Source organism: Quercus lobata, chromosome 3 (genome assembly GCF_001633185.2).
Source record: "Quercus lobata isolate SW786 chromosome 3, ValleyOak3.0 Primary Assembly, whole genome shotgun sequence".
NCBI lineage: Eukaryota > Viridiplantae > Streptophyta > Magnoliopsida > Fagales > Fagaceae > Quercus > Quercus lobata.
The window spans coordinates 36004517-36076605 of record NC_044906.1 but is presented as its reverse complement, the minus strand read 5'-3'; the positions used below and the strand labels follow the sequence as shown (position 1 = coordinate 36076605).

At 35.2% G+C, this 72089-nt stretch overlaps 3 protein-coding genes across 4 annotated transcripts; 1 reads left to right on the top strand and 2 right to left on the bottom strand.

Moving 5' to 3' along the window:
• The first annotated feature begins 15064 nt into the window (after positions 1 to 15064).
• LOC115982457 (adagio protein 3) lies at positions 15065 to 18462 on the top strand. The gene is made up of 2 exons (XM_031105065.1): positions 15065 to 15443; positions 16568 to 18462. The coding sequence occupies exons 1-2, from the start codon at positions 15136 to 15138 to the stop codon at positions 18171 to 18173; spliced, it is 1914 nt and encodes a 637-aa protein (XP_030960925.1). The 5' UTR covers positions 15065 to 15135; the 3' UTR covers positions 18174 to 18462.
• Positions 18463 to 27399: 8937 nt separating this feature from the next.
• Positions 27400 to 46900, bottom strand: LOC115981599 (dynamin-related protein 1C). Its single transcript, XM_031103872.1, has 16 exons — positions 46440 to 46900; positions 46289 to 46352; positions 45601 to 45705; positions 42336 to 42437; positions 40884 to 40934; positions 40707 to 40768; positions 38655 to 38745; positions 38477 to 38541; positions 38060 to 38254; positions 37802 to 37921; positions 37510 to 37580; positions 36225 to 36450; positions 34745 to 34795; positions 29539 to 29770; positions 29112 to 29251; positions 27400 to 27783 (listed from the first exon to the last, which is right to left on the bottom strand). The coding sequence occupies exons 1-16, from the start codon at positions 46569 to 46571 to the stop codon at positions 27658 to 27660; spliced, it is 1833 nt and encodes a 610-aa protein (XP_030959732.1). The 5' UTR covers positions 46572 to 46900; the 3' UTR covers positions 27400 to 27657.
• A 1068-nt stretch (positions 46901 to 47968) lies between these two features.
• On the bottom strand, positions 47969 to 56401 carry LOC115981598 (microtubule-associated protein 70-1-like). Of its 2 annotated transcripts, XM_031103871.1 has the most exons (11): positions 55671 to 56397; positions 55475 to 55560; positions 53789 to 53854; positions 53531 to 53701; positions 53233 to 53403; positions 52957 to 53112; positions 52689 to 52835; positions 52486 to 52557; positions 51854 to 52396; positions 51584 to 51771; positions 47969 to 48495 (listed from the first exon to the last, which is right to left on the bottom strand). In XM_031103871.1, the coding sequence occupies exons 1-11, from the start codon at positions 55930 to 55932 to the stop codon at positions 48456 to 48458; spliced, it is 1902 nt and encodes a 633-aa protein (XP_030959731.1). In that variant the 5' UTR covers positions 55933 to 56397; the 3' UTR covers positions 47969 to 48455. The 2 variants fall into 2 exon arrangements, with proteins under 2 accessions (XP_030959731.1, XP_030959730.1); XM_031103870.1 differs by having other exon boundaries at positions 53531 to 53854; positions 55671 to 56401.
• Between the last annotated feature and the right edge of the window lie 15688 nt (positions 56402 to 72089).

Below are 72089 nucleotides of genomic sequence, written 5' to 3'. Positions count from 1 at the left end.
CAAAGAAACAAACTATTCTTATAAAACTATCTTCAAACGATGCAAATTAATAAAACTATCCTCAAATGAACCTTTTGTATATTTTCTTTCAAAAAATGGGTCCGTCCCTGAGTAGAAGGTAGAAAGTCTCAAAGTAGAAACCATAACTAAAGTAGAAAGAAAATATAAAATATACATATACTTCATTAATTATTGTCCTTATTTGCAATTTTCTTCCTAATAATAAAAAATGGGGTCAAAAAAAAAAAATTCCACGTTTGGGCCAATAGTAAATTAATAATATAAGATACTAAGAGCATTCAAATCGATCAGCTCATGCAAAAAATTTCGACTATTTTACATACTTTTCAATACACTCTGCATCATATTATCTATTTTACACTACATTATATTAAAATATCAATTTTTATTTTCTTTAATTATTTCTCTTTCTTCACACACAATAACTATCATCTATTCTCTTCCTTCATCCTCGAGATATACAAAGAAAGAATAAAAAAAATTATATGCAAAGTAAATAGTGTCAGTGTAAATTTACACAATTATTATAGTAATTTTGTAAATTTACACATTTTTTATTTTGACTTAGAGCAATTGCATCAATAGATACAAAATAGAAAAAGTGGCAAGTTTTACACAATTTTGTTAAAAAACTACCCACATCAGTCTTTGTATATCACTGTTCATATTCATTTTTGTTATAATGACGATGTATATTTACAGGGTTACTGTAGCTTTGTATTTCATGTTTTTAATATTTATCTCTCTTCACCTCTCTCATCAGATTCTCTCTCTTCATCTCTCCAAAACAATTCTCTCTCTTCCCTGACTCTATTCCTTTGTCAAACTCATCTTAAATCTAAAACTGAAACTCATCAAATTATCCATATACAAATCCATAAAGAATCATCAAAACTCATATTGCAAAAGGAGGAGAAGAAGAAGAAGGAGATGCAGAAGAAGAGTGATGAAGAAGAGAAGCAGCAAACCACCCAACCACCACCACCCAAAAACAAAACCCAATGAAAAATCCAAGGAAACCCATTCAGAAACAATGAAAAATTAATAACAATAAGAGAAATTTATGAAATATGAGAGAGAGAGAGAGATCTAATTTTTGAGTGCTTGTCCATGGAGGGTTGGGTGGAAAGATCTTATTTTTGAGCCATGGAGGTGGAGAGATTTGAGATTTTCAGATTTGAGGGAGAGCGCATGTTCAAAAATAAGAGAGAGATAGTGTGTTTTGACGTGTGTGGTGTGGGTAGAAAAATAATAAAAATTATTCTTTAAAGGGAATAGAGTGTATAATAGATAGTCTGGTATGGGTGTTTTTGCAAAATAACCATGTAAAATAGAAAAAGTAGGTTTTTATGCTAAAATAGAAGAAAAATGCTACACATAGTGTTGCTAATGCTCTTATGTTGGTGATTTTGGGGTTTATATGTGTAAATTTTTATTTTTATTTTTCTATTTTGCATGGATTGATGCAAATGCTCAAACTTTTCTTGCTTACCCGTGGCACTCAAAATATATAAATATATGTATAAAAAAACAATAAAAAAAAACTAACAAGACTATAATTTTAAAAATATTCAATTTGTTCCCTAAATATAAACAACACTTACACAATTTAAAATTTTATTCCAAATTTTTGTCTTAAATCCTAACTTTATAGGTCTCACAATGACCACATAATAGAAATTGAATGCGTGCACTAATTGGCCAATAATAGATAAATAGCAGTTAAAGATGAAAAAAGAAGCAAGAGACATAGGAGAATTTTTAAATGAAATTAAGTCACATTTGTACTTAACGAGCAAATATGATATTTTGAAAAAGTTTTGATATTATTGCTTGGCTTTGGCATAGTTACCAAAAACTTTGCTATGTTCTACATTATAATACCTTTTTTCTTATTTTATTTTATTTTATTTTGATATTTCTAGTGTAATAAAATACTATATAAGAGACAATCATTTTTATTTTTTTAAAATAATGATCAAAGGTTGGAGTTAACAAGGGACTAACTAACGAGGGATGTGATGTGGTCCCTCCTCGCCGTGTGATACCCTTGGGCATTGTTGTAGTTCTTTAGATTCTATTCCATTTTACAACCTCAAAACCTACTTTATCTAATTTATCAATTCATTTTATAACTCACCTAACATCTCAGTTTCTATTTTTATGTATAACTCATTAAAATAATATAAACTACATCATCAAATAATATAAAAAATTATGTTTCTATCTCTTCTCTTCCAAAACTCAGCCACCACCTGTTGTATATATAGGTATATACAAGGATAGATTGTAATAATGATGGTTGAGTTTGGAGAATATGGTTTCATAAAGTGAAAATTCAAGTTCTAGAATTTTCTGAAATTTTCTAGAATTTTGTGCAGAATATTCTAGTGACTATTTAGTTTCAATATTTGATAACCGTATTATAAAAAAATAATTAACTCTCCATACGTGCCTTTTCATGAAACAGGCTTATGTTCACTAAAATAAATAATTAACTCTCCATACATGCCTTTTCATGAAACATAACCCTATGGGTATAAATAGAGGCTTATGTTTTCTTGAAAAACTAACTTCACAAAATCAAAAGTTGGAGAGAAACACAAGAAATCCTGTGGTCATTCTCCAGAATTGCTATCTATGGAACCCAACAACTTAGTCGTATCCTGAAGACAAATTTGTAATAACCCTTTAGCAACAAAAGTGTGGGGGGCAAATATTGTCTAAGGAAAATGATATAATGCCTCCAAGTTATTTATATTCTTTTGTCTTTTCTGTTAATCTTGTTCTTCCATTATTACTTTGTGCAATATTTCCAACAATCTTAGACAATATTTCCTACGATGGAAGGAACAAGTAATGTTTCAGCATTAAAGATGTTGAATCATGAGTTAGTGAAATTGGATCGCTTTGATGGAACCAATATCTCTCGATGGAAAGACAAAATGAAATTCCTACTTACTGCACTAAAACTTTTCTATGTCTTGGACCCGAATTTGATGCCTTTTCCTCCTGCGAGTGATAAAGATACTGATGAGATTAAGGCACAAAAAAAGAAACCGGAGGAAGATGAATTGATATGCAGAGGGCACATTCTCAATACTCTTTTGAATCATCTCTATGATCTCTACACATTAATGAAATCACCGAAGGAGATTTGGAATGCTTTGGAGGCAAAGTACAAAACTGAGAAAATAGGTAAGAATAAGTTTATTATTCAAAAGTATTTTGATTATAAAATGCTTGATAATGCCTCAGTTTTAGATCAAGTGCATGACTTACAGATTTTGGTCAATAAACTCTGTGATTGGTTAATCAATATTCCTAAATCATTCTAAGTGGGTGCAATCATTACGAAACTACCACCAAGTTGGAATAATTTTAGGAAGAAGCTTCTACATATGTCAGAAGATCTCACTTTAGAAAAATTCGGACAGCATCTTTGAATTGAAGAGGAAAGTCGGGTTAGAGATGTGACTAACACCGATTCTAAAGTGAATGTGAACAATGTGAGCAATGTTTAAAGTGGGAGTTTGAGTAAGACCAATAAGCACTTGAAAGTGAACAAAAGTGGGAGTAGTTTCAAAAAGAACAACTCCAAGAATCCCAACAAGGACAAGAAGAATCGAGCATGTTTCCATTGTGGAAAGAAAGGCCATTATATTCACGAATTTAAACTCTTAAAGAACAAGAAAAAGGATGAAGAAGGCAATGCCATTGAAATGAATGTCATTGAGGACAGTGTTGCTATGGTAAGTGGCATACATATTGATATGATTACTGAAGTTCGTATGGCTGTGATTGCAAATCCTTTTGATTAGTGGTTCGATTCAGGTGCAACAGTGCATATGTGCAACAACAAGGAGCAATACAAGACTTATGATAAGTCTTCCATAGAACAACAAGTGCTAATGGGCAACCATAATAAAGCAAAGGTTCTTGGAAACGGCATCGTTGAAGTGAAGATGATTTCCGACAAGATGATGATCTTGACCAATGTTTTTCATGTACTCGATATCAAGAAGAATCTTTTGTCTGTCAATTTGTTATGTAAGAGTGGTGTAAAAGCTATACTTGAATTGGACAAGTTAATCTTGTCCAAGAATGGGATATTTGTAGGAAAAGGATATGCTACTAATGGCATGTACAAACTAAGTATTATTAATAAAGAAGTTTCTGGTTATGCTTATATTGTTAATTCTTCATATTTATGGCAAGCTAGATTAGGACATTTAAATTTCAAATACTTGAAGTTTATGTCAAAACATGGTATGATTTCATATAAGCACGATGATGAAAAGAAATGTGAGATTTGTATTCAAGCAAAGATGACAAAGAAACCTTTTTCTAAGTCAGATAGAAATTCTATTATGCTTGAACTTGTACATTTTGATGTATGTGAATTGAATAGTGTATTAACTAGAGGAGGTAAAAGATACTTCATTACATTCATTGATGATTTCTCTAGATTTACATGTGTATTTAATGAAAAATAAAGATGAATCATTTGACGTGTTCAAACGTTATAAAATTGAAGTAGAAAATCAAAAGGATAAGAAAATAAAGATCCTACGAAGCGATAGAGGTGGTGAATATTTTCCTAATGATTTTTCTATATTTGTTGAGGAACATGGTATAATACACCAAAGTTCAGCCCCTTATACACCCCAACAAAATGGTTTGGCTAAAAGGAAAAATAGGACTCTTGTAGACATGATAAATGCCATGATCTTAAGCGCAGAGCTCCCATTTAATTTATGGGAAGAGGCATTGTTTACAGCATGTCATGTGCACAATAGAGTACCTTCCAAGAAAATTAAAGTATCTCCATATGAGTTATGGAATGGAAGGAAACCAAACCTTGATTATATCAAAGTGTGGGGTGTTTAGCCTTTTATAGAGTGAATGATCCTAAAAAAACAAAATTAGGACTAAGAAATAGGAAAAGTGTGTTTGTAGGTTATGCTGAAAATTCAAAGGCATATAGATTATTAGACTTAAACTCTAATATAGTGGTGGAATCAAGAGATGTTGAGTTTATTGAGGATAAATTCAGTAAAGATTCCATGGATGCTTTGATACCTACTCAAACACATCAAGGTGACTTTAATCCTAATACCATTTTGAGCGGTACTAAAATGATTGAAAGTGGATCACCAAGTGAACAAAGAAAGAGTCAAAGAATAAAAAAAGTAAAGGACTTTGGTCCAGATTTCATTTCTTATCAAGCTCAATTGTACCTAATTGAAGGTGATAGACAAGTGGTCCTAAATAAAATACCCATAGTGTTTAACACAGAGGACAATCCTAAAACATTTGAAGAAGCTATGGCTTCTAGAGATTCAGCTTTCTGGAAAGAAGTTGTAAATGATGAGATTGACTCAATATTATCTAATAATACTTGGGTCCTAGTGGATCTACCTACTGGTTCTAAACCAATTGGTTGTAAATGAGTATTTAGAAGAAAATATAATACTAATGGATCAATTCAAACCTTTAAACCAAAGTTAGTGGCAAAAGGCTTTAAACAAAGGGAATGAGTAGACTATTTTATACCTATGCACAGGTAGCTAGGATCACGTCTATTCGTGTGTTGTTAGCACTTGCATCCATATATAAGTTGATTGTACATCAAATGGATGTTAAGACAGCTTTCCTAAATGGTGATCTTGATGAGGAAGTTTGTTTGTAACAACTTGAGGGTTTTGTACTTCCTAGAAATGAAAAGAAAGTTTGGAAGTTAGTCAAATCTTTGTGTGGCTTGAAACAAGCTCCAAAACAATGGCATGAGAAGTTTGACTCAATAATTTTGTCGGATGGCTTTGTGCATAATAGTTCTGACAAATGTATGTATTCCAAATTCACAAAGGAATATAGAGTCATTGTATCTCTTTATGTGGATGATATGCTCATATTTGGAATGAATATGAAAGGTATATGTGAAACCAAAAAGTATTTTTCTTCCATGTTTCAAATGAAAGATTTAAATGAAATAGATACTATTTTGAGAATCAAAATTAAAAGACATAGTCAGGGTTTTGCACTATGTCAATCTCATTATGTTGAGAAAGTGCTTCAAAGATTTGAACATCTTAATATAAAGGAACCAAATACACCTTTTGATCGGAGCATAAAGTTAGGTGAAAACATTGGAAGAGCAATAGCACAGCTTGAGTATGCTAGTGCTATTGGTAGCATGATGTTTATACAAGACCAGACATATCATTTTCAGTGGGCAAACTTTCTAGATTTACAAGTAATCCAAGTGTGGATCACTGGAAAGCAATTGGTAGAGTTCTTGGTTATTTAAAGAAAACCATAAGTTTGAGACTCTTTTATTCTGAATTTCTAGCTGTGTTGGAAGGTTATTTAGATGCTAGTTGGATTACTAGTGTGAATGATAACAAATCCACGTCTGGTTGGATATTCACTCTTGATGGGGGTGTCATCTCTTGGGCATCAAAGAAACAAACATGTATTTCTCACTTCACCATGGAATTAGAATTTATAGCCTTAGCGGCAGCAAGCAAGGAAGCGGAATGGCTAAAAATATGTTGTTAGACATAGAGTTGTGGCCACAACTAATACTAGCCATTTCGGTGTACTGCTATAGTGAAGCCACCTTGGGCAGAGCATACAGTAAAATGTATAATAGTAAGTCTAAACATATTGGTCTAAAACATGATTACATAAGACAATTAATAGAATCTGGTACCATTTCAATTGTCTATGTAAGGTCAAATAATAATTTGGCGGACCCTTTAACCAAAGCAGTGTCTCAAGATATGGTTGGGGTAACATTCATTGGAATGGGACTAAAACCCTTCTTTTAAGAGAATCACCAATAGTGGGAACCCAACCTCGAATTGATTTAATCTAAAAAGGTTTAAAGGTTAACAACAAGCTATTGATACGTGGTTAGTAAGAGCACTAATCTTGTGTCTCATTCAGGATGGATTAGTGCAGACTATTACGATGTAATTAAGGATGAGTTTTACACTCTTAATGAAGTTCATAAAGAATAAATGTATATGTAACAGAGATATAAGAAGGAACTTCACCTTTGTGAACATAGGAGTGGTGCCGCTTCTAGCAAGAGTAAAAGGGTTTTCTCTTGTACATGTTCACCAAAACCGGGAAGAGCACAAGGCCATAATAGTGCTAACAACAGTGGATTTCTAAATGTGTTCTGGATGTTCTCATGTGTGTGTTGTTTCCGATTTCAACACATAAGAGTTTTGGTTTAAGTACCAAGCCACCATTAACTCTATTGATTTCTTGAGCAATTACACTAAAGGGAGGATTAAGTTGAAAGACACCTTCCATTATGCATGATAGGATATCAATCAAGTGAGACATATATTATTACAACCTAGTGGGAGATTATTATATATATAGGTATATACAAGGATAGGTTGTAATAATGATGGTTGAGTTTGGAGAATATGGTTTCATAAAGTGAAAATTCAAGTTCTGGAATTTTCTAAGTGAAAATTTGAAATCTGAATTTTCTGGAATTTTCTAGAATTTTTTGCAAAATTTTCTAGTGACTATTTAGAAAGGCTGAAGAGGTTTCAATCTTTGATAACCCTATTATAAAACAATAACTAACTCTCCATAGATGCCTTTTCATGAAATAGGCTTATGTTTACTTAAATAAATAACTAACTCTCCATACGTGCCTTTTCATAAAACATAACCCTATAGGTATAAATAAAAGTTTATGTTCTCTTGAAAAACTAACTTCACAAAATCAAAAGTTGGAGAGAAACACAAGAAACACAAGAAATCCTGTGGTTATTCTCCAGAATTGCTATTTGTGGAACCCAACAACTTGGTTGTATCCTAGAGACAAATTTGCGATAACCCTTTAGCAACAAAAGTGTGGGGAGCAAATATTGTCTAAGGAAAACGATATAGTGCCTCCAAGTTATCTATATTATTTTGTCTTTTCTGTTAATCTTGTTCTTCCATTATTACTTTGTGTAATATTCCCAACACCACCAACCACCATCAAAACCTAGTCACAAACCCCATTTGTCACCACCAAAATTACCTCCAAAACAATTTTCACCACCAAAATTACCCAAAAATAATTGCCACCACCAACACTGAAAATCCAAACCACAACCATCAAAACTCAACCCACCACCACCGCTGCAACTCACCACCACAAAAAAGGACTCACCATCACCAACCACCACAACATCAACAACCACCAAAACCCATATTTTGCCAATCCCACATCAAAACCCACCACACCACCGTGAACAACCACTAAAACCCACATTTTGCCTAACCCACATCAAAACCCACCCCAACACCGTGGGGTTTGTGGAAGATCATGACTAAGCAAAACTTAGCACCAAAAAACAAAAAAACAAAAAAAAACCCACAGCATGCACCAGTCCCACGACAAGCAAAACCCAAACCCATGGCAAGCAAATCTCAGGCCCATGATAAGCACACCCATAGGTGGCAAACCCACAAAAGTCCACTGAAAAAAATGTCGAATCAATGTCACCATCATTCCTATTTCGTCCAAGCCTACAACAAAAGTCCATAAACCCACCACCCACCCACATCAACAAAAAAATCTCAACCACCCGCCACCACTCCCAAAAAACCCACCACCAAAACTCACAGTTTGTCGTTGATGAAAACCCACATCAAAACCCACCCATCACTGTGGGGTTTGTGGAAGATCAAGCATTGTTTGAGATGACAAGGCAAACATGAGGTTGAAAAAATTTATGGAGAGGAGATCTAGTGTGCCATGGAGAGGAAATCTGAATCTAGTGTGCCATGGAAAGGATTTCTGAAAATCGAAGCCCATAGGGAGGAAATCGGAGCCAGAGAGGAATGAGGGAAACTAGACATTGGACACAACCTCTTCCCAATTTGGATGAAGTTTTTTCCATTAGTTTATTTACTTACTTCGTAGATACCCTTTTCAAAATTTTATTCGTTAAACAACCAAATTTTTATCTTAAAATTCAGTTCCTTAGATTCCCCTTTTAAAATGCGGATACTTTTCACTGGACAGGTTGCGTCCAATGTCCAGTTTCTACTTCTTTTTTTTCCTTTTTTTTTCGGGCACTGTTGTCTTTTTCTTGTTGGGCCTATAACGAGACATGGATCCAATTCACATCCATAAATTGACAAATGACATGGGAATTGGTCAATTGGGAAACATGCAATGCAAATTGCAGAAAGATAAGAACCACGCATGCAATTATTTCATTTTAAAGTATTCAGTAGTAATTTACAAATCATCTTTCTTTTGACTATTACGCACCAATAGATGTGAACTATGTTAATCATGATGTCTTGTATCGTAACTTTCCACCACCCATTCGATAATTATTAAACAAGTTACAAATACCAATCAAAAATTAAGTAAGTTAAAAAAAAAAACATAAAAGAATAGAGTGGTATCTATTTCATCCCTCATTCCACAGAGTCATACAAATACATTTTGTACTAAAATCATGACTTAACATACACACATACTTTTCAAACTAAAACCGTGACTTCAACCACCATTTCAATTCAAAAAGTATATACCATAAAAATAAAAACCGGCTTAAATTTAGTGCTTTGTATAATATTGAATTTATTGAAATTTAGACATATGTCTCAAAAATGGTCCACTGACCCAGACTCCTGCCCCAAAAATATAAGTACAAAAACCATTTTTTTTTTAAAAATTTTTATTTGATAGGAACAAAAACTTTTTGGTTGATTGGAGCATTTGGAGATATTGATGAAGGTCAAGGGGAGTAGGGACCATAGTCATAGACATAGAAATAGAATCGTGCCACTAGGCATTAGACAACACTATGGGAAACCCGCCACGTCCCGACGAAGCAAAATATCTTCTTCTTCACAAATCTATGACGTGGCAGCTATGGGGTGGCAAGTTAGGCCAAGATATTTTCTCACAAAATATCATCAGTTGAAAAAACACAAAATATCATCAGTTGGATACGATTTGCGCACTTCACCTACGTGGACTTCCATTCCTAACTGTAGCCCTCCATTGTTTCTTAAACTCCTAAATTGCCATTCTTTGCTATTATATATTATTGCTGCTTTTAAATCCTTGCTTCACTCCATTTTTTGGTTGACCCAACAAAACCCCCCTCCCCCAAAAAAAAAAAAAATCAGTATTGTTTGAAAAATTTTTCAAACTATGAATCTAGTATCATTTAGCAATTTTATACTTAATTTGGATGGACATATCCTGTATCCAATTTCACTAAACACGTTAAGATAGAGACACATATTTAAAACTGGACAAATATTCGCATCTTAACATATCCAGTGAAACTGGACATTGGACTCCATTTAGATGAAGTTCTTTCTATTAGTTTATTTACTTACTTCATAGATACCCTTTTCAAAATTTTATTCGTTAAACAACCAAATTTTTACCTAATAGGTAACATATACCGTTTATTTTCTAAGCAAATGTAGAAGCAAGTTCCTCCAACTTATTGGATTGGTTATTTATGAAATACTATCAACATATATTTTTAGTCACATTACTTATTTGATATTCATACAATGTGTTTAAATGATTTAATGAATTTTGAAAAATAAATTATAAAAATTGTGTTACACATCATTAAATTTAATGAAAATAAGTTTAAATTTTTATAAATAAAAATTTAATGATTTTCAAAAAAAATATTTAATGAATTATGTGATTTAATACACATCAAGGATTTTATTAAATTGTTGCATACTAATCTAGAAGATAATTTTATTGATTAGTAAAATTTGCTAATGAAAATAAGTATACCCAAATGGACATTTAATATGGTACTTTGTCCACCAAAAATTACTCCTAGAATGTAATTTCTAGAATAATAAAATCTGTTTATGAGTTATTTATAAATCAACCTTCAATCAGATTGATTCATGGTTTGCAACTTATAGCTTACCACTTTTCTTTTCAGCAGATTTTTTTTTTTTTTTTTTCCATTGTTCAAAAAACTCAGATTCACCTGTAACGGTGTATTAAATAATTTAAATTGCGCATTGACTCTATCATAGTATCATGGTTTATGGATTGAATAAGAAAATGAGGTCAATAAGAAAGGTGTTTGAAAAGAATGAAATTGTTTGGACCAACAGAAGTCAGCCTAACTACTCTACCACCATACCTGAAAAGCTTTGACATTCAATTCGTTCATCAGGTAGGTAAATGTTATTTAGCTATCAACGTGTAAAATAGCCTACAAAATTAGGATCAATCAATAAGTCATAATATCAGTTTAGAAATAGGGATGGGCTGAAGGAGTTGCATGTGAGACCTATAAACAAAATTAAAGTTCGAGTAATTTGCAACTTTGAAGTAAAAAAAGAACTAAAAGTTAAAACAGAGTTTGAAGTAAAATAGTCAAAAGTACTTCATCTTCAAATTTTAATTTTGTTTAATTAAGTAGGATGTTGAAATTTAAACAAAAAATTATGGTAGATGAATGAAATTATTTTAAAAAATATACAAATTTAATTTATATTAAATTTAAGTTTTAATAACATTATTTTATACACATAATTTTAGATGATAATGATATCCACTTATCACAACCATAATTTTTAAAACCCAATTTTTATTAGAAATTACGTAATATGATGTTTTCAGCATATAAGAGGGTTTGATTTGATCACAGCATACTTTATAGTGTAGTAATACTTTTCCATTATTCTATAAATAAAAAAATTACATGCTTGGAGAGCTTCTATTACGTGTTAAGGGGAAAAAAAAAGTAAAATGATCTCTAAAACTTTTTTTTGTTGCTACCAGGGACAAAGTCAAGACTTAGAGTTAAGTGGGCGGCTTTGACCTCTAGCTGTGTTGCTTCTTAGCCACTGAGGGTTTTTTTTCTTTTTTTTCTTTTGAGTTTTTAATGCATGCGTCTGTTGCTAGATAAAGACAAAATTATTTTGTTTAAAACTTTTTAAAATGTTGATTGTTTGTTTTGAGTAAAATTGGTTAATTAGACTTAATTTTGTTTTAGCTTTGTTATTGGTGATTTTTGTTGTTGCACTAATTTTTTGGGGCTTGTATATGTTGTTTTAGATTTTAGATCTATAAATTTTTTAATGGCCTTTAAAATGAGGAAAATGCTAGAATTACAAACTTTTTTATAAATAGTTGATACAATAAGGCTGTGTTTGGTTCGCGTAAAACATTGGTAGGTAAAAAAATGATCTAATTGGTAGGCACAGATGCAAACCAGTAAGAATTTGTACCTCAACAGTTTGTAAAAATGTTATAGATAAATTTGTGGCTATAACATTACTCTAAAAAGAATTAATGATATTGTTAAGGGTGGCAAAATGTAATTTTATAGAACAAAATTGCTAAAATTAATATATATATATACACACACTAATATCTTTTTTTTAAATGTATGTCTCCGTCCCTAGTTGCTATATTTTAACTTTTACAAAACAATAATGTTATTTCATAATAAATTTCATAATTGTTGAAGTGGTTGACATAGATACATAGTCACTTTGATTTACCACTTTTTTCTACTACCAACATTTGACCATTTCAACAATTATGAAATTTGTTTTACCACTTTTTCTACTACCAACATTTGGCCATTTCAACCATTATGAAATTTATTGAGGAAAAAGTTGTGTATAGTATTGTATTGTTTACCAAATATCAAATATTTTTTCAGACTCATCTAATCCGTGGGTATGCAATTTCTATCTCACCTGGGCTAACTGTAAGTTCCCCCTTTTCTCCATTTTTTTAATGATCACTATTGTTAATTTGATATTACTATTTTTTTTCTTCTAATAATTTAATATTTTTTGCCTCATAGCAACCCATTGAGTAGTCATCTTCAAAAATTTATGAGATGGCTAGGAAAAGATCTAGTTGCTAGGTTCAGAACTTCAATGATATTCTTAGCTGCCCTAACGGCTAACTGCAACACCCCCCCCCCCCCTTTTTTTTGTTTTTTAATCCCTCAACTTTGTTATTAAGATTTTTTTTTTTTTTTTTTTATAAAGGCAAAAAACAAGCTTTTCAATGCAATTTGTCTAACTTCCGAGACATCTTAGAGCATTCTCATCAGCTCTCTCATAAAAAATATCATTTTAACACATCAAAAGCCTACTTTACTATTTTACCACATCATTTTACAATACACCATTTATCAGATGTTCTGTTTTTTCATTCTAAACATTAAAATAATATATACAACACATTAAAATAATATATTTACTCAAAACCCAACAATATACAAACACACAGTCCCGGCAGTCACCACTCACCACCAACCAAGAACCACCGCTACAACCATCGCCACAAACTACAACCACAATCACCGGTCCTCCAACAAATTCCAAATCTAAAAACCTCAACAAAAGAGAGAGAGAGAGAGAGAGAGAAACCCACCATACATAGCACAACCTACCACCACCATACCCAAGCATAGCCCGCCACCACCACCCACAAGTAAAACCCACAACCACCAACAGCCACCACTACCCAATACTACTTTTAAAAAAATTCCCAAAATCAACACAAAACTATCCCAAAAAAAAGAGCTTGAAAAAGAACCAACTCACCCATAATCAAAATCACATGGAATCCACAACTGAAGGAGAAAAAGAAAAAGAAAAAAAGAGGGAGATCAGAATCAAAGATCTCCATGGTGACGGCCTCATCGGCGAGGCTGAACTCCACAGCGAGGCCGAACTCCACAGTGACAGCCGATCATAATGGCAACGGCCTAGGCGGAGGAAAAAAAAAAAAAAAAAGATAGAGAAGGCACAGAGAAAGTGACAGAAAAGAAAAAGGGGGGGAAAAAAGCAAGAAAAAGGGAGAGGTGGAGGTTCTGGAGAAAGAAAGAAAGAAGAAGAAAAAAAAAAAAGGAAGAGAGGTGAACTGAGAAGATGAAGTGAGGCGGAGAAAAAAAGAAGAAAAAGGAAGAGAGAGAAGAAAGAGTCATAAATGAAGAGAGAGAAATGGAATAAAAAAATATTTTTTTTATAGCACATTTGTCAATACCGTTCCAAAGATGGAACGGTACTGTTCACGTGTGTCTTTATAGGATATAGAACACCTCATGAGAAAGGTTTTTGGTTATTTGGTGTGCCCAATGCCAAGTATTTGGCATTTGGCACACCTGATGAGAATGCTCTTAGTAACTAAACAAGTTAGCAATTTTAACTCTTTTCAATTGCTACAGTTGAAATTGACACATTGACATTTTTTTGTTGTTGCAATTTGCTAAATGATAATAATGAAAAACTCTTTTTTTCTTTCTTTCTTTCTTGTTTTGCTAAATTTAAAATGAAGAAAAATATTAAGGCTATTATTAAAAAAATATTTTTAAAAAAAATATCCGTTGAGTTTTTACAATTTGTCAAATAATTGTCATGTGTCCACATTTTAACAGGTGTAGTACATAGAAGCACATGACTCAACCATTGCCCTTATTAATTTTAGTACAAAAATAAACTAACATAACAATAAATATGATTGGTATTACTAAAAAACAAAACAAAAAAAATATCTAAAATTTTATTAAAATTATATGTTTAAAGGGAGACAATCATCTTTGAGGTTTTTCATTTGAGTAGTAATTGAAACTCATATACCCTTAGGACATTGGTTAATAATCTATTTAAAAAAGGTTTTTATGAGAAAAAAAAAAGTTAATGTTTGGGCCATTTTTTTCATTTCTCATACAAATAATGTCTAAACTTTCTTAAAATGAATTATTAAATAATATCCTAAAAACACCCGTTAGCATGCCTTTTAATTTATTAACCTTTTAATTTATTAGTCATTCTCACATGACTCATATCCCCTTGACAAATTGATTTGCTCCAAAAAAAACAAATATTTAAAATTCTTTGATAAAGATTTGCTCCAAAATTGAATTGACATTTGTCATTAGGCAATAGCATTTTGGTAAATAAAGCAGTGATTTGGGCATTTCCATTCAACAACAATCAAAAGATATATATATATCTCCGTGGCACCGCTCACGTTCCCAACCACTGCCATTCAGAAAAAAGAAAAGAAACTCCAAGAAAATATCTTCTCTTCTCTTCTCTTCTCTCTCAACGACCATGGCAAAGCAAAATCATCATCATCAACGACACCAACAAGAAGCTCAGAGCTCAGGGAAGAGACCGAAAAAATGGGACAAGGATTTTGAACTTGAAGAAGAAGACCCACATGACCAATACTACGAAGAAGATGATAACTATAAAAGCAGCTGCGAGCTTCCATTGAAACCAGCTCTGTTCTACCCAATGACACCCACATCATTTGTGGTGTCCGATGCTCTTGAACCTGACTGTCCTGTCATTTACGTCAACAAAGTCTTCGAGTTTTACACTGGTTACCTTGCTCACGAGGTCCTTGGTCGGAACTGGTAACTTTCCTTAATTTCCTCAAAAAAAACCTGTGTTTGGTTTTATGTGAATTATTTGTAATATATATAGTATCTGGAACGTATGTGATGAAATTTTATTTTAGGAGTTTCGAATTGAACTTGTGCTTAATATGATTTGGTTCTGTCATGTTGGTTTTTTTTTTTTTTTTTTTTTGCTTTGTTACTGTATGATGAACCCTTGGGATGTCAACTAGTCAAATAAGTTGCTTTTTTTTTTGTTGGTTTTTAATGCATGTGAAGGACATAATGTGTAAAAATCAATTTGGGTATGAGAGATTGTTTCATAAATTATTTCATTTTTGTGGTTCAAGCAATTTTTTTCCGTGCCTAAATGCTGAAATCTGCTTGAATTTTTTCTTTTTATACTGTATCAGTGCTGTTCAGCGAAATCTCATGTTGAACTCTAACTAGATACATAAATCTGTAAAGTTAAAATTAGTTAGTGTTGTTCATTTTTAAATGAGAAATTCTAACTACAAAATTGGTTGACTAGAGAAAGAGTAGTGGACCATGTTGTCCAATACTCACAGTCCACCGCTCCATCAAGTTGTTGCAAAAGTTGGTTTCTTTAGAGGAAAAGGGTTTAAGAAATTTTTTTTTTTTTAAATAAAATAAAATATCTTCAGTCCCTCAAAATGGGAATGTAAACCTCTCAAAGGAATAGGAGTTATGTTCAGAAAGAAAGGGAGTCAATGAAATCTACAACAATGTCAAAATTTCTAGCGACACTGCAGTTATACCTTATGGGGAGCATTGCTGTCTGTGCGACATTTTCTATTTGAATTTTTTTTTTTTTTTTGGCTTGAAGCTATTAAGGTTTGTGGATAATTTCATCGGTTCTTGAAAGCTCTGTATCTTCTGTAGAAACTCGTATCCAAGATATTGTATCTTTTTACATATTTATTAACCGGGAATTTACTGATGTTCTCTAGATCTTTTTAGTGATTTTTTTGGAGTTCATTCACATCTCTGTATGATTATAACATATTCAAGTTCGCATTTGTGTTTTTATCAGCATTCTTGTCATTTGATCATCTCATCTGATAAATTTAAGTTGCAAAGAGTCTCTATTGACCCATTAGAGAATCTTCCCCCATTTTCAGTCGGTTTCTACAATATAGGGATCCTCGTGCTCAAAGGCGTCACCCTTTGGTTGATCCAGTTGTTGTTTCTGAGATTAGAAGATGTCTAGAAGAAGGTTCAGAATTTCAAGGTGAGCTCCTTAATTTCAGGAAGGATGGCACTCCTTTGGTAAACAGGCTGAGACTTTCACCTATACATGATGATGATGGAACTATCACACACATAATAGGCATTCAAGTCTTTTCTGAAGCAAAAATAGACCTGAACCGGGTATCATATCCAATTTTCAAAGAGACTTGCAATCAGCAATTTGATCAGTCAGGTAAGTATTCTGCAATGAGGGGACAATTAACATTCAGCCAGCATCAAGAAATATGTGGAATTCTTCAGCTCTCTGATGAAGTCTTGGCTCACAACATTTTATCGCGCTTGACACCAAGGGATGTAGCATCCATTGGGTCTGTCTGCAGAAGGATCCGTCAATTGACAAAAAATGAGCATTTGAGGAAGATGGTATGTCAGAATGCATGGGGAAGAGATGTGACAGGTGCATTGGAACTGATGACGAAGAAGTTAGGGTGGGGGCGTCTTGCCAGGGAACTGACTACTCTTGAGGCTGTTTGTTGGAGGAAAATGACAGTTGGAGGTGCAGTGGAGCCTTCACGTTGCAATTTCAGTGCTTGTGCAGTAGGTAATCGACTTGTGTTGTTTGGAGGAGAAGGAGCTAATATGCAGCCAATGGATGACACATTTGTTCTTAATCTTGATGCTGCAAATCCAGAGTGGTGTCGGGTGAGTGTGGAATCATCCCCACCAGGGCGGTGGGGCCACACACTCTCATGTTTAAATGGTTCTTTGTTGGTGGTTTTTGGAGGATGTGGGCGGCAAGGGTTGCTCAATGATGTTTTCGTTCTTGACTTGGATGCCAAACAGCCAACCTGGAGAGAGGTCTTTGGTGGAACTCCTCCTCTACCAAGATCTTGGCATAGCTCTTGCACAATAGAAGGTTCTAAATTGGTTGTATCAGGTGGATGCACAGATGCTGGGGTACTTCTTAGTGACACGTACTTGCTTGATCTCACTACAGACAATCCAACATGGAGAGAGATTCCAACTTCATGGAGTCCTCCCTCTAGGTTGGGACATTCACTTTCGGTTTATGGTAAGACCAAAATTCTTATGTTCGGTGGACTTGCTAAGAGTGGCCATTTGCAGTTGCGATCAGGTGAGGCTTACACTATTGATTTAGAAGATGAAAAGCCTCAGTGGAGGCAACTGGAGTGTAGTGCATTGACTGGCATAGGCAGCCAGAGTGCCGTGGTTCCTCCTCCTAGACTTGATCATGTTGCTGTCAGCATGCCTTGTGGGAGAATTATCATTTTTGGTGGTTCCATTGCCGGACTTCACTCTCCTTCACAGCTCTTCCTTTTGGATCCATCTGAGGAGAAACCATCATGGAGAATACTCAATGTTCCTGGGCAGCCACCTAAATTTGCTTGGGGTCATAGCACCATTGTGGTTGGAGGGACTAGGGTCTTGGTATTGGGTGGGCACACGGGGGAGGAATGGATACTTAATGAATTGCATGAGTTATGCTTAGCAAGTAGGCAGGACTCAGACCTATAATATAAACATCAGTTGCCCAAACACTTTTTGGACCTATGTTTTGCACCAATCTCTCTGGAAGAAGATTTTGCTTCATATTTCGTGCTAGTTGAGGTTCTTCTTTCTACAGTTTATACTTGCATGCTACATGCTATAATCTGAAGTGATCTTTAAGTGATTTATTGTGGTTTAGTTTTGTATCATACCTCTAATGTATCTTTTGCTTCCTTAATATTTTTTTTTCCTGTGGTAAAATGCAAACATATATTAATGCATATGTTTTTGTTATATTACTAAACAGTATGTTATTCACTCCCATTGACTTCTCTTCAAGATCACTCATGTTAAGCAGGAAACAGTACACATACATTTTTAAGGTTCTGAGCTAGTTACGCTGTCCAACTTGTTCTTTTTTGTTTAGAGACTTTAGAATTAATTGAACTAAACTAGTTTGACGTTAATAAAGAATAAAAAAATAAATAAAAAATTTAACTCTTAGTGAGCTTAGTTTATGCAATCAAAGTCTGACTCTATACTATTATAGGCAAATGGGACAGTCGTTTAAGGCCCAAGTAAAAAAAGACCCTCAAATTTTAACCAGTTATTTCTTTCTTTATAATAGTATTATTAAGTCCAAATATTAGCCCATAAATAAAATAATAATTTTTTATCCAATGAAAAACAAGAAAAAGAATAAGAAAGAAATGTTATGTCCATAATATTTTCACAATAAATCTTAAGTAGTAGGTTATTTAAGTAATATTTAAAAAAAATTAAAATCATTTAAATATATAAAAGGGCCTTAATTTAGCTGTTGCCTTATGCCGGCAAATGCATCAAACCACCTTGTATGCAATAATATTCACAAACGAAATGACCTGATTTCATCACTATGGAATAGCACAAAGCAAAGCCGTGAGTTTGAATCCACAATTTTCAATCAAGGTTGATAACCATTCTTGACATCTTTAACATTTCATATAGGGGATTGAATTAATATGGTTTCAACTGATTCTAAGTAATATCCTGAATGGAAGGCTAAGCACTCCTTTGTCAGGTATCTTTCTATGAAGAGCTCTATTGCGCATGCATGGTTTCAGTACATATGGTAATGACTAATGAACTAATCCACCTTTTTTCACTTTTGTAGCCATGTAAATGACCAAATGAACCATAATATGTATGCATGAGTTGGGTTGATGAGTTTTTTCGAATCAACCTATCATGGTGGGTTACAAAAATCCAACACAATCCAACCCATTATAGGGGTCCAACCAAACCCACGTGGGTTGGACAATTTTTTTTTTTTTTTAATTGACATTACTATTAGGAAAAAGTTTAGATACAAAATTATTACTCAAAAAAGAAAAATTTTAGCTACAAAATTAATTATAACCTAAGGGTATAATCTTACCCAATATCTTTTTATTGAAGATGAATTTTGACAAATCCATCATTGGATCACATTTTCTTTTTATATCTTCTATGCTTGTAAAATTTCTGGAAAATTGAAAATCAATAATTATGTCATCAACAAATTATTTAAATTGTAAGTTTTTGTAGTTTAAAATTATACATAAAATATAATCTTATAGATTATATAGTAAATAATATCCAGTTGGCATAAAATTTGATATGTGTATTAAGACCATAAAGAACATATAATCCAATGGTTAGATTTTCGAAATATATAATAATGTTAATTATATTGAGAAGATTGTAGACTTAGGCTACAACCAATTTTGTAGCTAAATTTTGTTATTATTATTATTAAATTGAACATTAGAACAACACCACTACAAATAAGAGCAAAATTATAACCAAATATTATCAGTATAACACCAAATAAACATAAATTATATGAGGAGAACTTAGGGTTTGGGTTTCATTTAGGAAGAGGGGCAAAAAAGTAAATAAAAAATTGCATAATATATTTTTTAAATTTTAAATATATATTAAATATAAATAGGTCAGATCGGGTTAGGTTGATTTGTGAATCTTATAACCCAAACCCAACCCACCAACCCTTAAAAACCGACCCAACCTAGCAGGTTAGGTTGTGTCAGGTCGTCTTTGGCGGGTTCACTACACACCCCTAATAATATATATATATATATATATATATATAGATAAAACTGAGAGAAAATTCAATTAGATTTTAATTGGATTCTCAATTTTGCGCCACGTGTCCTATTTAATTTTTAATTTTGTGCCAAGTGAATTATTTAATGTAAAAATCAAAGAGTCCAAATATAACCATCTAAGTGTTTTTATTTTTGTGGCAAGTGAATTATTGGGTGTAAAAACCGAAGAGTTTAAAACCAATTAAATTTTAAATCACACACACACACACACACATATATATATATATATATAATGAGAAACTATTACATATTTTAGAAATATATAGTTTTTAAAAAGTGTAAAATAATAATATGTATAATTTGAACCTCTTCTAAAAGTTTTAATTGTACAAGTCCATATGCACGAGGCTACACACTAATAGTAAATAATGAAGGAGAAAAGATTTTTTCTAAATTGCATAATGTCACACTCTAATTCTAGACTCAAGTCACTCTAATTGCAAATTATGGAATAAAGTTCCCTAAAAATGCAAGATAAAAATCTACCAAGGTAGAAGCAACATTCCTTGGCAAAGATCCTTGTAACACTATTGGATAAAATTGTTACATCAATACATGACTATCTAATCCCCTTTAATATTACTAGCCTCATCACACGCGCGAAGCGCATGTGATGAGACTTTTTATTTTTTATTTTTTGGGTTTACACGTTTTACTCATGACATTTTTTTTTTTTAGAGAAGAAGTTGTATTAGTTCTTGACTACTAATGTAAAAGAGAAATGTGGAGGTGGGAGAAAAAACTGTTTTTTTTTTTTAATTTAGCTAAAAATTAGGAGTTTTTAAGATACTAATTTTACATGTCTAACTCTATAATTTAAGCCTTAGAAATGGATGAATTTGAGGGTCTTTTGGGCATTTAAATTAAGGATCCCAAACAAAGGAAGCCCCTTAAATAGTAGTATAGATAAAGATATCATCCATATCTTTAAGTGTCACTGTGAAGTAAGCTGGTGGCAAATGTCCTGCTCTAGTTGGAGTTTTGTGGATGAAGTTCAAATCCCATTTTTTGAACATCATTTTCATGTCTATAAAGTTATCCTTACACATGACATCCATGTTGAACATAGTGTCAATCACATTGTCAAAATCATTTTGTTTTTTCTCCATATACATCATATCAACATTGTAATGCAATAAATATTCTCCTAGTAAGATAATGTGAATGATATACTTTCAGGGGAGGTTTGGGTCCAGTGCTTCGAGTGCACTGGATCTGGTCAGATGATGACACGTGTCCAAAAATAGAAACATGTCACAATTCCAATGGGTCGAGTGTCACTAGACACTGGACCTAATCCAGACCCTATACTTTCCCTTCTTCCATGGTAAGGACCCTTCATGATCTTTGAACTACCTCTTCTTCTTTTTTTACAAAGTTGTTGGTCTTTCTAAAACAAAACCATGGTTAGGACCTTCTTGATCTTTCAACCACCTCTTTGTTTTTTTACTAAGTTATTGGTCTTTCCAAAACAAAACATCAGTTTACGCCATCCATTTGCACCATGATTTCAATGTTTGGGAGGATTCTAGGAGTTGGCTCTGACCTTCTATCTTTAAAAAGTATACGATTCTCCAAGAAGTCCCTATGACCTATATAATAATATTTCCTACCAACCACCAAGAATGAGTTCATAGTCCAAAAAGTCTATATGACCCATGTAAGGAGAAAAATGGAAATTAACCTTAAATTTCAAACATTATAATTAGTAGTTTAAGTTTTCAAACTATATTTTTTACTAGCATCTCGAGTCTAAGAGACTCGATTTAGGGTCTACAAATCGAGTTTTTGGGACTCAATTTTTATGGGTTGTTCACGTCTGATGTTGCACTTTTTCCACGTGGCATCTACATGGAAATCGAGTCTCTAAGACTCGATTTACATCTAAAAAGAAAACAAAGAAAACCACAACGACAACAGCAAAAGAAAACCATAACAACAGAAAATATGTGTTCATCAGAGAAGAATATGTGTTTATCAAAAAAAAAAAAAAAAAAAAAACCAGAGAAGAATATGTGTTCATCAGAAAAAAAAAAAAAAAAAAACCCCAGAAACAGAAACAAGGGTTGCGCGGCGGCCTAGGTCGCACGGCAACCTAGGTCGCGGGGCGGCCTGGGTCAACTTGAGCTGCATCTCCATTTCTTCTTCTTCTTCTCTCTCTCTTTCTTTCTTTTTTTCTTTCTTTCCGCGTTTTTGCTATTTCTGCATTTTGGGTCATTAATAATTATTATTTTTGGGTTAGAAATCGAGTCTTAGAGACTCGATTTCTATGTAGATGCCACGTGAAAAAAAAATGCCACATCAGACGTGAACAACCCATGAAAATCGAGTCCCAAAAACTCGATTTATAAACCCTAAATCGAGTTTCTTATACTCGAGATGTTAGTAAAAAATATAGTTTAAAAAATTAAACTACTAATTATAATGTTTGAAATTTAAGATTAATTTCCATTTTTTTCGGGACGAGAGTCATGAGGCATAATTGCCAAGCAAATTGAAGATCCTTTTTCAACATGAATTGATAAATTTCTTACAAACCATATTATAGGAAATGGTTTGAAGATATACTTAGTCGTTGCAAGCCTCTCCTTATAGCCTCTCAACTTTACAATGTTGTATTTGCCTCATTGTTCACGTGATGACAATCAATCTCATAAAGGCATTTTGTGAGTGTTGGAGTCCAAAACCAAATACCCTTTATACCCATGCGGTGGAGATTTCAGTCACACCATGGGTCTTGCGTGCATATTCTTGGTGGACTTCCTTGTATAGGAACCTTCTATGACGAGGTAGTCCCTAGTGTCAAGGAACTGCAAAAGGTTGATGGATACAGACAACCATACTTACCCCGCAGCTGTCATTACCTTTTGATGGCCTATCACCGTCTTCAAGGTCGAATGAAGGGTCAATGACTGGGTCATTTTTTTGTTTTAGGGGGGATCCTATATACCCTACTCCAAGAAAGCAAGCAAAGAAGACTAACCTTCCAAAGCATAGCCTAAACCCATCTAGTGTGATAAGGGACTGCAAGAGGTTTATGGATACCCTGCAGCTGTCGTTACCTTTACTACACCTATCACCATCTTCAAGGTCAAATGAAGGGACAATGAAGAGTCAATGATTGTGTCATCTTTTGGTTTAGGGGAGATCCTAGATATCTTACTCCAAGAAAGCAAGCGAAGAAGACGAATGTTCCAAAGCGTAGCCAAAACCCATCTGGTATCATAAGAGAACTTGAACGTGTGGGGCAATGGTCCAACATAGAGCAACGCAATTTTTGAAGATCTTGGAATTTCAGAGGATCAAAGGAGGAAACATACCCGGTGGCATTGCTTGCTTGTTGGTTGTGTGTGTTTGTGTTCCCTATCGGGGACTTGAACAGCATCCGTCCTGGTAATTTCAAAGCTTCTAGCCTCATGGCCAATGGTCTTTTGTTTGGCCATATAATTTCTGTTTTAGCAAGCATCTATTGACTCTGAGGTCTAAACTTAGTCTCTAGCTCTCTTATCCAGAGTAAGTCTGTCAATGGTTTCCCTGTTCACTATGTTTATGTGTGGATAGGCCTTTTCTTTAGGAGCCATTGTGTTATCAATGACAAAACCTTAATGGTCCTTTTATGACAAGATATTTTGGGGTAGGTTCGGTGAATTTGTTTGATGAGTCTTCTGCACGTGCTCACATACAATTTGCCAATGATTTCCCTCAGCATACTATTGAGGACTTTGATCAAGACTTTATTGACAATGGTCGCTTGTCTATTCTGAAATTGGGCTACTTTACATATATTCACTCAGGGTATCTATCTCTTTGTTGTAAGGATCAGTATATTGTAGAGTCGTATAGCCCCCATAGGTTTAGCAATTTTATCAATTTTATATCAATTTTATCAGTTTTTCATCCACCGTAACACCAACTCCAAAGAATTAATCCCAGCTTTTTAAACAAATTTTGGAAATCGACTTAAGCACAGCTACAGAGAATGGTCGAGCATAATCTATGGGGATGATTTTACCAAAGGCACATAGCTTCTAGTTAAGGCTGCATCCCTCCTTTTTAAGCCTCCAACATCAAGCAAATCCCAAAAAGGAAAAAAGGAACAACCAACTAGAACTACTCCACGACCTTCACTGCCATCTCTTGTTGTGGTGCCCCCTTCCGAAGATGATCATCAACCAAGAGATTTGCCTCAAGATATCATAATTGATCAAAATCGAAGTGTCCCCCACTTGGCTAGCACACAAGTGGAGAATACCATTAAGATTCTCAACGTAGTTATGCATATCAACTCTGATCACAATTGGAGGCATTTGAAATCCCCCACGAGCAGTGTTCATGTCGAGACTCTGACTGTTTCATCTCCTACTCCTACCAAAGTGAGTCTTCCATTTCTAAGCCTTTTTCTGAGAACTCGGAGGCCAAAAGGCGTAAGATTGCAAACATTAAGACGTCATCCAAATCTCTGAATGACAAAGGAGAAAGGATCTTCACAACCTACACAACTGGTTAAGGTTCTGTAAGTTTCTGAGTTTAAGGCCACAAAACATATTTCCTGTGTGTGTTTGATGGGAGCTTCGATGTTAGGAGATATCCTCTTATCCAAGCTTTCATATCTTCCCCTAAACAAGCTTCCTCCCAAGGCTGAAATAGATGATATGTATAATGGGATTGAAAACTTTGGAGTTAATACTTAGCATTTGCGAGAGTGTGTCAATAAATATTGTAAAGATGTCAAAAAGTACTTAAAAATGGAAGAGTTACTAAACAAGCAATTAAGCTCGGATGGCCACGCTCGTTGTGTGGCAAACAGTGAACTTCTTCTCTCTGAGGCATTCGGTAAGAAAGCATCCTTAAAGGCCATACTCCATACTGAACTAGCCCAGTTAGTGCAATGAATGTCTCAAATTGAGTCCAAACAAGCTAAGCAAGAAGATGAGGACATGGAGGTTTTGAATAGGATGCAAGCCATTTTGGAAAATACTCGTTCTAAATTGAAGGACTTGAAGTGGATGTCTTGACTGTTTTATTCATTCACTTTATGTAGGCTGTTATCTTTTGTAGTCACTTTCTTTTGTGCACATTTTCATTCCCTTTAAGTAATAAAGAGACTTGTACTTATTTCTTTCTTCCTTGCCTTTTTTTTTTCTAATAATGCAAGAAAAGTTTGATTTTTTTTTTTTGGAACATGTGAATTTACTTAGTAAAGAATATCAAGTTGCCTTTGCGCTTGAGTAAATTATATTATTACAATAACACTGAGACGGTATACTGAAATAGACCAAAAGTAAATTTCCATTCCAAGAGACAAATATAGATAATTACCGAAATGGCATTAACTTTAAGTATTAGAGTTAGGTTTGTAGTCTTGTTATTTTAAATTAGCTTGAGGATATTCTTGTAATCTTAACATATCACTCTGCGCCTCTAATATTGGGGACTAACTAATCTCTCTCTCTCTCTCTCTCTCTCTCTCTCTCTCTCTCTCTCTCTCTCTCTCTCTCTCTCTCTCTCTATATATATATATATATACTCCTTATTTTACAGCTCACCTAAGGCTCCGCTTGGGAGTTCATAAGGGAATGAAATGGAATGAAATGAGATGGTCATAAGGGATGGAATGAAATTGAATGTATTCAAATAAGGGAAAGGAATGGAAAAGAATGGAATGGAATTAAGTAACCTTGATTAGATGTTTTAAAATAAAGGAATGGAAAGGAATGAAAATGAATGAAATGTAAATAATCCTGTTTGGGAGCAACATGGAGAGAATGAAATGGAATCATTTTATAACAATATTACTATTAGACCCCTATTTTAAAATAAATGGTTGAATATATAGGAGTATTTTGGGAGTTTTAGTAAAAAAAATCATTAAATCTAATTTCATTCCCTCCCATTCCTCCAAATTTCAGGGGGAATAAAAATTTGAGATTTTAAGGGATTAGAAAGGAATGAGTGTTCCCTTCTACCCATTCTATTCCCTCTCACTTAAACTCTCAAATAAGGGAATGGACTTTCCATTCCCTCCATTAAAACTCTCAAACAAGAGAAAGGAAGAATATTCTAAAATTATTCTTTTTATTCCTTTCCATTTCATTCCATTCCATTCCCTCCTCTCAAGCGGAGCCTAAGGGTAAGGTTAGAGATTTTTTTTTTTTTTTTAAATAACTATAAAAGCTAAACTAATTTATTAGTTAACTAAGGTTTGAAACTATTTTGGTATCTAACAAATCGAGACCAAATGACTCAATTTTGCTCTTTGAAATCGAGTGGAGAATAGTCGAGTTTCAATGAAATCTAATGTTTCGCACTCAAGTTCCATGAAGAGACCAGATGAAGAAACCGAGATGAAGAACCACGAAGAAGGCAAAACCCAGCAAAGAAGAAATACAAACTACACGAAGAAGGCAAAACCCAACAAAGAAGAAACACAAACCAACAAATAAGAAACACAAACCAACGATTCCAAGAGGCAGCGACGGCAGCAGCAGCGACAAAGCTCCAGGCGAAGGTATTCGTTGTTTTTCTTGTCTGGGTCTTTTGATTTGGTGATGCTTTGTTGTATTTTATTGTTCTGGCTTGATGTTCGTTGGCTCGTCATGGAAATCGAGTCTCTGAGACTCAATTTCCATGAAACTCGACTTTTACCAACTGGATTTAGGAAAACAAAATCGAGTGCACCAAACTCAATTTGTTAGATTGCTAATTTGTTTTGAAACCTTACTAACTAATAAAATTGTTTGAAGGATTTGGTTATTTAGAAAGAAAAAAAAAATCCATAGGGTCAGAAGCAAAGGCTTGTCTAAAATGTTCGAGATATTGAACAATTTTAGGGGAGCCATGGCATTCTTTCTCAAGATAGCATATGCCAAAGCCAATTTATCATGTGCATTTTGCACATCCCGCTTGAGGTTAAAACTTGTCACTATTGTGTTGCAATGGTGAGGATCTGAGCTGATTTTGCCAAACAATACTTATTAAAATTCACAGATCTAAACCTAAAGGATAAAAAAATTTAAATTAAAAAAAAAAAATTAGAAAGTAAGGGGGGTGGGTGGGGGGAGGGAGAGAGAGATAAGGCTTGAAGTTTTTTGTTTGTCTCTCAATGAAGAACAGGAAAATTTTGACAATCTATTATGAATCATCACAAATGCCACATTTCATGTACGCCCATAGTTAAATGATTGTTGAAACGGGAAACAATACCAAAGAGGTGGAAAATGATATGCGAGGGCAAATCAAAGCTCTAGTGACCAATGTAGACAATCATTATTTTTAGATTACAAAAAGAATATGCAATTAATTTGTTAACTAAGTGGTTTATCTTCTGGGAGTTTAAGCACAAAAAATGACTGCAGACCTCATTACTTCCATGCCACTGAGTCAATCTCATCTCTAGCTGACTTGTATAGTTCAAGCCTCTTAGCGATGGCTTTTCTTCTTTCCATAAGCGCCGGGTCCTCATCCAACATTGCACCAAGCTGCTGCTTCTGCAAAGATACCAAGCGTAATATTTTTAATTACTTTTGATATATATTGCTATTTAACAACTATTTATAAGCTAAAGATGGCTATTTTTATTTATTTTATACGCTACAAATAGAAACCTGACCATTCTAACCCTTTAAATGCCTTAACCAACCCACTAAATAGTTTTGGCAAGTGAAAGTATGACTTTGATAGGGACACATTAAGATAAGACATTACCCTATTAAAATTAATGATGCAGCATCCATTATCGCTACATTGGTAGTATACTATGAAAAAATATGACATAGGTTAAGAGTTCTTATCTAAAGGTTAACAAGTAAAAAATTTGAAATTATTACTATTTTTCTTTAGAAAATGGATGCCTTATTTTCACCATTCATGCATTGTTAGCCACCATTCAAATTGAAGTGAAAAGAAATGGTTTGGCTCCATTAATGCAAATCAAATTTGGGAGATGTCTACATTTACTATTTGTAGAGTTATTTTAACAGTTTTGATTTGCACATAACGCATGAAAAACTGGTTGATGCCTGATCAATGTGAGAACAATATATTATCGTTTATTCTTTAGTTAATATCATTTTTTTAGATGTTAAAACTAAATTACTAATTCTTTTTTTTTTTCATAAAAACTAGAATCCTATATGGATAAAAGATAAATTAAAAATTAAAAATAAAAAAAGCCCATATACAATATACCTGCTGGTTTCTACACTTCCTGTAATAGAAAGATCTAAATCATTCATTATAGAGTGTCCATGTGCTTATTTAAATCTCTTAATTCCTGAAACATCTAAGCCAGTTGCAAGTCCAATTGCTGTTCACGGTCTTCATTATTTCATGTTTGGGAATAAATGTTTTACAGTCCTATTTTCTTGATGAATTTGTTTTTTAAGAAATAAAATAATACATGCCAAACCACACAAGCTAGAGGATGGTATCAGAAATTATTCACAAGAAATTGGAAAATGTATCAACAAGTTTTTCAAAAGAGGGGTGAACAGGAAGAAGATAACAAACTTACCAGATGTTATTGGTTAATGTAAAAGAGTTTGTTTTTGATAGTCATGTAAAAGAGTTTGTTGAACATTTATTGATAATTATTTCTTCAGATACTTGGACAAAGTATTAATAAATAAAAATTAGGTTGAAATTGTTCCAAGTATAACTTTCTCATTTAATGTTCCTAATAGTTATAATCAATCTTAATATCCTATCCTAAGTACATACCCTCATGAAAAATCATTCAATGAACCTTTACTTTCAGAGGGGAGAGAGAATAAGTATAAGGCACACAAGCATTTAGAGTACAATATGAAAACTTTACCTCCCTCCTGCCAACATGAGCGTAGAAGTTGTTGAGCAGTGATCTCTTGGCCTCTCGAACTTGACAATAGACCACAGCTTTGGGAATTGAATTTTTCAGTGAATCACAAACCATATTAATGTAAGCGGTGACGTTTGAACCTGAAGAAATCAGAGTATATGTCAGCACTTGACATGTATTTCTTTCCTTTATAGTAGAATTTAATCATGATAAATTATCAATATTTTACCATACAACTTGGATCTTGACAATATACTTAAACATGTATCAAAATTTAAATCCCAAATGAAACTGAAATATAAGTCTGGAACCATATTAACATGCAACAAACATTAACACACCCAACTCTGAACAATTGAAAACTGAGCGACACTAAACCAATCACTTAAATGAGGACCTTAGCCAAAACTAGCAGAAGATAGCATACCAATCTTCCGGAAATGATTATCTGAGTAACGGTCTGTATTTGGGCCGCTTGGTGGGTTTGAAGGTTTCTCTGGTTCAAGATGAAGCTTCCGGAAAAATTCCACAGTCAGGTAGCTAGATTCCATATCCACCAGCCGCAGAACTGTTTTCCGACTTTCATCGCGAAATCTTTCCAATGATTCTGTTGCAGCAGCTGCTATGTCAGATTGAAGTGTTGGGAATCGTTTCAATTCCTGCAATCCCATAACATATAATTGCATCAAGTATAACAAATTCTGTCCGAATGCTGGGCATCCCAAACTCATCTTATGAGGCTAGCTAAAGATGAAGACATGCATTTACCATTAAAAAGTGTCAAAACAACAAAAACCACTGCAGTTCTTTTTCGAAGTATGAATTACACTTCTTAAAAAGAAGGGGAAATCAGGAAGACAGCCATGAATACCCATTATGCATTCTTTTTTGTCTTCACAAACATATGCCTGTCTTTATTCTTTACTTTGACTCAGAAGGAACTCATGATACAAGAGGAAGACACCACAGTATCATTAGATAGACCTAAGCCCCTGATAGTCATCACGAATCCAGGATGTATTCAATAACACAATGTCTTGTTAAGTACGTGGCTCTCAATATCAGAAAAGTTGCACCTAGCAGAAGTGACTAATTATAACAATTTCAAAAATATAATATCACATGATCCAGTCATGTCTATTTTTGTAATACATTGCACCATGTCTTCCAACAGTTATCATCACACTGCCATATTATGGTGGCTCCACACAATCCAACATTACTGCCATATACAATCCAACATTACTGCCATATACAATCCAACATTTCTGCCATATTCTGAACTTCAATGGATATTTGAAATTAATAATTTGAGTAACAACTGCAGACTGCAGACAGTACATAGTTCCGGACAATATTACCACTCCACACTACAAAAATCACTTTTTATAACATAGAAGGGGAACATGGTCATAGTATTCCAGTATTACTAGCACTATAAAGTGATTTTTTGCTATGTTCCTCTGTTACATTAATTCTATGCATGTCAAATACCCATGTTTGCTAGAAACTTCCCTTGGATATTATCTTTGACTATCCCTGTGATTTCTAAAAATGAGTATATTAACCATCTTAGACGTTCTATGATATCTAGTACTTAGTTTACACCAGGGGACATAAAACTAAATTAGCTACTCTTTTTTATTACAATGCTGTGCCCCTCTATCCCAAAATTAGGTAGTTAGACTGACCTGACACAAAGGGATGACTTGCATGCTAAAGCTCCATTAACAAAGTGTGAACTAACACATATCCCATTTACCTATCTTATAAATGTGCTGACAAAAGCAGCAGTAATATTCATAATGAAATTGAGGACCACCTTAAGCAGAAATATGACAACTATTTGCAATATAACTGTCAACTTTCGAAGTATTATGGAAAATAAAGAGAAAATAAGAAAGGAATAATGGAAGAGATTAACATGTTTCAGTCATTGAGAACTATGTCCAACTCCACAACACCAAAAGCCAAAAGGCTACAATCAGAGATATCAAGCCCAAGGCCCAAGCTCATTGTAACTAGTCTAGATTCAATGTACTAGGACCTATTTGTAAAAGTGCAAGTAAAGAGATCCTAATCCTTGTGGTGCAAGTAAATTAACCCTAGAATTAGTCTCCTTACATATACTCCCAATGGGCTCATTACAACACATAGTTCGAGACAATAAAGATATAGCTGCTCAAGACTTTTTTGCTGTTTACGTAGGTTGTCAAGGCAAATCATGTTAATTTCTATTTGATTCCACTTTCTCTTTCTCTCTTCTGTCTCTCACTCTAAATCCCAATATAAATTCTAACATGGTAAAATAGTCAGCCTCCTGTTTGGTTCCCCAAAGGTTGCCAGCTCATTCACGCATCTCACCATGAAACTGTCTTCAGCCAATGTCTTCTAGCAAACGTTGTTACTATTCTCTGGTCGTTGGTGCCGTTGCTATCAGATCAACTTTTGTCACTGGCCACTGCTACCACCAGTAAATGCATTAAGAATTCCATCTTCAAGCCACTATTCCCCTGACAATGTCCCCCAAGCCACCAATCAATCATTCTTCAGCCATAGTAACTGACTTCCAGTCACAGGTGCAGCCGTCCTCTAGCCACAATAGTCATCTTTTGGCCTCAATATATAGTTGTTTACTGCTGCAGCAGTTTTCTCACACGCTTCACTCTAAATTATGTCTAGTCCATTCTACATTCAATCTGATCTTCCATGGCACACTCCAGCTTGAATTTAAGGGGGGATATTATTGATATCAAGCCCAAATCCATTGTAACTAGTCTAGATTCAATGAACTAGGACCCACTTGTAGTGCAACCAGAGTAATCCTAATCATAATTGAAGTGCAAGTAAAGTAACTTTGAGTTAATCTATGGCTAGCCTAGGATTAGTCTCTCTATATATGCCCTCACTATGCTTATTGTAAGACCCTATGTAGCTACTTAAGGGGTTTCTGCTATGGACATAGGCTGACAGGCTAAACTACATTAATTTCTATGTGCTTCTGCTTTCTCTTTTTCTCTCTTCTCTCTCTCACTCGAAATCCAACATAAATTCTACTATTTTATCATAGTTATATCCCAAAATATCATTCATTTACTTGATTGATAACACATTACAAGGGAACTCATATTTATAATTGGGTTTATTGAATTTGAAAGTAGTCAACTATCAATTCATTACATGTAAATTTTCAATTTGAATTTCATATCAATATAATTGATTGCTCCAAGCCTTTGATTTACTTCAAGCAATCAAACCCTTGGTTTAGTCTTCATGGTTTGTAAAATGAATCATAATTTCCAACACCACCCCTCAAGTTGTGTATTAAATCTTTTATGAGATGTGCATATACAGAAATTGAAACTAAAGCTTGAAACTATCTTCCAAAGTAGTTTGTACTTTTTTATCCTCTCTCTTTTGGAGTTGAAGAAAATTAGCAGACAAAGGTGAAACTTGGTACAAATCAATTTAGATGCTTCAAAGGCACATACAAGCAACAACTCCATTAAAATGGCAGCTCCTAAGAAGATGTCACTATAATATTGATGTGATGAAATCTGTTGCTTTGAAGCAAGGTATTGGGAGTGACAATTGCAGAGATAAATAACCAATATGTATAAAGAGGCGATGATATTTTCTAATGAAAATAGGAAGAAAAAAAGAAAGGGAGGTAGACAATAAAAGTTCATTGGCAAGGTGATTATTTACAAATCACCAACAAGAGGGAAATGATGTGAGTGGAGATACGATGAAGGTCAATCAATCCACTTTAATACCGTGTCACTAGGGCCTACATCCACAACATTAAAACTTAAAGAGCTACCTCTTTTATTCACTAGACTGATAACATATTATCAAAGAATCCAGATTTATAATGGGTTTAGAATTTGAAATTAAGTTAACTATCAATGTACTACATGTGCATTTTGAATTTGAAATCCATATCAATATAATTGATTGCTCCAAGCACTTGATTTACTCCAAGCAAATCAATTCTGTGATTTAGTCTTCATGGTTTGGGAAGTGAATCATACTTTCCAAAATTTTAGAAAAATGGTTAAATGATTAAATTCATTATTTCGTGATAGCTTAAACTTTTTTTTTGATAAGTAAAAGTTTATTGATCTCAAAAAATGGAACACCCTAGTACACAGGGAGTGTACAAGGGTTCAAACAATCAAGAACAAAAATTACAAGAATCTAAGAAATCAAGAAAGGATGGAAAGGATTGGTTCCGCAAAGCAGCCAACCAATCCATTAATGTTCTAAAGAAAAATAGCTTCAAATCTGATATGGATCTCTCCTTATCTTCAAAGCACCGACTATTTCTCTCCCTCCAAAGGCACCACAATAAGCAATGAGGAACCATAAGCCATATATACCCATTTCGATGACGGCCAAAACTGCCTTGCCAACAAGCTAGAAGCCCCACTACATATTGTGGCATAACCCAACTCACTCCAAACAACCCGAACACCATAGCCCACATATCCATTGCAACCGGGCAATGAAGAAAAAGATGATCAACTGATTCCCCATTACACTTGCACATATAGCACCAATCTAATATCCAAACCTTCCTTCTTCGTAAATTGTCAATCGTTAAGCATTTCCCTAAAGCAACAGTCCAAACAAAGAAAGCTACTCGAGAAGGAACCTTCTGCTTCCAAATGCTTTTCCAAGGAAAACAATAGTCAGTAGGGCCCACTAAGAGATTGTAATAATCCCTAACTGTGAATCCCTTCTCTCTAACAGACTTCCAGCACATTTTATCCTCACCAAGCCCTCTAACCGAGACACCATATATGGTATCCATGAAACTGGCCAGTGCCTCTAGTTCCCGAGCATGCACACCCCGAAAGAAACTTACATCCCAAAACAGGATTCCGTTATCAAACTTCATAACCTCAGCCACACTAACCTCTTGATCTCGGCAAAATCTAAACAATTCAGGATAGCTGACTGCAAGAGAAGTTTCACCACACCAATGGTCTTGCCAAAATTTCACCCTAGACCCATCCCCAATCTCATATAGAATGTGTCGAGAGAAAGTAGACCATCCCCGACTAATATTTTTCCACAAGCCAACACCATATGGACCGTTAGTAGGCCTAGTACACCAACTTCCCCATTCACAGCCATAGTGATAGCTTAAACTTTTGGGATGCGTGTTAAGTTATCGTGGCATTAAGATAGATAGTCTTGAGTTCGAATCTTGTCTTCCACTCTATCTCCTATTTAAAATTAAAAATTTAACATGTTGTGCCATGCTTATTGAGAGGGAATTAAAACCCAAACGTAAGAAGGAGAGTTAGAATAATGGTTAAATGATTAAATCCACACTTTTCTAAAAATTTAAGTTTTTGGGACAAGTGGTAAGTTATCAATAATGAAACCGAAATAGATGTTGGAAACCAAAGGAGTTAGGCCCACACATGAGGAGTGTTAGAATGATGGTTAAATTTACTCTTTCCTACTAGTTAAGCTTTTGAGACTAGTGGTAAGTTATCAATAATGAAACAAAAAAAATATGTAGTTGGAAATCAAACCGCTGAAATTTTTAAAAATTTTCTGTATACATTATACAACAAATACTGAACTCTTGCAAAAATTAATAACTAAAAATTGCTTACCTCCGTTTCAGCTATTGACTTCCTTACTAGTTCTTTCAAAACGAAGTGCACCTGAGGAAGAGAACAGAGAACAAAAAATATTTTAAAAAAATGCCAATGATGGGATTTTGAGTAAACTAAGAATTTTGCCTCTATGAAGAGCATTACTTTGAACCAAATATAAGGAATTGGTAGAAAATACAAATCTAGATTACAAAAAATTTAATGTATCAATGCCATGTCCACTCGACTCCACCTTCCTAATAAATAGATTATAGTCTCTCAATAGGCCACTAAATGCCAAATAATGTGGTGGATTGCTGCCAATTAATCTCTATCATATGAAAAATTACTACTTCTCCCAAAAGCCTAAACTAACGAGAAAGGGTGAACTTAATCACTTAATCATTATTCTGATACCCTCATTAATATGTGGGCCCAAAATACTCATTAATGAGTGGGACCCAACACATAAAATTTTGAACTTCAAATTGAACTTATAAAGTGGACATACAGTTCAAACTTAACACCACCTATTCTAATACAATAAGAAATTATTTAGTCCAAAAGCCTAAGCTGAAAAGAAATGGTAAGTATAATCACTTAACTATTATTCTGACACCTTAATAGAACTGTACTCTTTTACTTTTCTAAGTTCTATGATTTCAAGAATAGAATCTAAGACCCAATCCAGTTCACTTCTATTTTCTTTTCACTATTTCAGATCTCTAATTGTCATCATTCGTTGAATGTAATATCCCCAACAAGTACCAGAATCCTTTAACATAAGTTAATCATGCTGAAAAAGATCCTTCTAATATAATTTTTTCTCAGCCACCCATGCTCTAAAGATAGTGAAGTGCCTCCTTGAATATATCTTGAAACATGATGTAATCCCCAATTGGAGAAGTAAAATTTAACATATTGAAAGCAGGTTGAAAATGCATTTTGATGAACTATGTTTATCATACACACTCAAAGTAGATTCCTTTATGCATGAAAGACCAAAGAAATCCAAAATTCTTATTCTCCACATGAGCCTTTCAACCACCTTTTTTTCACTGGAACCATTCAATCACTTGGTCTTTCAAAATTCTTGTACAAGACACCAGCACCAATGACAAAGCTAAACGAGGATATAAGCTTGTCAGCCAAGCCAAGTATAAAGCATGTGTAGAATGTTTCCCTCTCCTCCTTTTCCTCTCTCTCTCTCTCTCTCTCACTCTCTCATTATAACCATTCTTTTTCTTCAGCACACCCACCACGTGCTATTTTGCTATGCATATATTAAAAGAACATTCAGTCAATCTAAGTTATCATATTGTTCACAATTCTAAAGAGTAAACATGAAAGGGAAAAAGAAATCTCAAGTACATTAGTGCATATTATGATAGGGTCAGTACTATCCATTATAATGCATATAATAATACCATAAATACTCTGTTATATCCATGAAAACTATGTCTTTAATAGAACTATATGGCAAATTAAAGAACATTACTGCATCAACGGAGGCTTCAGCTGGGCCTTTAAAATAGCTGATAGATCCATCAATGAGTCTTCTGTATCCTTGTTCTGGAGCAATCAAATGTGGCTGATAACCATCGGCCTCAGATACAACTTTCTGGACATTTTTTGTAGAGAGATGACGGTCAAAGGGGAGCTTTTTCAAAGCAGCTGGTAGTTGATGGTCAAAAACTCCATATATCCGATCTCCGCCAGGCCGCCTGAGTTAGCAAGTACTTACTTAAATATAAATATTACCCAAAAAGGAGACCAAAATAAATATAAAAAATAAAAATAAAAAAAGCTTAGATACAAATATTTACCCCAAAAAGAAGTAGACAATATTTTCTTGGGGAGAAATCAGAATTACACTGTTAAATCATGTATATAATCAAACTTGAAAGACATCCCATCTTTGGCAATGTTAAAACCATGTGACACTACAAAATGATACTATTTTTATGAACTATATTATTTATGAAAAAAATTCATTTTCTTAAAAAAATATAGTTTTTGTTGCTTTAACAAACTTTTTTCATCAAAGGACTACTAGAATTGGTAAAACAGTTCTCTGCCAGTTGCATTTTTGACACAGCATTTCGTTGGACAGGTTCAAAACATATCCTTTATTAAAATCATAATAACAAAAAAATGGAAAGAGTTCTCAGTTCTCTTGAAATTATGAGCATTGCCAATGTACTCTTGAGGGGCTTTGACTTTTTGCTCTCAAAGGACCAAGGTATAGACAACAAACTCTAGCTCAAATAGCACCTCCTTCCCTTAAAAGCAAGTTGGAGGGCAAGACCCTGGTTCAAGATCCACCAGATGCTTGTGTCACTTACCAATAAAAATATGAAAGGCCAAGGAATAACAAAAACTGATGATTTATGAATTACACAATTGTAGTACTGAAGGGTAACCACAAAGGATTTAAACCATCAGAACCAGCACATAGCCAAGAGCTTAAAATGCCAAAGTTACCCTTTCAAATTAATTTCCTCACTAAATAGTGATCAATTTGGTCTTTGTGCACTAAAATGTGAAACACATTTAATCTTAATGCCACATGTTTATCCTCCAATAGGATTTTTTTTTTTGATATCATCATCCTCTAGTAGTCTAGTTCTGAAACTCGAACAATGAATCAAATAAAAAGTTTTTAGTAAGAATCAATTTTGTACTTGGATCAAGCAAATCAAACAACAATTTCAGCCAGAACCTACTTAGAATTCTTTAATTAAAATTGATAATAAATTTGAAGAAAATTTCAAGGGAGTTACCCTCCATCCAGGTGTTCCTTAAACACACGGTCAAATGCACGACACATTTCTAGAATAGTGTACAGCTGAGCCTGTATATACAGGTAACAAACTTCAAGTCAGGAGAATAAAAGATAAAGATTTGGCCCCAAAGGGTAGTTTAATCGGATGGGGGCCACACATTGAGAAGCAGAGGTCACTAGTTCGAATATCCCCTTCCCCCTCCCCTTGGAGCCAAAACTTACTTATCAATAAATAAAAGATTATCATTCCTATCAAAGAAAACTGATTTCCACATAGGTCCAGTTCGTACCCCTGAGTCTACTGCAATAGGCCTTCCAATACGGTCCAACTCAGCATTAAGTTCATCAATTGTTTTATTTATTAAAGCAATGATACTTGGTATCCGCTGTCTTATAACAGTCTCCAAATGCTGACAAGAAACAAGATGAAAAAAGAAAAGGGGAAAAGGAAAACCACTCAATGTTAGAGAGGTTAGATATTTCAGCAAATTTGTAATGCGAGCAAATATTTAAGAAAATAACTTGATGTCAAAATGGATGAATAAGACCTTAGATAAAAGTTTGGCAAGATACTCTGAGCCCATTTTATGTGCCATGTGTCCATACTCAGGACTCGTTTCAAAATATTCACGCTCCTTTCTACGAGCAGCAATCATGTCAACATTTTTGTTTATATCAGCTTGAGAACGGTTCACAATTCCAACCCAGGGATGTTGCAGCCTGTATGACCTTCCTTCAAGAACCTTAAACATCCATATAGATCATCTTTAATATTGTGCAGACAACCAGACTTAATGTGATTTTGAAAAGAATAAATATTCAGTAGTGCAACAAAAGGAAAAGAAAGAATCTAACAGAACACTGAACACAGAAAATAACCATGTGATGTGGATTAAGGTATTGCACTCATAAAATTTAAAGTGTAGTGTGATTGATTCATGCAGTAAGGATGATTGAATCCATACATCCAAAGCATTCGTTCCTTTATCCATTAGATCGAGTTTTGTTAGCACACCAAATGTTCTTTCACCTGAAAATACAAAATGTAATAGAAAAATAAATCATATGCTCACAAAAAGAAAATTCTGATTGCTAAATGCAAAGAAATATAGCCTTAAACAAATGTAACCTACTTCATAGTACCTGAAGGATCAACTTCTCTTGCAAGTTTTATGGCATCCGAAGTGGCAATATCTTGATTAGCAGGAGAAATAGCCAATATAATGCAGTTAGGCTACAAAATAAGAAAAGTCTGTTTGATGAACTAAGCATATAAAAAACTTAAATGTAAAGAAATAATTAATTTTGCCAAAAACAATTTTACTCTAGATCCTTAACAATTCCAGAAATATGCCAGATAGTAAATTCATTGTTAATGCAACGTCTTAAATAAGTTAATCTCCAAAGACATGATATACATCACTAAGAAAAGAATCTCGAAGCGTAAATTCTGCCTTTTATGGTCTGTAGTCAGAATTGAACCCCTACCCTCTACTTTCAGATGCCAAGTCAGCTCCAGCATACTGCAAATTTTTTGGTAAAGAAGAAGGAAACTTAAAATATTTAAGGAGATAACTTTAGGTCATCACAGCAAATTCAGCAGTACCCATCACTGTCCTGGAACTGCATAGTTATGCACATGAATGGACTCAATTCATTTAAATCCCATCTCATTGTATATGGTCATGAATTCAGAGATGCAATTGAAAGGCTCCAACCAAGGACTCATAAATCAAAGAGAGATAAAAGTCAGACTACTTTCTAAGTAGGATGGAAAGCATTTCTACTTTGAAAAAGGAGGGAGGCACGTTAATGGAATGGGTGGATATGAGACCATAAGTTCCACAAGGATCTACTTGGAGATTGATTTTGAAACTAGCTGACTGTTGGGAAGACCTTCATGGTGGCGCTTTGGGTACCATCCTGAAATAAGTATTATGAAGAATGGGCCTTCTATAAAGATTTTTTTAATTTTTATTTATTTTAAATAGGTAAAACTATCCTGCAATCCTTTCCTAACCCTACACTCAACAGATTTCCACTCACTGCCTTAAAGTCTACCAAGCATCCCTATTTTCAGAATTGTAAGAGTGTGAAGAATGGAATCCTCTTGAGGCCCCCAGAAATTCATAAAGAGCCAGGACTTGTTTCACATTATTGCTTTGTTCTCCAAGAACTTAGTTACTATTGACGAATGTGGCAAATAACACCTGTCTTAAGAATAAGACTACAATGAGAGCTTGTCCCATTCCATTGGAATTTGGAGCAGATGGTGACTAGCCTTATCCAACTAAGGAGTGGAGTCTTCTGCTTCTCACCTACCAAGAATTTTTGCTTAAGTGTACATCACTACATCCTTGGGAAATAAATTTCACACACTGATCCATTTGATTAATTAAGATTAATCTCTAAACAAATGATAATTGTGTAAGGTACAAGTTGATCAGTTAACCATTATTACTTCAATTGTTTATATAATCATATTCATTGAATACTCTTTCTGTTGAGTTGTAGAGGTCAATTAATGGTACTTAACTATATTTAGAGGAGCTGGTTAAAAGCAGTGATCTAAAGCAACAAGTTTATTAAAAGAGGGGCTCCTTGATGTATTTTTGGTGCATTTTGAAGGACGAAAGTAAATATATTTTGTTATGTTAAGAAATATACAATCTCAAGAGAACATTTGATGTCTTGAAATCCTTAATTCCTTGAAGAAGATACTAGGGCAAGGAGCTGGATCTTCTCTTCTTGATTTACTAACTTTTTTTTTTTTTTAATGTGTTTATTTTGTAGATATCCATCCCTGAGTATTGCCTTCTTTTTATTGAATTTATATTTTTCAGCAAAATAATTTACAACATCTTCACTGTTAGAGATACATTAGACATATTAGTCCATAGTATAGACCCAAGCCCACACCTATTTTGTGTGCAAGTCAAGTCTCCTACTTATACTAGAAGTCTAGGGTTTAGCCAACTATATATACTCAGGTTATGATTCATTGTAACACAAGCTATGTACTACACTCTTATAAATTAAAGATGTAGCCTTTAAGGGTTTCCTCCGTGAACGTAGGCCAACAAGACTGAACCACGTAACCCTAATGTTCTCGTGTTCCTATTCTATGCCTTGTCTTCCACATCTACTCTAGCATATTCAATATGGTATATATCAATGCTAATATTTAACACTCACCTTCTCAACATAAGAACGAACCATGTTTTCAATATCTTCAACAATAGTTTCTGGCTGTCCCTCTGCAAAAGCCAAAATTTGTCATTGTATATCCAAATGTGTAGAATGACTACTCTAACAACAGAAAGTAATTGAACCATTGCTCTAGGGAGAATAAAAAAATTTCAAAGAAATTACCTACAGCAACCTTTGTTAACCCAGGAAGATCAATGACGGTTAAATTTACAACTGCGAAACAAAAATATGCTCTTAATATGGAATTTGATAAAGAGAACTAGAGTTACTAAAGAATAAAAAAACAATACAAGAAAAGCTGACAAATGCTTGCATAAAAAGGAAAGAAGGAAAAATATATCAAGATTAAGCGTATCATGTCTATGATATTCATATTTTATGCTTCTGATAGAAAGGGCTTCAGTATTCATGATTCTGTATGAATGACTACGAATTTCAATAAGAATCTACATAAGGTGCCCATTAAAAATTTTCCTGTGGTATATCACACTTCCAGTTGCAGACAGAGGAAAAACAAATTTTATGCTCAATTTGCATTGCAGAACTAATAAAAATCTTCACCTTATATCTTCCATCCCCTTTGCAACTCCAACAAGGTGAAGAATTTTGTTGTAGATAATTTTTTGCAAATCATGTGAATCTTAAAGGGATGATTCAGATAGGCAACTCTATCAATATTGATAAAATACCACTAGACCCAAAAGCTTAAACAGTTAGACAATGGTGAAACTGATCTTTTAATCAGTATTCTCACACTCCTCCTTACATTTAGATCCAGACTCCCTCTCAAAAAGTGGGGCACAACACATGATATCATGATAAACTACAGCTAATCCCAAAAATTATGTTATTAGGAAATAGTGAATTTAATCATTTAAGCATTATTCCAGCAAATATCACATCTAGGATGGTAGGCACTTTAGCTCCATCTTTACTAGTCAACTATATCTGTGAGCTAATTTAATATACAAATAACTCCTTCCTTATCCCATTGTTATTGAAATATATAGTAAACAACCCTTTTTTTATGTATAAGTATATGGCAAACAACCAATGATGAAGGGAACCTTTAAAAGAAAATGTAGTGAAGTGTGGGAACCTGTTATAGTCAATTTTATTGTTATTTGGGCTACATACCTTGGTGATAGCCCATTCCCTTCCCTTGAACTCCTCACCCCCTTAAACCAAATATCTGATTGAATATCTTTTTCTTTTTACTTTAATTGAATAATCACTGAAAGATAACTACCATGATGGAGAATAATGATGAAGATGATTAAAGACAATCTAATTCTTCATACTACAACATCCAATTTAATATGTGGCTATTAAGAGTTTCTTTTTTTTCTTTTTCTTTTAAACCCTCAACAAATATGAGACTTTGATCAAAACCATACTTGTAGTTTCTCTAGTGTTTTCATCTATTTTCTACCACTATTCAGTACTTAGTAAAGAAAGATACTCATCAAGTTTGTGCCAAGAACAAGTTACTACAGTCATTGGTGAGTGAATAAAAAAGAGGCATATATAAAGGGAAACGCTTTATTAAATTTTGAGATAATTCATTTGAATAATTTATCAACATTTTGATAAGATAAAAATCTAAGTACAAACCATTTGGAGAATATATGCTCAGGTGAATTGGAATGTTAGAGATTTGTTTTGACCTCCCTGTAATACGATCTGTTTCATCTTGGATCTCCTTACGAACAGCAGCTGTATAAGCAAAATGACACAGTAATTGTCATGGAAAGTTGTAACACGACTATAGTTTTATATTCTTTCTTTTTTTGATAGGTAATCAGAAAATTATTATTAATGAGAAAATAAGGAAAAGAACAAGTTGTTCACAATGATGAACAACAAGAAATAAAAGAACAAACAGCACATCAAAACGAGAAATCAGGAAACTAAGCTAAGGGAAGACATAAACTTAGAGAGAGAAGAACAATCAGTAAAAGTGTAAAACCCCAACAACGAGACCACTCCAAAAGACTACGTTGGCATAAACCCTTTAACTCATCCAATGTCTTCTCAATATCCTCAAAGGAACGACGATTTCATTCCAACCACACAATCCACATTAAGCACCCTGGAACCAAATTCCAAATGTCCGAATTATGTTTCCCAAGCCACTGATGCCAAGACCCACCACTAATCCTGGCATAACCCATTGAATACCAAAGGCCTGAAGCATAAAAGTCCATAAGGAATGAGTAACAAGACAATGAAGAAGAAGGTGGTCTACCAACTCCCCATCACAACAACACATACAACACCAAGAAGCCAACGGGCGACCCCTAAGCATTAGATTGTCCAAAGTGAGGATCCGACTATGTGCAGCTGTCCACAAAAAGAACGCCACTCACCTAGGAATCTTTGGTTTCCAAACACCCTTCCAAGGAAACAAAGAATTCAAAGCACCCCTAATCGCATGGTAATAAGACCGAGTGTCAAACTTACCATCACCTTTTAACCGCCAACAAAGAGTATCACTCCTATCACCTCGAGAAATACGGGTTTGGATAGCTAGAAAAGGGAATAAGATGCAGCTAGCTCCTAATCTGCAAAAGCTCTATAAAACCTTAAATCCCATACTCTAATAGTAGCCCCTTCTGGAATCCACAAAACCTCAGAGATACAAGCATCCTTGACCACTGAGCACACATAGAGCTCAGAATATAGATCTTTTAGAGTATTATCACCAATCCACCTATCATGCCAAAAGCGGATACAAGTGCCTTCACCCACTACAAAAGACAGATGCTTAGAGAAGCTCTCCCACCCTTCATTAATGCTTCTCCATAGGCCACACCCATGAGTCCTCCTGCACACTTTAGTACACCACCCCCCTTGACCCTCACCATATTTTGTGGAGATAACTCACCACCAAAAATGGATTTCTTCATGCCCATATCTTCACAGCCATTTCCCTAATAAAGTTTGATTAAATGACACCACACTTCTTATCCCCAAACCACCCATCTCGACGAGTAAACACACCTTTTCCCAAGCCACCAAAGGATATTTGAAACTCCCCTCAGAAGACCCCCAATACTCTTGGTGAGGTGGTGTTGGTTCAGGTGAGGATGAGGGTGTGGGCTCAAAAACCCAACGAGCTCTACAACTCAAATGGCAACTCGGGTGAGGGTGTGGGCTTAAGACCCACTAGGTGCGTGTGTAACTTACCAATAAAAAACACTAAATAATTGATGAATAAAACTCATATATGTCAAACTTCTTATTTTTGGAAATAAGTTTGTTGCAAAGTACATCATGACAACCAAACAATCTGGATGAGGTAATACTTAACAGGAATAGGTATACAAATTCTAAATAAGCTAGTCTTTAGCTGATTCAATGCAAATACAGTAATAGATGAGACAAATCATACATTAACTGAAATGTCAACCAATTCAAAGTCATCCCCAATGTCAACATATTAGACTTCTATATTCCAAATTCAAGGCCTGTACAGAAACTGAAATTTGAAACCCACAATGTAATTAATTTAACAATCTACTTTACAAAGACTTTACCTAAAGCTCCTGGCCTGCATATGGTATAATTTGTATTTGAGTCCATTGGATGACAAACAACGCATTAATATTCCAAAAAGAGCAAAAAGGGGCCAAAGAGCTCGATTTCAACTGGTGCCTTATTCCCTTATAAGTCCTAAGTGGAGGGTGAGATCGTGGGTGCAAAACTATCGGTTGTGTGTGTAACTTACCAATATAATTAAAAAAAAAGAGGGGGGGGGGGGGACTTGATTGTGTGTATCATCATATTCATCCCCTTGAACTGAATGGTACAAATTTTAGTTCTCTGCAAGAGAGTAATGCTATGTTTTCCCATTAACACCTGGAGCTATCAATCTCCTGCCACTAGTTACAACCAAATGACTATTGTGTTGATGCCTATTATACTAGTTACAAATACTAAATGACCTAAGGACTTAAGGGTCATATCATATGAACATACCCCAGTTCACTACCTTCCAATCAAATTTCCATAGCAATATTAGCCTTAAATGCAATTATCATTAGCAAGTCTGAAATTTAATGGAACAGAAATTTTTTTTCTAATATACAAACATATATATATATATGTATGTATGTATGCAAAACTGGGTTGTAGGTTCAAATGGCAGTTCCATAACTTACCAATAAAAAATAACTGTAAAATGGTTAAATTATTTAAGGAATTGAACCTCTAAGACAACTTTGACTACATAATAACCAAAAGAATCCATGTGTCTCTGATGCCCATAACCAATACTTGTAGTATCTTCGCTTGGTCCTCAGAGCTAAATATGAAAATCAGATACTTGCAACCAAACCCAAGCCATCAGGTCTAAACATATATCAGTTTGAATATAAGAAAAGAAAAAAAAAATGTGATCTTAAGTAATGAAGATACTATTTTAGGCAATTTAATTCTTCTGTTGGCATCTATAATAACAGCATTATATATCTACCATATAAGCTTACATCTCATATCTGTGTACCAAAAGAAATATCAGAGCACCCAAACCTTATTTCAAACCATATCTTCCTTATCTCAGGACAGAACTTTACCTAAGAATTTGGTATCACAAGCAATTCATAAATACTATTGTTATCAAAAAAATTCTTATTGTTAAAAATGGGCATCTATTGTTTAAACAAGGAAAAAAAAATTTCAAAATCTGCAAAAAGATTCATCACCTAATCAAAAATAAATTGAATCCTTAAGACAGGCAATGGGTAAGTAAAAATTTCTAAAAGCACAGAGAGAAAAAAAAAAAAAAAAATACACAAATAAAGAATTTAGCCACCAATAGCATGAATTATAATCAAAGATGGAAATAAATTGCAGCCTTGATCAGAAGTTGACATACCAAAATCGGTTAACTTTCTCTTTGGTGCATGGAGAAACTCTGCATAGTCTTGCCCCCCTTCTGTCTTATGAAGTTGCAACACTAACGGCCTCCGTGTAACAATACCTTACAATCAAAGAACAATAAATAAGATCAAAACATTCTTCCTTGTCAAAAAAAAAATCGCTAATATGTTAATGGGATAATTAAAATTAATGAAGTGATGCTGACCATTCTAACTCAAAATAGAAAGAAAGAGATCATGGCCAACTGAACATGGCAAAATTATTAGGTGTTTCTAGAGTACCATAAATACATACTCCCTCCTCTCACATGAATGTTAGGTCCTATTATAAATTTAATCGGTAGAATCCACCATTCATGTAAGAAGAGCGAGTACGCATCTATAGTACTCCATAAATTTTCAAACACTCCCCTAACATAAGAGGTTGTGCCTCAACACAATAGCAAGTGCCTTCCACTTTAAGTGGAACGTCGCAAGTTCTAGTTCGGGAATCAGCTTCTCCAGCAAAAAAAAACGAAAAACAAAATCGTGATAAGATTGTCTATCAATCATCTCTCAATGTGTTATTGTATGACATTTCTTTGCAAGTAAATATATCGTAAATAATAACTAGATCCAACATTGAATTTTTCTATACTTCTTCGAGAGACTTAAAAATGGAGAACAAAGTGAAAGACGAATTACCGGATCCACGAGGCAGAAAGTCTCTTCCAACCACGCTTTCCAACACCGAAGATTTCCCCGAACTCTGAGATTTTCCACAAAAGCATATTATCAGAGAAAAATATAACATGATAAAGCAAATCAGAGGAGGTGAAAAATGAATAATGAGAACCTGGCCTCCGACGACAGCGACGGAAGGAAGAGCTTCCCAAAGCGACATCCCCTCGCCGCCGTAATCGCCTAAGACGGTGCAGGCTCGCTGGATCCGGTTCACCAGCCCGATCAAGCTCTCCATTGTTGCCATTTTTTTTGAGGGAGGGGATGGATTCAAAGCGACCGAAGATCTAAGAAATGTACTATTGTTTGTGTGATGGGATTTGTAAGATTGAGGGAAGAGAAAAAAAAATAAGGATGTGGATCCGAGAACAGAATGCGGGATCAACAATGAGGGTTTCAATCACTGAATAATAATAAAAAATGGGTTAGATGCAGAACGTGGATCTAGAGAGAGAGAGAGAATACACGGAAAAAAACGGTTGAGGAATGAGTAATAGTTGCTTTTTTTTTTATTCTTTTTTTTTTCTTTTACTTTACGTAACTTTGCATTCCTGGAGAGCTATTACGTATGTTTGTGCATAACGAGTCACATCTCCAATCTCCATGGTGCATATTTTCTTAACAATCTTTTTCTTTTCTTTTTTTCTTTTTTTCCTTTCTTTTTTTTGCGCTTCCATTCTATCGTATGGGGCTCCAAACGTCGTAATAAAACAAACCAACAAAATTGAAATGGCAGAAAGTCAAGATTATCAAAAATGTTACTCAACATTTTCCACAACACTTAAGTAATAGCTCATTATTAATGGACAAAAATATAATTTTAATTATAAATTTAAATTAAAACCAATAACAACTTATTAGTTATTTTGAACTTATTAGTTATTTTGAATGGATACAACATTGTTCCCACCCCAGCCTTTTAAGCATGCAAGCACGTACAGTTGTCACCATCATTCTAGTAAGTATTGCCATTTCAGTATTTAGGAGTGGGCTTTTTAGGAAATGTCACAAACCTTTTCCCTTTTAAAAGGGAAAAAAAAAAAAAAAAAAACTATATTTTATAATTCCGAAACACCCACATTAATAATTTGATAGATACAGCACAATAACATGAACCCAATGCCTCCACCTTCAACAGGTAAAACATCACTAGGCTACCCAGACGGTTGGTATTGATGTTGTTGGCTAGTTCACGCATTGTTTAACTGTTCCCTATATCCCCACTCCTAAGCTTAATGCCAAATACTTCTTTGCGTTTTCTTTCTTCTTTTTCCCCCTTTTTAGCTTTTGCTTTTCAGGGTTGGACGAAATAGAGTTACTACACGCAATCCTTGCATACTCCCCATTCCAGAAAGGCTAAAAGCCTAAAAGGGAAGCTTTGGTCCTAAGTTGGAACCAAACCTGTAAAATATAGAACCCAGTACAATAGCACAGACCTCCGACTCAGCCAATAAGTGACTAATGGGTCTGAAGCAGACCAATCATTCTTATTATTTTAGTGTAATCTCCAATTTCAGTGTTCTATTTTCCAACACACAGCTCAAATGATAGTCACAAGATTTTTGAACCAGTAAATCATATTTTAGTTTTTAGCTCGCCTTCCATCTCATTAGCAAGATCACAGAAAAAATTGAAAATACCTACTTTTACAGTAATCATTCTACCATAGATTTATAACCAACAAGAAACTAGAGAAGAATTAACACAACCATAGAAGATCTGATCTTGATCTGATTACAAAAATATTAACAAACCTGAACCAACAACAATCACAATAGCGGAAGGAACAAAGTAAAAAGCCAATAAGCTACCTATACAACCACACAACGACTGGCCACTCAAAGAAAACCTGACAAAATGTTAGCCCAAAGTCAATTATCTTCCTTTTGCTTTTTCCTGATCCCTAAGCAGAGGAATAACAGTCTACGTCAGAAGCATACCGATTTCTTCCTCATATTCCGCTCTCTTTTTGGTTTTTCTTGTCTTTGCCAATTTCAGTGAATGTAGATGCCTCGGCATGCCGGTTACATATAATCAATCACAAAATAAGGTGAAATTTAAAAATTAAAATTAAAATTTAAAGGAGAGCAAGGCCTATGAAGATTTACTGCAGCTGCAGCAGGATTTCTCGTCATTGGGTACTGCGTGTTAACCCACCTCGCCCCACATTTCTGCACAAATACAAGGACTCAACAACTTTAATAATTTATGTACAAACAATAATCAGCATAGAAACTATTAATTCACATCTATGCATAAATACAAGGACTCAGCAACTTTAATTAAAAATAATAATCAGCATAGCAACTATTATTTATGGTCAATGTCTTCCATTTTTTTGGGAGGGGAGGGGGGATTCTTGAGCCATCAAGCCTTCATCTTGAAAAAAACAGATGGCCCAATGCTGGCATACCAAACTGGTAAAATGGTCAGATTTTTAAATTTTTGGATTAAGTGATGCCACCTCCACCAAGTCCTAATCTGAAACTTATGCGCTGCCTTTAGATAACAAATGGATGAAAGGTGGCAGCCAATTTGAAAGCTTTTGCACCACCCAATAATTCGTCACATAGCGTACAAATTTATTTAGTATCAGAAAATGTAACATACCATGCAACAGAAAGATTTTGTTTATGAATAATAATCTCTTTTTACCCTCTCATTTAGTCATGACATGTCTCCAGCTAAAATCATTAGCTTGTGTGTCCATATTAACAAGTGACAATACTGGTATTTTATTTAAATGAACAACTTAAAATATCTTCTTTCAGAATTGAGGCTTTTAGCTTTTTACAGGTAAAGTGTAATTTACAATCTTTTTTTTTTTTTTAAAAGTAATTGTTGAAATTTAGCTGCTTTAAATTTGAAGGAAACCATGGTGGTAGTGGCTGCCTCCCATCATGAGCAGTAGCTCTTTATAGGCACTATGCAAAAGGTGGATTGTTATGGAATTTACAAACACCCGTGTCTGACTGGAGTGCCATTACTGACGTGATAACCACTACACAGCATCAAGTTTTAAGTGTAATTGACAATCTTACAATCTGATGAATTCCTATATAATATAAACTGAATTACTAGTATGCTGATATCCCATATCATTTATGACAAGGATGTGTGTGTGTGACCCAAAATATGAAGTCAATTTGGTTCCTCAAAAGAAGGTTGTTAATTTATGGAACGCTCATTTTAGGGAATTGTGTGTCTGTCTCCCTGTGCATATCTGTCCACATTTATGCGTGCCTATCAGCTATCATGTCCATGTGTATGCAAGGAATCCTCAACTACAAACATTAGCATGTACAGAGAAGACATTGAGGACACAAAAACATGTCAACCATTGATTATATCATGCAGATAGCTGTACTAATAAGACTACCTATCATGACTACAGTTTTTTTCCCCTATAAAATTGGACCAATTGGTGTCTAACGGAATCAAAGAGAGAATATACCAAAAGATATAAACCTAATCCTACCCCACCTATCACCACACCCTTCCCTGAGTTTAAAGAAAAGAAAGCATATGCATAAATTATGTAGGTAATCAAGTAGCCACAACTCGAAAAAAAAATAGATATAAAGGAGCCATTATCCAAAGGTAAAGTTTAGTAGTAGATGGAATACCAAAAGCAATTCCCTTGCACTGGTTATAATTATGGCTCTTAAGAAAGAATTAGAAATAAGAGAGAGGAAGAGAGGACAAAGAAACTCATTAATGGCTGAAGGATGACTGGCCATCAAGTCAATCTAATGACAAATTCTGGACTCGCTAATAATGAAATTTTAAATGGCCAACCACAAGTACTCTTTTCATTAAAAAAATTAGGCTCAATTAAAAAACTGTAATACAATTTATTTTCTACACTAAATGTGACTCTGAGGTTAGTCAAGCTTATCCAATCTTTATATTATTAATGTACTTTCATTTACATATTAAGTTAGTGTCTAGGTTTAATGGAAACAATACCAATGTTTTAAAAACCAAACCGTTTAAAGACCTAGAAAAATCAGAAGTTTAAGGTTTTGTGGTCAGACCAAAGTTCAACTGGAGGTCAAACTGTGATAACTTCATATATTTGTCTCCCTGTGTACGAGGGTGTTCCTTTTTTTATCAATATAATCTTATTACTTATCAAAAAAAAAAAAAAAAACTTCATATATTTGTATTAAATTAATTTCAATAAAAATAAATGGATTCAATTTCTGTAAAAAATTAAAATTGAATACAAATAATGTCTAAAAACATTTAAACAATTTTCAAATGTGTTTTGACAGCTTTTATAATGTAAATAGAAAAAAAAAAATAAGCATAAATAAATATCATGTTTATTAATCCTTCAAATACATAGCAGTTCAATCTTAAACAAGATCATTTTCAAAGTAAATTCATAAGCACAATTCCTAAATGACAAATAAATTTAGCAAAGAACACAAACTCTTTGGTACAAATATATTGGGAGTGATTACAATGATTTAGTAACATATTTGGTTCAAAACTCCATGATGTTCATTTGCTATATTTCCAAACATTTCAGACCCCTTCCAACCACAACAGTTTCAAGGTTGGCCAGGGATGGTTCAAACGTTTTGCAGCCATCATTTGAATTGTTCAGTTTTCTTAGCCCAAAGAACTGGCAATCAAACCGATTCATGGTTAACCCAGTCGGATTGGGCGGTTCAGTGTGGATTTTAAAACACTGAACAATACGTGATTACAGACTAAAAATTGGATTTAAAGAACCAAATTTAAGGAGGCAGAAAAAATAATAGTGCCTCGGCACATTCATTTGAATTAGAAAAAAGCACGTATGTTTGCCAAGGAGTGAATGTTAGTACCAACTACAAATCTAGGCTGAGATTTAACTGAATATATTGAGGCAATGTTTGGTATGACATGCCAACAAGTTGAAAGGGATAATGAGAAACAGTAGTGAACTTCATCACTATATGCTTAAATATCGCCCAGATATCACTATTAAGGCAAAATTTACTTTAGAGAACAAAACATATGTCAGATATTACTTGGAATAAGTTTGACCTGAGAATAAAAACACGAAAGACTCAAAGATTTAGAATAAAAGAAGAAACAAGATATCAACACAGATGATTGAGGGGGAGAGATCATGCAAGTCATACACTGGCTGCTATTCTAACAATCCACAAATAACAAATGCAAGCCATGGCAATGCATTCAGTAAATGATACAACCAATTTAGCCCAAGAACATGATCTAAGGTGAAAAAATATTACAAAGTACCTTCCAGGAAGCAGCTGTGTGCTGCTGACAGGGCCCTTTACATTGCCATATCTCTTAGCCCTATTCTCATGATCTTTCTCTACACGCATGGCTGCTACCTCCTTTTCCATGGCAGCTACTTCTCTTCTCATCTTCTTTGCTTCAACTTCCATTGCCTTGGTCAACGTCTCTACTTTCTTTGCTAACATCTGAAAAGCACCAAACAAAACAAAATATTAACTAGAAGTGTTATAAAAATAGAATTATAAAACAATTAGGAAGAAAATCAACCTCAATAGCATCATCCTTGTCCTTAAGGCTTTGATCTTTCTCATGGCCAGCTTTCCTCAAAGCTACGACCTCTTTTTGCAGTAAATCATACAAAACCCCTGGGACATTATCCTCCGTATCCACTGTCTGGAACTCATTTGGCTTTTCATCTGAACTTCCTTTCCAGGTATTATTTGTCTCAACATCTTTTGTTACCTCACAAGATTGGGTGTATGAATAACTAGGACTCGTCCCATTTATGAGAATCTTACCCCTGTCCAATGACCTTGTTCCACCATCAAATGATTTTGAAGTGCCTTTAGCATGCCTCAACACTGCACTGGTGCTAGAGGACAAAGAAGATGATCTCAATTGAGATGTTGGTGTTCTCTTGGATATAAAGCCATTGGAGGTTAGTCTTGAGATGTTATCAGCTCCACCCAGTGACTGACGGCGAGAAGGCCCATTGCTTATACTTCGTGACTCTGGTGTACTGCGAGTGTTACTACTAGGCGATCCTCTCAAACTCTCCTCTAGGACTTTGAGTCGTATATGAAATTTTTCCTGTAGGGACAAAAAAAAAGTTTTCGTTTCAATAACAGAAGAAACATACAATATAGTTTACAACATGGACTATAAAACAAGATCATTACTTTCAACTGTGCTTCAGACTTTGCAGTTCGCTCGGCTATAGTAAGCTTGTCCCGGAGTTGCTGCATTTCTCCCTGTATCAACACAGTTTGGAAATAATTAGATGGAAACCACAAAAGCCAAGTTAGAAAAAAAAATTTATCAAAGAAAGTAACACAATAAGACTACAGTATCAAACCAGAAAGAAATAAAAGTCAACATTTACCTGCAAGAATCTCCGCTCTTCAAGCCATTGCTTTACAGGCATCACTTTGTCATTCGCATCCTTCCACTCATTTGCAACAACTACAGCCACTCTGTTTGCAGTTACCTTTGCACGGGCCAGCTCCCGGTCAAGAGTTTTCCTTTCATCCTGAGGAACAAAAGAATTCAAACCTTGCCACTATAAGGAATTGCCTTCCACTAGAGGAGAATTATCATTATATATAAACAACTTCCAAGATTGAGAATTCAATTATGTTAGGGACATTTACATTCATCTCCTGAACTTTCCGCTGATAATCCCTCACAGCATTTGCAGCAGCACCACCAGCAAGAACAGCCTCTTCCAACTCTCGTACAGTTTGGGTAAGCTTTTCAACCTCTGCAACCTTTTGTCTATGCATTTTGTCCAAAATTTTATTTTCTTCCTAACACACATGATCAGTAGATATATAAATCCATTCTTATTGTATGTAATAAGCAGAAACAACACATATCTAAATCTAATACACATCTGGAAAAAGAACATCATGCAAGTTTGCATTTACCTGGCATATTTCAATCTGCTTCATTAACTCTTGGTTTTTATTCTGGAGGTCATCCACCATAGAGGCCTTTGCCAAAGCAACCTGAACTGTCCTCTCAGCTTCAAGTAAAGCTGCTTCTTTGGATTTTGTAAGACGGTCTAATGCTTTGTTATCATCTTGAAGCTTCGCAATCTGCATGGAATCAAGGTAAATAATTAATGAGAGAATTAATAATCATCCACACTAAAAAATTTCTTTACTTCATGGTAACAAAAAGGAAGAATTTTTTTTTAATTATAGTTCAAATCTCTGGACATACCTCCTGCTTAGCAAGCTTGAGCTCAGCCTCCAGAGGTGCGAGAATGGCTTCAATCGGAGGCATATCATCATCCTTCTGAGCAGCATGAACCCTTCGAAGAGTGGCCTCAGCGGCAAACTGAGCTGCCATGGAAGCCTTCTTCTCATCGTTGATTTTCTTAATTTCAAGATTCTGCAAAATATTTTTTTTGTAGAATAAATACAAGATTGTGACAAGGATCAAATTCAAAACAGAAATGGAAAGAGGCTTGAGCGATACTTTGCTTTCTAAAAGAGATTCTGTTAACTTCAGCTTCCCCTCAACCTTTGACAGTTCATCAGTGAGCTACAGTACGATCAAAAGACATGGAGAAACAAAGTCAGTATCCATTTCAACAAAAGAATATATCTTCAACGCATTAGGTAAAAAGCATTAAAATAAAATAATCCCTGATCAAATATGTCATATCTGTCAAAATAAAAGGGTCCAAAAAATCCAGAAGACAATAAGCTTGAATACTTCAATTGCCATGAAAAAAATCCAATGCAATTGAGGCTCACTATATTTTATATCTAGAATATGAACAAGCAATTGAGATGTCAAAACAAAAACAAACGACCCATAAGCTATAATGCAAACACAACAAAAGGTAAAAAAGCAAAGCTGGCGACATTATCTAACATGCTGATATTGCCAATGAAAACAGTTTACAATAGTATACAACCATACATGGCAGAAACAAAATTTTGGTTGAATTTTGGGCCTCTCTATTAGAGAAAAATGTCCAACAACAACAAACAAAGCCATAGTCTCAAAATTTTGGGGTCAGCTATAGATCCTCAACAGATTAGTTAGGGTTGGCCATATGTATTATTTTACTCCATTCTACTCTATCTATAGTCATTCTATTTGCTACTCCCTTAATTGCTATGTCCTTTTTTATTACTTATACTAATGTGATTTTTTGGACTTCCTCTACCTTTTTTCGTTCCCTCAACTTGGATCAACTCACTCTTTCTTACAGGAGCATTAGTCACTCTCCTCTAAACATGACTAAACCATCTTACGTGACTCTCCAGACATGACTAAACCATCTTACGTGACTCTCCCTCATCTGGAGAGTCAACAACCAAAAATAAAATAAATCAGCGGTATGTTACATAGACAACAAAGCTACGACTCCCATATTGAAAACAACTCACAGTAGGATACATGACAGAAAACCACATTTTATTGTAATTATTGATTACTCTAAAATTAATAAGTTTCCATTTTCAACAAAGAGTTAAATGTAATAAGCAAAAAAGCAACAATGCAAGAACTCCACCGATAAACAATGAACTTCTAGATGTAATTTTGGATTCCTCTGAAATTAACAAATTCCCATTTTCAACAATGTTTTTAAATGCTATAGACATCAAAGCAAGAACTCCAAAGACATCCTAATCTTGTGACGAGACTGCATTAATAGTTAGGAAGCAACTTATACCGCTAACAACATAAATGGACTCAGATCAGCAACAGGACCAACAAGTTCTTCTCACTCGCATCAAATAAAAATTTTGCACACTAATTCATAATCAAGTTTGTAACAAATTACACCGTTAACATTGGCATAGCAAGTAAAAAGAGTAATGAGCTATACAAAGCCCATACCGATAGAGCTAAAGAACCAACCAAATAATAATAATACAATTTCCTTGATCTACATTTGCTAACAAATGATAACGAATAACCCAAAAATACAAATACAGACCCAAAAAAAAAAAAAAAAAAAAAATCGCCATCCTCCATGGACTTCAAAAACCTATTGGTGTTTCTTATCATTCAAATTTTTTATATATTTAATTTATTGAAGGATAGAAAATTTTATTTTTCAAAAAAAAAAAAAAAAAGAATTATCCAATTTATGAATGAAAAATAAAATGTAGTAATGGAATTAAAGAAGAAGAAAATGGAAATAACCTCTTCAACGGCCTTTTCTCGAAGTCGTTCGGAGAACCTCAAGGCCTTGATCTCAGCTTGCGCTTCTCCTAACTCTCGGTCCTTATCTGCACAACCAAACACCACCAGTGGAAGGAAAAAGGAATCAATATTCAAACCGAGATAAGAGCAAGCAAAATAAGGCTCGAAACGCAGCAGATCGAGCCGCATTTCGCACCTCGGACTTCATTCTCGAGCCGATTGAGCTCCACCTTGACCGGATCCGAGCCGTGAAGCAGGTTTATGAACTCGTCCGCGTCCATACTCGGCCTCACCGACGTCCTCCTCCTCGACGAGCTCTTCCCTTCCTTGAACGATCCCGACACCATCAACGGCGCCGGCTGCATCGCCGTCGGAGTCCAGTCCGGAAAAGTACTACGGCCATTGGTGGCCTCCCCCGCCGGAGAAAGCGCTCCTCCATCTTCCGACAACTCCGCCATAGCTGATCTCGCCGATTCTACTATCTCACATCCAAATGCACCACCTCGGATCCAAAAGCTAGGGTTTCAAATCAAAAAATATATATATAAAAATTTATTATCTTCTTCTTTCTTCTTCTATATTATTGTACAGATATACAGGTATATGGATATAGAGAGAGAAAGTGTGGGTTTGAAAATGGTAGTTTAAGAGAGAGAGAGAGAGAGAGAGAGTAGTTGCTTTTTGTGTGTTTTCTTTTTCTGTTTCTCTCTCTATTACAGAGATTGTGATTTAAATCTGGTTGTTTGTATCTCTCTTCTCTCTCTCCCTCTCTCTCTCTCTATATAGCTTAGCTAAAGGAGTGTGATAGTAATAGTAGTGAGAGAAAGAAGAGAGAGAGAGAGAGAGATTGAATTTAATTTGAATAAATTAAAGAAAAATATATAGGATTGGCAGGAGCCGCTTTGCTGTTAAGCACAGTGAGAGAGTAGTATTGGTAGTGAGAGATAGAGAGAGAAGAGAGAGAGAGAATGCTTCTCTCATCAGTCACTGTATTATTAGCAAACAGTAAAGTTAAACTCAAACTCCACTTTGTGTTTACTGTTGTGTCATAAATTTTGGTGTAATGCTTTGGTTGACGACAATCACAACATTTTCAAAACAAATGATAGGTAGAAGATTATTACCGGTTATAATCTGGACACTGGACACACGACTAACATTATTTTTTATTTACCATTTATATTGGAGTAGTTTTTAGTATCACATAAATTGTGACAATTTTTGCGACAATTATCTTACGTGTTAGAATTTAATTGGCTGTTTGTCATTTTTATATGGACTCACAATTTTTTCTCTATTACTCACAGTCTCCCATGTGGACAATTGTGGTATAAGTCTTGTTATTTTATGCTGTCTTAAAATTTTTCCTTATATAGTCCACCATCTAAAATTAGTTATAAAAATATTATAAAATTGTTGTCATTATTGTGGACCATTTCTTTAAATTTTGTTCACAATCGAGTCCTAAGCCAAGAGAAAATGAGGAGAATTATGATAAAAGAAAAGGTTGACTACCAATGTAAAATTTAATGCACTCTAAAATTTTGGAACTAAAACTTTGCTATTATTGTACTCCCTCTATTTCAATTTGTTTGTTCAGTTTGAAAAGTCAAATTTTTTAACGAAACATCATTTATTATTTTATCTGTTTTATAAAAATTTATAAATTTACAAAACTACCCTTAAATAAATTTATCAGCCTTTTTATAAAAGAGTTATTCTTAATAGGGCAACTAAAAAGGTGTCCCAATTAGATAGATTTTTTTAAATATTTGTTAGTTTTCTTTTTAAATAGTTTTGAAAATAAAGTAGAGGTATAATAGGAACATTAGTAAATTAATTACTCTTATTTTTAAAAACAGAACAATATTTTGGGATATTCGAAGATGGAATAGAGGACAAATAAACTGGGACGAAGAGAGTAATAAAGTTAAACTAAGCTCTAAATAGTAATACTACTACTTAACGTGAACTTTTAATTCTACTATAGTATTATTATTATTATGTTATGGTTATATTTATTTATTTATTTATATTTTAGTGGTAGTATTAGAGGTAGGTTTGGCTACAATTTTTTGTTTTTGGGTTTTTTTTTTTTTCTCCGTTTTTTTTCAAATAATCTAATTTTTAATTTTTTTAAAATAAGGTAATTTTTAACTTTCTCTTCTCATATTATACAATTAAGCTACTGGAATGAGCTTTTCTCAACAACAACAAAAATGCTACTGGAATAAGCTGTTTACTAATTAAGCTGTTTACTTAACTGGACCTCAACTTTTACTTCAACCACTTATTATTTTATTGGTATATTTATTTATATTTTAGTAGTAGTAGTAGTAGAACTAGTAGTATTTGTTTGTTTAGTTTTGTTTACTAGGTTTTGTCTGTGCCGTGCGTACTGCGTGTCGAGGCGTACGTTAGCTTGATAGAGATTTTGTTCGCTTTTTTAATACGAAGCTAATCTCCAGTTCCTGGGCCCGGCCCCATTATTTGAAACAATGTATAAACGCATGTTTTTAATTTTTAAACAATATTTTTATACACTTTTTTACTCACATATATTTTCAAAAAATACAAATAATATTGCTAGAATAACGTTACCAAACAGCCCTTGATTTCCATTTGATCTTGTGAAATAAAGAGCCTGTTTGATAAGAGATCTCTAATAACATTGTTTGTATTTTTTGAAAATACGTATGGATGAAAAAGTATGTGAAAATACGTGTAATATTATTTAAATACTGAAAACTGTTACTTAAACAACGGTAACAAACAAGCCCAAAATTTACAAAAATACAAGTTACCCTCTTTAAATTTGAGCAATTCTTCTCAAAAAAAAAAATTTTTGAGCAATTGATTTGGTCTTGTAAATTTTATTTTTGTTGACTTGGTCATGTAGAGCAATTGCATCAGTTGATGCATAATTATGCAAAATGGAAAAAGTGGCTAATTTTACACAATTTGAGCAAAAAAAACACTCACACTAGTGGGTGTAAAATTATGCATTTATGTACAATTGCTACAGTAAAAGCATCCACAACAATCCACGTATAATCTTTTAAAATAGAAAAAAGTACAAATTTTACACATTTTGAGCAAAAAAACACCCACATCAGTAGGTGTAAAAATGTGTAAAATTGTGTAAACATTTCCATGAGCTACAGTAAGAGCATTCACATCAGTTCTTTTAAATTTTCTGTTTATTTTACACGAAAAAAACCTACTTTTTCTATTTTACACATCCACTTTTACAAAACACTCACATCAATTTATCTATTCTACACATTTATTCAATAAAATATTCATTATTTTACAATTTTTTATTATTCACTCCCTCACTGCCCCTCTCTCTCACAAACCCACAGCCACCATCATCACCACCCAACCACCATCACCACCATCATCAGAAACCAAAAGCCATTAAATCAGAAACCGATCTCCAGACATGCCGATCAAAACTCCATCAGAACCCACCCGATCTCCACCCAAAATCAAAGAAAAATCAACATCAAATCAACCAACACCGATCAACCTACACAAAGAAAAATCAACGCCGATCAAAACGCCATCATCTCCATGCCTCCACGCCTCCACGCCTCCACACCTCCACACATACCCAGATCAACCCACAACCCAAATCAACCCAGACCAAGCAAACCCACACAAACCAAGACCAACCTACACCATAAACTCAAATTAAACCACCATCAAGACCTCCCCACGTCGCTGCCATCGATCTTCGACCCAAACCCATACCGCCACCATTGAGACCACACCACACGCCACGCATCGATCTCGCCACGCTATGAACTCCAGTGGCATGCTTTGAACGAGAGAGAGAGAGAGAGAGAGAGAGAGAGATGTGAGAGAGGGAGAGAGAACTGAGGATGAAAGGATGGAGTGGGTTTTTTGTGAGAGAAAGAGAGAGCGCACAGCGCCTGAGAGAGAGGGAGGTGAGAGTCAGGTAGAGAGGAGAGAGAAAAAACTATTAAAAAACTAAATACACATGCAACAATGTCTGTGTAAATTTATACGGGTACTGTAGCTAGTTGATAATTTTACAAAAGTTTACATACTTTTAAATAGACTGATGTGGAGTGTTTTTTGGTTCAAATTTTGTAAAAGTGGTCAAAATGTGTATTTTACACATTTATAAAAGAGCTGATGTGAATGCTCTAACCATGTATATTTACACGGTTACTGTAACTTGTTTATAATTATTTTATTAATTTTTTTCTCTCTCTTGTCTCTATTGGTCTCCGTTTTTCTCATTTTTTTCTCTCTCTTGTCTCTGCTTCTTTTTTCCTTCTCTCTCACTCTTCATTCACTTTTTGCTTCAATGGGTCTGATCAACCTCTTCGTCGGCCTCTTCTTTTCAACCTGCTTCAACGGGTCTGATCAACCTCTTCTTTTCTCATTCACTCTCTATTGGTTCTCTTCGTCGGTGTCGACTTCGGCTTGAATGGGTCTGATCAACCTTCGCTCCGATCAACCTTGGGTTTCTGCTTGAATAGGTCTGGGTTTTGGCTCCAATCAACCATAAGAATGAGAAACAAAAAAATCACAAAGCTTGGGTCTGAGAGATTTGGGTTTCGGCTTGATGGTGGCTGGGTGATGATGACGGTGGTTGGGTCTGAGAGAGAAAGAGAGAGGCAGTGAGAGAGAGAGAGGCCACGAGTGAGAAAATAATAAAAAAATGTAAAAGAATGAATATTTATTGAATAAATGTGTAGAACAGATAAACTGATATGGTGTTTTGTAAAAGTGGATGTGTAAAATAGAAAAAGTAAGTTTTTTCTTGTAAAATAGATAGAAAATTTGAACAAATTGATGTGGTTGCTCTAACCATGCATATATGCACGGTTACTGTAGCATGTGCATTTAATATTTTATTAATTTTTTTCTCTCTCTTGTCTCTGCTCTCACTCTCACTCTCACTTGCACCACTACCGCCGGTCAAACCATGTGTCCACTGCCACCGATCATCAAACCCTCCACTGTCGTTGGTCAAGTCCATCACACTTGCCGCCATGAGCGAATATGCTTCATTATACCCTCCAATCGAGCCGACCAACTTCAATCTAATCATCCTTGGCACAGGCCTACCAGAATCCGTGATTGTCGTCATTGCCTCTGCCAACGGCAAAACCGTCCTCCACCTCGACCCCAACCTATTCTACGACTCCAACTACACCTCCCTCTCCCTCCACGACCTCTCCTATTTCCTCATTTCCCATTCTGCCCCTCCTCACTCTCCACCCTCTGCCCCATTCAACGGCCACGATTTCATCCTCGCGACTCTCACTGCCCATCCCCTCTCCTCCCATGTCGAAATTTCCTCTTTTGCCCCTGACGTCCTTGACGAAGAACATTCTAGAAATGGGTTTCGGATTGGGTCTGTGAGAGAGAAGCGATGAGGGAGAAAATAATAAAAAAAATTGTAAAAAAATGAATATTTTATTGAATAAATGTGTAAAATAGATAAACTGATGTGGGTGTTTTGTAAAAATAAGTGTGTAAAATAGAAAAAGTTGCTTTTTTTATGCAAAATATAAGGAAAATTTGCATCAACTAATGCAATTGCTCTAAGTATGTATTTGTTGTCACATTTAATCCTTTCTTTTCTATCCATAACTCTCCTTGTTATTAATTTTTTTTTTTTAAATATGTAAAAATACAAGTATTATCATTTAAGTTCAGGTAATTGTCATTTTCATATGCTTAAATATTATATTCTTCATTTTTGTCTTGTAAGTTTATATTTATTATTACTGTTAATTCTTTTTAACAACAGCTTTTTTAATAGAATAGAGGAAGGATTAACTGTAATATAATAAATATGAACTTACAATATCAAAAATAAAAAATAAAAATAATTATTGACCAAATTTAAAAAGGTATAATTTGTATTTTTGCTAGTAAAATTGGTGCCATTTTACGTTATCCACCAAAAAAATTATTGTCTGAAATTCAAAACCAATATTTTCGTTCTTCATCTTTCTCTATCAATCTGTTTCTATCTTTTCTTTTATTTTCTATGATATTGACATTTGCGAGGGATTTTATTTTTAGGTACTCCAACCAAGCTATAGGGGTGGCAATAGCATAACCTCAATTTATTTTTTTGAGAAACAAACACACACACACACACAAGGGAGAGGGAAAGGGGCTCTAACACAAAGGCACACCACAACTCCATTCAAAAGTTATGGTAACTTTTAGAGTTTGATTATTAGTCAAAACTCTGTTTTGATTCTTTTAGATGACTTGCCTTTCAATCTCGCATCTTTTTGGGTGCAAGTCCATGGTATACCAGTGAGATTCATGAACCAAAGGGTGGCGGAAGGAATATGTGGCATTGTTGGGCAGGTGATACAACCATCTAAAACAGAAGAAGAGGGGGGGAGTTTCTTGAGGGTACGTATCAAATTGGATGTTACTCGATCACTAAGTCGAGGACATATGGTGGCTATGGGACCAAAAAATTAAAAAACAATGGGTGTCCTTGAAGTACGAACGACTCCTTAATCTCTATTATTGGTGTGGTTGTCTCACACATGACGATAGGGATTGCGAAAGCTGGATTGATAGTGAAGGCACTATCACTACTACAGATCAACAATCTAGCCCTTGGTTACATGCTGCACCTTATAGTCGCTCACAGAAGCGAGTGATTACAGTGCCACGTTTTTACAAGAAACATAGGGATTGCTCTTCTCAGCCATAACAGCCTGTGAACTCAAGGCCAATTCTAATGGGGGGCACGGCGGCTCCACCGCCATCAAGGCCAACTCTAGATTAGGCTATCTTTCATCAGGAAATTTTTTTGAAAAAACCTTTACCTTGCAACACTTAAACGGTTACAGCTAGCCAAAATAACTCCACTCCTTTATGATCAGGTGGAGTGGAAATATATGGAGAAAGTTTTGGAAAGGTTGGGTTTTTGTGAAAGGTGGAGGCAACTGATGATGGAATGTATCACAAATGCATCCTATTCGGTGCTAATAAATGGTGAACCTCATAGGAACATTACTCCCACAAGGGGACTCCGTCAAGGGGACCCTCTTTCACCATACTTGTAGTTGATGTTCACCGAGGGTTTAAATGATTTAATTAAGAAGGCAGCCATGTGTGGAGATATTAGGGGGGTGGCCATATGCAAAACAGGGCCTCGACTAACCCATTTACTTTTTGTAGATGATAGTTTGATTTTTTTGCAGGGCCTTGGAGAATGAATGTCAAGCTTTGTTGGAGGTGTTGGCCAAATATGAAAGAACCTTAGGTCAAATGATTAATAGGACCAAGACTACCTTATTTTTTTGCAAATCAACTAACCATGATATGCAGATTTTTATCAAGGATGCTCTTGGGGTTCCTGTGGTACAGCATTATGAGAAGTACCTAGGACTTATCTCTTTCATTGGCAGGAAGAAAAAGGACAGCTTTGCAAATATTAAACAGCGGATTTGGAAGACCTTACAAGGATGGGAAGCTAAACTCTTGACCCAAGCTAATTAAATCTCTTGCTTAAGCCCTCCCCACTTATAAAATGTCTTGTTTCAAGCTCCCGGTCACTTTATGCCATGAGATTGAAGCACTTATTTGAAAATACTTTTGGGGGCAGCAAGGCAAAAATAGAAAAATTCATTGGTTGAAATGGGAGACAATGTGCTAGCCCAAGTTACATGGAAGATTGGGTTTTAAAGATTTGACTATGTATAATGATGCTCTCTTGGCAAAGCAAACATAGCGCCTCCTTCATGATACCAAATCTTTATTTTACTAGGTCTTCAAAGCTAAATTCTTCCCCAATTGTTCGGTGATGGAGGCAACATATCCAAACAATTCTTCTTATGCTTGGAAAAGCATCTTCAAGGGGAAGGAAGTCATTAAATGTGGAGCCTCATGGAGAATTGGAACAGGTGCTGCAGTAAATTGGGGTAGCAATTGGCTTCCAACACGAAATAATCCAAGGATTATTTCTCTAGTCATGCCGGGTCTGCCTTCACACAAGGTTAGCTTCCTAATCAACCTAGCACAACTAGTTTGGAAAGAGCACATCCTTGATAATTATTTCTTTGAGTTTGAGGCAGAAACAATTAAGCGAATCCCCTCTATTAATCAATCCAAGAAGATGTTCTGATTTGGCCCTGGAATCATGATGGTGAGTATTTGGTGAAATCTGGGTACCAATTTTTGTAGCGAGCCTCTCAAGCCCAACAACCCAGTAACTCTATGGTGGAAAACCTGAAACCATTATGGAATAAAGTCTGGGGACTCAATGTTCCAACAAAGGTAAAAAACTTCACTTGGTATGCTTGTTAAAACTCCATACCTACGAAGATCAATCTGATGAAGAGGGTGGTGGTACCCGATGGTCTTTGTGACATTTGAAAGCTACAAAACGAAGATACTACCCATGCCATGTATCATTGTTCAAAGTTGGACACCCTCTGGAATTTGACACCAATTTGGAATCACTCCATGTTAAAACAGAGTTCAAGTTTGATTGACATGCTTGGCTTTGTTTTCCTAGAAGATAGGAACCCGAAGCTGTTTATCTAGGTGACGTGGGTGGTTTGTGAAAGTTCAAATAGTGTATAAAACACTATGAACGTTTAGACCCCCAATTTACAAATTACCAATTCAATCTTAATGTCAAACAATTAATGAGCGGAATATGAACATAAGCTTAAAACAGAATTGATAAACAATCTAAACCAAATAAAATCACATCCACAGCAGAAATTAAATGGAAAAGATTAAGGGAAGAGAGATACAAACACAAGGACAACACACGATGTGTTATCGAAGAGAAAACCGAAACCCTCGGCGTAAAACCTCTCCGCCGCCCTCCAAGCGGTAAATAATCCACTAAAGAATGTAGTTGGGATACATGAACAACAGAAGACCCTCCAAGCCTAATCTACCCAATGTACCTAAGCCCTCCAAGTTCCTACTCCAACGAGGTTACGCCGAACCTATTTCTTTTTTAGCTTACCGGATTCCGCTACTTGACCATAGCATCAACCAATATGAAATTGGTCCCCTCTTAACTGCTTCCCAAACAACAAATGGTCTTCTCACAGATATAGGTATGGTGAGAAAAGGTTTTGGTAATGTACCTCTCAAGGATTTGACAATGGAGAGGAAGAGAGTAGAGGAATTTGAAGAGTCTCTATGTGAATATTGTGGATGAATCAATCTTGTTTTTCTCTAAGGTTTCTCTTTCAAAATTCTCTCTGGAAGCTCTCTGAATATCATGATTATAAGGGTCTATATATTGTAGGGTGAGAAGGAATGTGAAAAGTCAGTTTTTCCCAAACAGGGTGGTCTGGCGACTTGGCCTCGCGACTGGGCTAAGTCGCGAGTTCAAGCCTCGAGCTAACGACCTGGCCAGCCTGAGACTTTTGTCCTGTAGTGCAACAGCTAGCATGACTCTTCAACTCCCCTGCATACTCCACACATGTGCCAGCTTTGGCGGCTTGCTAGTCGCGAGTCACCCGCGAGTTCCAACCGCGAGTTTCTGCATCCTTGCACAATTTTGAGCATTTCTTCACACTCTCTCGCTCACTACCCTTACATGATTCCCACCTAAATACAGGGTTACTAATTGGTAAAATACAAGCAAATTTGGTATGGAATAAAGCCAACAAGATGGTTGATAAAATTCAACCTTACAGTTTGGAATTGTCGGAACAATTTGAGATTAGGCAAACCAGTGGCCCCATTGAACTAGCTATTGCAACTAGCCAAGGAACGCCTACAGGAATGTGAGTCTCTCATAGTGAGTCCACTAAGAGGTTGCCCTCCGCAACCACAAGTGATTTGGACACCTCCATCAACCTCATGCTTCAAAATTAATTTCGACGGTGCTACGTTTGAGAAGGAAGGAAGCGCTAGTCTGGGTGTGGTAATCCGAAGTGGTGCTAGACAGGTTATGACATTGCTCTCTCAGCTAATATCATTGCCTCACTCTGTCATCGAGGTAGAAGCATTGGCTGCACAACGTGGAGTGGAACTTGCACTGGAATTGGGCTTCTATAATATCGAGCTTGAGGGAGCTTAGCTGGCCTAATTAGTTCTCTCAATGATGGTCATGGGACTCTAGCTCAATATGGTCACATTGTAACAGATATTCATTACCTTGCCTCGCAGTTTTCTGTTTTCAATTTATCTCTTGTACGTAGGCATTGTAACAAAGTGGCTCATTCTCTGGCGAGAAGAGCACTCATTTCATCACCCTTGTTAATTAGGATGGAAGATGTACCTTCAGATGTTATTCATGTACTACATGCTGATTTAAGCACACTTCCTTAATAAAATGTTTATCCGGATTCTCAAAAAAAAAAAAAAAATGTTCTTAATACACATTTAAATTTCGTTTAAATCCAATTTTTTTTTATTCAATCTATGAACTTTTTTTTTTATTCAAAGATTTTTTTTTATCGTACCTTCAAAATCTTTGATGAGATGGATGTGTGAACGATGTTGGCATGGAAGACTAGGATAGCAGGATTAGCATTGAATTGATGCGAGTGCTAATTGCATACATTCTAACGGAAATTGGGGTCTCGTACCAAACAAGTTTGACTACCACGCTCTCTTTGTGTAGTCACTGTTTTCTAGTGAAGTATGTGTATCTACCTTTTTGATTGAATGGCTTGCATGCGTGGAAAAGATCAGACCTTAATTAGTTCGAGCATTATGGTATAATGTTGATTTGCTTGGTTGAGCTACTCTACTCGACACCGTTTTCTACCTCATTGACTCCTTTTTCAGGAGAATTTAGAATTTATCATTCCCCGATTCTCTGCTAAGTGTATTAGGACAATCTAGTCTTTTGCTATGGGATTTTCTTAATAAATCATTGGCCTGGTGGAGAGTCGTGAACTTCTAACCACTAATCTATCATCTTTTCTTACAATAAAATTACTGTGTGTGTGTGTGTCATGCACCTCTGATCTACACAAATGCATGGTGGTCATGGAAGAGCGAGTATCTACTGGCGTGAAAGAGCAAGATTTGTAATCTCTTTTTTTTTTTTTAATGTCAGAATAGGAGGAACTAGAAGGAATCTGCACCAAAACGTAGTGTGTGTGGTCTGGTGAAAATTAAGGTCATAAGTGCTTGTTGCAACTAGATCTGCTCTACCATGAGCCGTGCTCAAGGCTCAACACTCTTGGTCTAAAACCCAAGCTTTGATTTGTTGGGTTCTAAGTAAGGGTGACGCCATGTGTAATTCAGGGAAGTCACAGGACCACCTGACTAGGAAAAAAAAATTATATACCTTAAAAAATGAATTTTAAATTAATACAGGTTGTTGACCACCCTAGAAAAAAAAATTAAAAACTTGAACATCATAAATTAAAATTTGAGCATATTAAAAATAAAAATTTGACCTCTCCAAAATTTTGGTTTGTTAAAGATTGAACCAAAAAATTACGAGAAATGTTATGTTCATAATATTTTCATAACATTTTCATAACAAATCCTAAGTGGTAGATTGTTATTAGCTATTATTGGTGGATAAAAAAATAATTTTTGTGGTATGTAAATTAGAACCAATAACAAATTGCTACCTAGAATTTGTCGTAAAAATTTCGTGAACATTGCATTTCTCAAAAATTACCCAAACAATCAAATTATCCTAAAAGCCCAAAATCAAATGAAAATGCATATTTTCAAATAGCTAGTCAGTTGGTCTATTACATAAATTTGTTGGATTTATGTAATACATCTTATACATATGCATATGCACTAAATGATGCATCAATACTTTATTGAACAAGATTAATGTACGGTTTAATGCCTAAGTTGAATATGTTGAATGAAATTATAGTTTACTATTTATTCTTTTGCTAGCACTATGGACACATTTCTTATTATAAAGAAATCACTTGCATTGCAAAATTCATCTTCTAAGAAAAATGGCATTGACTTGAATAATCTTCTTCAAGATCTTAAGTTATGAGAAAATGTCTCATCTTGTCATCCTAATGATGAAGATGAAATAAAATAAAATAAAAAGCATATTTACAAAGAGGTTCTTGTCAACCTTTTGGCCATAATTTTCCTAAAAAAGAAATTAGTGGAGCATTACATCAATTTAATCCTGATTAGTTTAAATAATACAAAAGATTGGTTGGAACAGATCATAAAAAATTATGATGCATTTTGTTCATATTATTACTTATTTTGGCAAGATGTTGGTAATTCAATAAGAGATTAGTTGTTAATTTAATGATTACTTGGTTGTGTACGTTGAAAAGATGTAGTTGATAACATTAATAATAAAACTATTATACAACGATTTCAAAATATGAAAAACTCGTAAAATGAAATTTTAAAACTTTATATATTTGGGCGTTTTTCTTTTTTGTGATGTCGATATATTCAAGTTTTATTTTTATTAAATTTTGTTCAATTTAAGTTTTTTAATGACCACCCTGAAAAAAATTCCTAGAGCCACTATTGGGTTCTAAAGGGGATCGACGACATTGCAATTTGGTGGTTGGGTTTTTCGTTGGATCTTGTTGGGTTTGTTTTTACTTTTTATGTGGCTATGTTTGGGTGTTTATGGATATCTTATGGTGGTGATTCGAGAGAAAATGTAAATTTGAGAAAGGATGGGGAAACATTTTGATATTTAGGGGGTGAGAAAATAATAATATTTCAATAAAGTAGCAATAAAATATTGAAACTGATGTAGTTGTCTATAAATAGTAGATTAGTTAATTAAAGTAATAAAAGTGGAGTTTTTAGATTAATTTAGACTGAATTAAATATGTAGAGCCTAATGTGAATGCTGTTAGTTAGACAAATCCCTAGCCACCAGTACTGCAGTACTCTCTCTCCTTTTTGCTTTCCATTATTGTTTTAAGGTTCCATCATCCAATCTCTGAGACTAAGGTGTGGTTTGGATAAGAATTATTGCGTCTGCATTTTATGTTCTGCATTTTTCTCTTTTTTTTTTTCCTCACGCGTTTCAGCTTTTTTAGGAGACAAGAATCACTGTTCACGCACTGTTCAACACTGTTCACGCACTAAAAAATATTAAAAATGGGTCTCACGGTACTATTCACACATTTAAAAATTATTTTGCTACAGTGTTTTCAGTTTTCAATTTCAGTAAAAATAAGTTGTATCCAAACGAACCCTAATTGTGATATATGTGTGTCTTTATTCTAGTTCTTACGCATGGACAAGCCTTCAGAGTTCGTGAAGGTCGTGACACTAATGGCCTAGTGGGTAACGTACGTGAACGAGGCCATGGTTCAATCGCTCTTTCACTGCATGCATCGTAAACACACTATGAAAAAACTCTAGATATGAGCTCGGAACTTAGAAGTTTTCAGTTTTGTATCCTGATGATTACCGTATGATCATATCTTATTTTCCTTGGACTCTACGTTTAAGCTATTCAAATATAAAAAGGACAATAATTGAAGAAGGTAAAATGGATATAGACAGTCTCATTCTATTGAATTAGTCATGAGCGACGGTGCTTTTAGCTTGTGATCAAGATGAGGAATGAAGACGAGGTGTGTGTACATAAGAGGACAGATCCTCCGTGGAGGACGAGTGATAAAGTGGATGGATACAAAGTGGAAGGGACAAAGTCACATGACATCCACATGATTTAAGTAGTCCTCAAGAAACCTCTAAAGGAAATATCTTACGCCTCACAATTAACCCTAATCAACAAAATTGTTATATAGAAAGAATCCCGTAAAATACGTGCTTTTATGAGGATCTTCCTTATAAGGAAAATTTCCTCTTCCCCAAGAAAGAAAAAATCGGTTCTACACTACTATAAAAACTCCAAAGCACTCATAAACCAAGGTACGCATAATTTACCTAACTCTGGTACTCTAAAGTTGTGAGAAGTTTTCTAACTTAACTTTCAGAGGGTCTTTAGCCGGTACCACACCGGTACTCTCCTAAGATCTTCTTGTTCTGTGTTGTGCAGGTGTTGTCTTGAGCACGTGAGGATTGTGTAACTTACCGATGATTTTCAGCATCATTAGTTGGCACTGTTTGTGGGGGAGAAGTGTGGACTTGTAAGCCATACTACCACTTTCTAGACAAAGAGTTACATGGTGCTCACTCGCTCGATGGCAACCACCAACAATGTTCAAAGAGATGAACCACACACCGCCACCCTTGAAAGACAAGTTCAAATTCTCGCTGCTGTCGTAGAACGCCTCACCAAGCAGAACCATGATCTAGAAGAGCAGCTGTGCCAAAATAACGCGAGGCTAAATACTCATGAGGAGGACCAAGAAGGCACCAACGCTAAGAGAAGGGACTAAGAGGGGCCGAAAGGTAGCAATGCCCCAAGCAGACCAGAGAGACAAGACACAAGCCGTCCATTCATCGCTGATACGGCTCCTCCTCACAAGGTTACGGAAATGCAGATGATAAAGGAACAAATGGACTTCATGATGAACGCCCTTAGAGGATGAGTGTCGAGCGACCTCAATGACTTGGTCCATCGAACTGATTTGCCATTCACCACGACCGTCACTTCGTTCCCCCTTCCACTAAAGTTCTGTATGCTGCAGGTGGAAAGCTACGATGGATTAAAGGATCCCCTAGATCACTTGGAGTCGTCCAAGACCTTGATGCACCTTTAAGGAGTGGCAGACGAGATCATGTACAGGGCCTTCCCCACTACACTGAAGGGCCCTGCAAGGGTTTGGTTCAGTAGGTTGACACCCAACTCTATTAGTACCTTTAAGGAGTTAAGCGCCTAGTTTACCTCACACTTTATCGTGGGACACAAATACAAGAAGTCCACTACATTCCTAATGAGCATTAAGCAACGAGAGGACGAGACGCTGAGGTCATACAAAGCCCGCTTTAACAAGGAGGCATTCTCAATCGATGAAACTGACGACAAAATACTTATGGCCGCATTTACGAATGGGCTATGGAAGGGTAAGTTTCTGTTTTCCTTATACAAAAACGACTGAAAGATAGCGAGGACATGAGATAGAAGGGAAGATAGATGCTTTAAGCCTCCCACTGGCAAGTTCGCAAGCTTCACCCTACTGAACACCCCGACTAATCAAGTCTTGATGCAAATTAAGGTTGAAAGAGCCCTGACATTTCTTGGCAAGCTAAAGGGAGACCCTAGAAAGAGGTCCAGAGACAAGTACTGTCGTTTCCACCTTGACCACGATCATGACACATCTGACTGCTATGACTTAAAGCAACAGATAGAATCCCTTATCAGGCAAGGGAAGTTACAGAGGTTCATCGGTAAGGAAAGGATGGACCAGCCCTAAGAACCACATGCCCGAAGAGAAAATAAGCATCCCAGACCCCCACTAGGAGACATAGGGATGATTGTAGGGGGAGCCTCGGCATTTGGCTCGCCTAAGAAGGCACGCAAAACCTACCTACGGATGGTTCAAAATGTCCAGTTGACGGGATTCGTCCCAAAGATGGCACGAATCGAAAACCCTGTCATTGAGCTTATAGAGAAAGATGTCAGGCGTCTCCACCACCCACACGACAATGCGCTCGTGGTTAGCGTTCAGGTGGGGGATTACAACACCCACTGAGTCCTTGTGGATAATAGGACCTCTGCTGATATCCTCTACTACCCAGCGTTCCAGCTAATGAGGGTTGATAAGGAACATCTAATCCCTGCTAACGCGCCACTTGTCAGATTCGGAGGAACAAGGGTACACCCCCTAGGAGCAGTCACTTTGTCCATAACAACCGGAGATTACCCACAGCAGATCACAAGGGATGTCACTTTCCTGGTTGTAGACTGTTCATCTGCTTACAATTCTATATTAGGTCGTCCTACTTTGAATTCATGGAAGGCCGTAACTTTAACTTACCATTTGATGATCAAGTTCCCAACGAAGTATAGAGTAGGGGAGGTATGAGGAGATCAAGTAACGAAGCACGAATGCTATATTGCTATGCTAGAAATGGACGATCATTTGCAGACTATATGTATAAAAGAGCAGCGAACGGTGGCAGAACAGTAGAAGGATTGGAAGAAGTTCTCCTTAACGACTTCAAACCTGATTGGATTACTAGAATCGGCACTCTGGCTAGCCCACCAGTCCGGCAAGCACGAATGACATTTCTAGGGGAAAATCAGGACGTGTTCGCTTGGAACCATGAGGACATGCCCAGAATTGAACCATCCGTCATAGTCCACAGGTTAAACGTGTCGCCCTTTTTCTCTCCCATACGTTAGAAAAAATGTGTTCGCGCAGGAGCGTGACAAGGCCATAGCAGAAGAGGTTCGCAAATCACAGGAAGCGGACTTCATCTGAGAAGTGTACTACCCCGACTAGCTGGCCAACGTGGTGATGGTTAAGAAAGCCAATGGAAAATAGAGGATGTGTGTGGACTTCATGGACCTAAACAGGGCCTGCCCCAAGGACAATTATCCTCTCTCAAGGATTGACATCTTGGTGGACTCAATAGCAAGACACCAGCTGCTAAGTTTCATGGACGCGTTCTCTGGTTACAACCAGATCAAGCTGGATGAGGCTGATCAAGAGAAGACTTCATTCGTCACCAGCCAGGGCCTTTTCTGTTACAAAGTGATGCCATTAAGGCTCAAGAATGTGAGTGCTACGTA

What these genes read in the sequence shown, in the direction of transcription:
- LOC115981599 (XM_031103872.1), bottom strand. Translation starts at nt 46,571, where the DNA reads ATGGCAACAATGGAGAGCTTGATCGGGCTGGTGAACCGGATCCAGCGA. An exon ending in TTCGTTCTTATGTTGAGAAG is followed by an intron (nt 38,746 to 40,706) that starts GTGAGTGTTAAA and finishes CTTATTTTGTAG; the next exon opens with CCTAACTGCATTATATTGGC. An exon ending in TTGCCAAACTTTTATCTAAG is followed by an intron (nt 37,922 to 38,059) that starts GTCTTATTCATC and finishes GTTTCTTGTCAG; the next exon opens with CATTTGGAGACTGTTATAAG.
- LOC115981598 (XM_031103870.1), bottom strand. Translation starts at nt 55,932, where the DNA reads ATGGCGGAGTTGTCGGAAGATGGAGGAGCGCTTTCTCCGGCGGGGGAG. An exon ending in AGCAGATTGAAATATGCCAG is followed by an intron (nt 53,113 to 53,232) that starts GTAAATGCAAAC and finishes CATGTGTGTTAG; the next exon opens with GAAGAAAATAAAATTTTGGA. An exon ending in ACACAGCTGCTTCCTGGAAG is followed by an intron (nt 48,496 to 51,583) that starts GTACTTTGTAAT and finishes GTATTTGTGCAG; the next exon opens with AAATGTGGGGCGAGGTGGGT.
- LOC115982457 (XM_031105065.1), top strand. Translation starts at nt 15,136, where the DNA reads ATGGCAAAGCAAAATCATCATCATCAACGACACCAACAAGAAGCTCAG. An exon ending in GAGGTCCTTGGTCGGAACTG is followed by an intron (nt 15,444 to 16,567) that starts GTAACTTTCCTT and finishes CCCCATTTTCAG; the next exon opens with TCGGTTTCTACAATATAGGG.